We start from the raw sequence: 53,798 nt of genomic DNA, 5'->3' as shown, positions 1-53,798 counted from the left end.
TCTCCACCTGAGGGTGCATGTTGGTTGGTGATGTTAATGACCAGTGGGGCTGCAAAATACAGCTTGCATGTGAATCAAACTGCTCATCTCATGTTTGGCTTCTTCCTATGTTTTGTTTTTCGTACATAAGTAGCAGCAAGAATCGTTTGTGAGAGATTTTTTAGGTTGAATTCAATACTAATAAATGGTTAAAAATCCAACAACAATTGGAACCGAACTCGTCTAAATTTACGACTTTGGTTTGCCCCCACTAATTGCTATGAAAAGTAACTTGTAAGTAAGAGAAGCTCACAAATACACGAGCATTGCAACAACCAAAAAAAAAACTTCGTTTATTTTCCCTCTAACTATGAAAAAATTCCAAGCATGTCTTGTCTGCGCCTGCTGCTGGGATTTCCTATACACTTGTTAAACTTCGCTCACTAGATGTTACTGCCAAGGTCCTACGATACACATTGAGAACAGTTCAAAGCCTTGCTGCCATCCAAACCGGAACCCCGGAGGATCATGGTGTTGAGGCATCTAGTATTACATCTTAAAAACTCAAGATAGGCCCATTGATCAACTAAACTAAATTTATCCTCTTCACCCCACCCCCAAAAACCCAAAAAAAAAAAAAACATTTAAAAAAAAAAACCCTCTTTTTTGGCATTTATCCTACTGAATAAAAGCCTCTACCACAAAAAATTCCCTCAATTAAGAAGGCCAGCTATAAAGAGACAATGTATTACCTCGGTGGTCTGTTTAGTCATCATGGGGCTTTCTGCGCAGCAGAACTCTAAAAATTGAGATTGCTGCAATTAAAGCTATTTCCATGCGTTCCGAGCTACTGGTCTTTACACAGAGCTGCCCCATTTTCCGACTATTTATATTTCCATTCACACACATTTTGGTACTACGACTCAATCTGAAGTCAGACTCTAAATTCAAACCCAATACTGTCTCCCTGTCCAAAGAAAGAACTGTCATTGAGACACCGACCTTATCATTTCTGACCGGGTAGTCTCTACCTCTCAAAGTAGCTCCAAAGCTCCCACCATAAGCAACTTGACCACCACTACCCATCTGACCAGCACTCATTGACAACTTCATCCTCTTTCCAACTACGATGCTATCTTCAACCTTAGCACCCAAGAAATACTTGTTTCCAAAAGAAGTCACACAAACACCACAATCAGTAAGATTGTACTTAAAATTCCTCAGCTTTATGTTACCGTGAACCGTGCACATTAATTCTTTTCCACCGGATTGAACATCAAGAGCTACACTGTATGTCTTTCCCTCAGGATCCAAATAACCCACAGCACATTCAGATTGAATACTAAAATCTTGCTTGTCCTTGCTCATTTGTCCAGTGACGCGAGTAAAGACATTCTTTCTTATTTCTGCAGATGTCTCAAGGTTGATTCCATCAAAACCCACGTCACGATCCCATCCATGAGGATCGAGTACTGGTCTTGCAAGCCACTGATCACTTGTCAGCAGGCAGCGATACCGATGGACTGGACAATCAGAATCAAAACTAGGAGGAACAGACATATCTGGCAAGAGAACAGGCTCAGGCGCAACCTCCTGATCGTTGGAATGGTTCTCAGCAGCCAAACCCTGACTATTGGAAAGTTTTTCCCTTATTCTTCGAGATTCTTCTAGCAGCTGTTTTCTCAAATAGAGGGTCTCCCTGTAATCCAACTCATCCAGATATTGCTTCTTCTGAGAGCTTTTCAATTTCTCAAATTGTGCTTTCGTTAAAATACGAATTGGAGGTAACTGATCATAACCATCATCTTCTTCAAAGTCTGAAAGAAGAACCTCATCAATTTTGTTATCTGATTCATTCAGCTTCAGTTCAGTATGATGCTTAAGAAAAGAAGAAAGAAGATGAGGAAGAGAAGGAAGTCGATTACTACTAAATGGTCCTAGTTGTATGCTGTCTCTAAAGTCCAAGAGGTTATTCACATCACCCAAAACTTTGGTACATAAGCACAATAAAAAAAATTGATACTTCCACACTTGTCCATTTGGAAGAATTTTCTCTCCCTTGCTATCAGTCCTGCAATGAGGATGATTGTCCACCAAAAGTACAGGATTCTCAAGTTTCGTATCCGACACGGCCTGGTGAATATAGTGTTGTACCAAATCTGTGCAGTGACTGATGAAAGAACCATAGCTGATAGGATAACCATTGGGACCTTCAGGAAGCGATGAGGAAGCATGAGTCATGACGAGAATGGTGTTAAACCATATTGCTGGATTAAAGACTTCAGTTACAAGCTTCAGCAATGGGAAATCGCTATAACCCATGTTGATCAAGTCTAAGCGTTCAAAATACAATATGATGTCTGGAGGAGATTTTCTCACAAATTGCTTCACAGAGTGTAAAATTTTCCGGTTTTTTCTGAAGGAACTTGGTGATGAAGGCAAAAGGCCAGGAGTGTCAATGAAGGAAATTCTAATACCATTCACAGTTCCCACAATCTCCTGAATGTGATCAGTAGCAGGCTGAAAAGCATTAGTCGGTGCCTTCATTTGATTCAATACGGAATTTATGGTTGAGCTCTTCCCAACACCACTTTTGCCCAGCACAAGTATTTTGATGGAGAAATCCAGTTTAGGAAGTCCAGATACCTCTCTTTCTGCTGCAATTTCCTGAGCCCTATCAATTCTTATATTCACCCTTCTAAGATCTGATTCCCCTGCTCGTATCAACATTGCAAGCTGAAGCCGGTATAAGACCTTTGACACCAAAAGGTTATCTTGTGAAAAGCCAAATCGCCTAAGAAGACGCAAGAACTTAATTTGAAGACACTCAATCTTCCCCACCGGGTCTAACTTCTTCACATCAACTGTACAATCAGACTGTATAGAATCACGACCTTCAATTTGCCGTGAACTGAAATTATCCTGATCTTCCTGGCTATCACCAGAAGCGTAAGGGGCATCATTTGGATTCTCCTGATTATATCCCGAATGGTGATATGAACCGGTAGAAACAGGGACTCTAATTGAAGTGTGAGCTGAACCAAAGGAATTCAAAAATCAATAAGTATAGGACAAAATGAATCAAGCAGAACACAAACTCAGGGTGATATATTTTAAGAATCTAAAAAATCGAGTGGACACGGGAAAATTGATTCATAAATTAAGGTTTGCCATGGGCACAGTAGAAAGCATAAATAGGACTGCCTGCAGTTTGTTATAGACTATTGAATGCAATTCTTAGCCCATTTAGCCCTCAGCACAAGCAAGGAAGTTTTACAAAATGAATCTACATAAAGCGGCTAGAAATATTCCAACTATCAAAGACTACAGGAAATTCAAAGTAGCACCAAATGATGAGTGAACTCTTCGTATCCATAAACTATTTATAAGAAATTAGCAAACATAGTTATCTTTTATTCCTCAGACATATGCACAAGCTGGAATAATTTGGGCCTAAAACGGAACAATCCTTTTGTAACATAAAAAAGTTTGGAACTAATGGATTTGTAATTCCTACACAATAAAGAGAACTACTACTAGTACCAATAGCTAGAGAGACAAAAACTGTACCAAGCAGGAATAAGCAACAAGCATTATTCTTATCATTCTGAAAGGGGATAAAACTAAAAGTTAACTTTTAAGACCTTAGTGAGCCACCTTCATAATAAAAGTCTTGGTACAGTTGGAATACGTCACACATTCCTAACAATGACTCACAAAGTTTCTTGCTGATAATCATATGATTAAGGGCACAAAATGCAACTCTAAGTTGGAAACCCAGAAACCAACGTCAACAACTCGTACTCTAGTTATCAACAATAAACAAGGACATACAAAAACATAAGCCAGAAATGAGATACAGGACATAGCTCACATAATGAGACATAATTATCTAACAAGGAGACCTTCTAAAGATCTTAGACATACAACTGGTACTTGCATCTGAACATGTTGAACTAAGGGAAATGATAACATGGATACCTTCGCTGCGAAACTCTTCATCCAGATGTCCCTCAGATAAAAGGCTGTCATTTGCAGACAGTGGCCTAGATGTGGCTAATGAGTTGGATAGTAGCTGAGATAAAACCCAATCCTTGACGCTCATCATAATTCCTTCATTTACATCATCGAATTGTTATTATTAAACTGTCCATGCAGATGTACCTCTGCTGAAACTAAATTTGCAGGATTAGCAGAAAGTGCAAACAACATTTAACTTGTAGTAAAATACGTTCTCAGCTATGTCTTTAACTATCATACGTCTCTGACCCTTACAATTAATATAAAACTAGCATAGTTACAATTTAATTGTCAGATTTTAGTCTCAGCTAATACTTATGCATATAAGTAAAGATAGTCAATAAATTATTTCTCTCGTCTGCCCAACAAAATCGTCTGAACATTCAGGTGTAGCATTTAAATCAATGCTAGCATCGTTGTAGCCCAATAGTCCAAAGTTTTCTTCATAACTCATTCCTTCAATCTCGAACTAGAAATAAATTGTAGGCCGCAGAAGAATAGACAGCATTCAACCCTCTTTCTTTCTTTTGCTTTCTTGTTAGTAAATTCTGCTAAATTTCTTCAACTAACAGGAAGAAATTTATAGAGAAATGAATTAAAAAATAGATAAATAAAGGGACTTAGGATGGAAAGTATTGATGGTTACCTGATTGGAAGTTAATCGCCAGCTATCCTCCAAGATTCAGAGCTTCAGATTAGCATTCAGAATCAGGCATAAATAAAAAAACCCACCTGTTCTCCGCCCGGAATTTTCCCGATTTTTCGTATATTCTTTGTCAAAAACTCAGTTTATCTGGAAATTTAAATCAAGGCCGCCGGAGAAGACTGTCACTTTGAACAGAAAAGAAACCCCCTTTGAAATATATAACCTTGAATTCATCAGTTGTGAACTTCGGATTTCCAATCAAATGATTCGTGCTTGAGAAGAGACAAGAGTAGAATGAAAGGGGATAAATTTGGGGGTTTTTTGAAAGGATAAGAGCTAAAAAACAAAAACAGCAACAAAACGACCTTACGTTTTCAATCTCCGCCTTGTAATATCAGAATCAATAATATTTGAAAGAAAAAAATTCAATTATAGGACACCTCCTTCTGTTCTTTTCTTGTGCTCGGTGGGCCCCCCCCCCCCCCCCCCCCCCCCAAAAAAAAGAAAAATCTGATTCTGAGGTAGCCTACTGCACTATTACTTGCTAGACTAGTGCTAGAAGTCCATAAGAAATGTTAGGGACCATATATATATATATACACGCGCGTATTCGACGTATGCTCATAGTTCTCCTAAAAAATTCATGAGAAGAGGAAACCTACATAAAATATATTTCGCTGCCCTAATAGCTTTTGAAAATTTAAATGACCTTTTTATTTAAATTTTGACTTTATTAGGTTAATTTATGACAAATGTTGTGAGCCTTTTTGTATATTTGACGAGATTGTTAGGTGTTTGACATCCAAAATTGTTGAAAAGGTGCGTTTTAAATTTCTAATAATGGCTAAAAATTTTCAAATATTTATTGATGTCATCTCATCCAAAACAGTAAAGGTCCAAGTTGCTGGATTTTATAGTGACGACATACAACAATTCAGATGATACAATGTAGACACTAGCATAATTGATGTAAATATTAAATACAAATATAGAAATTAATATGACAAGATAGAAAGAATAAAACTTGGTATTTTTTTAACACTATGTTCAATATTTAATCTCTATCATTCAATTAAAATACCCTATCTTCACTTTCAACTACACTCTGCTAAGACCCTGATCCCAATGACGTAGCTTATACTACTGTTTTTTTTTTTTATCGCAACAATAACATTTTTATAATCTAATTTATCATATTCTACAGGGAAAGGGAACTTAAAGAGGTTGTATAAAGGGCTAGCAGATATGCAGATCTGACTAAACCAAAGGGGGTGTTCTGACACTTCTTTTGAATTTTTCACTTCAGGTGTAATTCAAACCCCGATTTACAGTTCAAAAATGGACTTAAACCTTGTTTGATAATCCAATTCAGTACTTAAATTTGATGAATTTAGATCTTAACATACCCAGACTGTTTGATAACGAAAAATTGAATATCTGAATTAATTAAGTGATAAATTATTCATTTATCACTGGATGTGATATGCACTTAAATGTGTTAAATTTAATACTTAACAATTCAATAATTTAATAAATTCAAATTTCAAATTTTAAATTACAAACTTCAGTTTCATCAAAGATACTCTTCCTCCCTTTTTGGTTTGGCTCAGTGGTTTGCAGCTTACTACTGGTTGCTGCGGAGCCGAAGAAATTACTTTGCTTGGAATCGCCGTACGAGCACCAAACCAGCAATATGTTGTTGGGATTCGAGTCTTGTGGCGAATTCTGATGCTAGAATTGTTGGTGCAGGTCCTATATAAGAAAAAAAAAAAGATTCACAAAATATGTTGCTCGCCCAAAAGCAAAAGCTCAATCGGAGATCACTAATCTGCAATCAAAGGCCCGGCGGCAATTTGCTACACTCCACGTCACGTTCTCTGTTGCTCAAACGCAATACTATTTAGATTCCCATAAGCAATATAGAGGCAATGATTGATAGTACAGAGTCTCATAATGCAAGGTCAACGGAGAATACCAATCCCGAAATAGATTCCAATCAAGGCAATAACATTTATAAGGAGGATCAACTACTCAGTTAGTTTGACATCAACCAGCGTTGAAAATTCTTTTATAAGCTGCTTAGCATTTGGGATTTAAAAAAAAAAAAAAAAATCGTTCCAGCACTTGCCCTTGGGTTCTAATATTAAAAAAAAAAAAAATAGGACAAAAATTGGGAAGGGAATTAGTCGAACTAAAACCTACTATTTCTTTTAGGAGGATTCTTATATTATTGTGTCAAAATTACCCACATCCACGTCGGAGCCAAAATTCAGCCTTATATGAGGGGCAAATTGCAATCAAAACTTGCCCGGGGGAATCAAGAGACTGCAGGCAGGCAGGCCAGCAAGAGCAGCTCGTCCCAAGTCAGGACATTTCTTTTCATGGATGCGTGAAGCTTGCTATGATGTCTCATCAGAAGGCACATTTAGTTGCACTGCTTCTTCCAACAGTAAACCATTACCCTCACCAGCTGCAGGCTTATATTTGTTCCTGCAAACTCCCTGCTTGGATCAGCTTCTCACAATGCAACCTGTCTTTCACTTGCTTTGTAATAGAGCATCTTCTGCACGTAGAAAATCATGTAACCTTGTGCAGCTCTCACAATGTTATCATTAACCTGAGTAATCCACGCATCATCGCACTTGTACCACTGATTACTCAATCTCAAGTAAGTTACATAGTGACCAGCATCAAGTTTCCCAGAGTGAGTGATGACAGCAAACAACTCAAATTCTGAAGACAATTCATTTGGAGAATCTGATTCATCACCATCAAACGGGAAGATTCTGTTTCCAAACCGACTTCTCAAGATAGATGAAGAGAGGTACGGTGACATGTCCAAGGAAAACGGAAACTGAAGAAAGCGATCAACCTTTTTCGACATTTTCTTGATATGAGAATGCTCAAATCTTTTAATGTGAAAGCAAGATACTAGAGGAAGCTTTCTTATGGACATCTGTTTAAGAGATTCTTGTCTTACTTGACACTGTTGGCAGTAGAACTTTTGGTCAGAGCCTAATCTCTCAGGTCTTGTAAAACGATCTAAACACCCCATCAAGGTAGAAACCCCCGTGCTCTGGCAAGCATTCTTGGAATCTGGCACACCATTGCAAGAATGATTGGATTTTGCAGATGTCAATTTTGCAGGACCCCCTACATTTGTTTCCAAGTCCAAGGAAATGTCAATGCATGGATCATATGTAGTGGATGTAAACCCACAAGCTGTACACATGACATCCGACCGCAAGATGCCAGAAAATACTCTATGAGCGATACAACAATCGCCACTACCTGCTGAAAAGGGAAAAGGATTTAGTTAGACTATATGATGTATCAGGGAAAACATTTACTGATCCTTGAGTTTTTCAGTGGCTTGCAAGATCAATATCTAATAAAGTAGACATAATAAACTGCTAGATTGATGCACATTGATACGAGCATTCACAGCACCAACTAAACTACTACACATCCACAAAAAAGGTAGTTCCAGTTCCAGGACCTTTATAGTAAAACAAAAAACACCATTAATTTCCGTTCACTTCACTCAAATATATGCAATTAAATATATGTTACCTTTTTAAGTTCAAGAACAATGATAAAAATTAATGTACAACAAACCCCATAACAAGGCTGCAGGAGAAACCATCCCCAAGTATTTTCTGTAGGAGGAGATAAAATGAGGAGCTAATTCTTCCCTATGGTGAACAAATATCAGGCTGATGAAAAGGAAATCACTGAAGCAGAACATCTAAGAAGCATCAAACGGTGGGTGTTGTTCTAGGGGCAGAACAGAACATCAACCTCGAAAGAACAACAACTCCACCAAAAAGATGCCAACAAGATCAAGCTGCAAAAATTACTATACCACAACAGTCTGACAACCATTTAGAGTTAATCTCAACTAGTCGAGAACCTGAAACTTTCTTCGAGCCTCACATGAGTTGCCTCAGATTAAAAACCCTAACAACGACAGCGCTGGAGTTAACATTGAAATAAACTTGACACAATAACAATCCTAGACTGAGACCATTTAGACTAGAAAAAGTACAACTTACTGGAGCAAAACAGACTGCAAGCTTGCTCTTTGGGTACTGGCCCTAAATACCCGAGCACTCATCAACTGCCTATAGCAAAGAAGAAAACCTAATTACACAGCCTGCAATTATATGTTGCTGTCACTCATGATCTAATACAGTAGTTTTTGGATCAATCATGATCATTTAAGATACTGGAATACAAAAGATGGGCACAAAATGACTGCCAGGATATTCTTAATCATGATTTTAGCCAATAAAATCTAGTTGCTTCAGTGATTTTTGAAGTCAGATTTTCTCGTGATTCCATTGAAGCTATAACGTTTAAAACTTCCTGAAACAAAGCCTTCTACCAACTACCAACTTTTTGCACTACACATCAAAATTGCTGAATGCATGCTAAGATGAGACAGATCATATTTGTCTGTATAACTATTGTAGTACAAAGGACAACTCTTCAAGTATAAAGCACCAAAACACGACCCTGTTGCACATAAATGTTCAAATTATCAGACCACAACCAATCATTTGATACCAACCAGCATAAATATTTTCAATCCACCAACATTCTAAAAATTAGGACGCTCAAAACTGTTGTTCCATATTGCAGCTTACAGGTGGCAGAAAGTACATGAAAGATTCTCCAAGCCAAAAGGATTGACGATATAATCCAACTAAAATGAACTCAAAAACTATCCTGTGATGAGTTATCACAAAATTACGAGGTTCGCCTACCCTGAGTATTAAATTTTGCATGATTGCATGCAGAATCAACAATATGTTTGCCCTGCTTAATTTCCAATTTTCATGTGTGTTGCATTGATAACAGAAATGAGAGAAAGTAGAGTTCAAGACATTTACTTTGAATCTGGGGCTTGCGTTTGTCCTTTTGTAACTTCTCATGAATCCCATCGAGCATGGAGATGAAAAACTCGTGTGCATCCTGCTGTTCATAACTTGCAAGATTTGATGCATGCTGCCACCAACTAAAACAGAAAATCTAATCCCATGAAAATCACAAATTGCATGAACTGCCCAACCTACTAAAATACATAGGTAAATATATCACAGAATTGAACCCAATACAGAACAGACAAACGAACTTATGCAACCAGAGACTTGAACAACAAGCAATCACAGGTAAACCATTTTATCTCGTCAGTCATAAGGCATGCATGGGTAGCTGAATCTATTGTTGACCTGGATGAAGCAGTCCTACTTCGATAATTAATACAAGTTCAACATTAACCCAATTGTACACAAGTAGGCACATTGACACCTTTCAACTAAAAATCAAATCTTTACCACCAAAAAAGCAAATCCGACCAAATTCACAAACCCTTTTTTTTTTCTTCCAAAAAAAATGCTAGCTGTACATTTTTCTTCATGACAGTATCATTATTACCAAAAGAAGAAAGATGAGGCTGTATTGCCAACAAAATTCTCTGTTCAAACTTCTAACGTACACAATTATACTACACCAGTTCATAAGCATTACAAAATTTTCCAATCTCTGATATCAAAAGATCCACAAGGCAGACCTGTATAAGAACTTGGCAGGGCTATAGGGCGTCCGATCCCCGGAAAAAACAGCTGAGAACATTGCATCCAAATCACAGGCCAAACACAACCTAGCCGCATTCTTATTACTATGATTGTTACTATCATGACTTCTAGTACTAATTACGTTATTTCTTTGCTGACAAAAATACCGATTATGCTTATCGCTCAGGAAATAATTCCGCAATGGCGGGGTATGCAGCAATGCCTGCAATACTGAGTTCATAAAACAAGTATTTCCCAAATTATTAAGGCCCCTGAGCCCCCAGGGGAGCTCCGCGTCTGCCTCGCCGAGTTGACTCGGCCGACTCGGTAGGGGGCTTGATTTTTCTACAATTAGAGCCCGCTCATTCGGATCAGGCGTCCAAGGCTTGTACTCCACTCGCCGCCGCTTCCGAAGATTCTCTGCCGGCACCGGCGGAGGAGGACAGTGGATCGAGCCGATCGCGGATGAGGCGGCAGTCTGGGCGAGGACCACGGCGGCGTCGAAGCCGCTGTCGTAGACCTGGTCCTTGCAGACGCAGCAGAAGAGCTCGACGCGGTCAACATCCACCGCGATGGCGTGGAAGGAGGAAGGAGAAGAGCAGCCGGTATTGTCGTCCGCCTGCGCGGCGTGGGAAGTTGCGTGGAGCTGGCAGGAGACGGCGGCGCAGGCGACGCATGCGAACAATCTCGGGGACGAGGCCTTACAGGCGCCGCATTGCACAACCTCTTGACCGAGCTCCCGGCGAACGGAGACCCGGCCAAGGGGGCGGACCTCAAGGCAGTCTTGAAGGTTCCGAAAGGGGTTGGGTCCAAGTTTAGATCGGAGCTCCAATAAATGCGGACAAGGATGATTGAAGTCACCAGCAAAATTATTACTAGCAGAAATTGGCTTGCCGTAAGAAGAATTAGCAGTTTTATTAGACGTGGTATGAACAGGGCTTGAATGAGGGAAAGCAGCGTTTTGCTGGAAAAGGGATTTCTGAAGAGGGAAGTGGCTTCGATGATTTTTATGAGAGGATTTGGGTGATGATGACATTTGGTGAAGAAGAATAAGAAGAAGAGGGGAAAGAGTTGAGGGGGAGGAGGAGGACCGGAGGAGGGAGCAATAGTAATAAGAAAATGGGAATGTGAAGGAGATGGGTATACTTCATGGGAAAAGAGAATGGTGGCGCGATGGCGTAGGAGCGGAAGTAGACTGGATTTGCTATGGTTATGGTTTGTTTCTCATGTTGGATTGGACGACGATGAGTTGAGACTTTTGAGAGAGATCCGTCTATTACCTTAGCAGTACTACTTTTCCTCCTTTGTTCTTTCTTTGGGGCGTTACCTTTTCCTTTTGTTGTGTTGTTTCGTTTTAGCACACTGGAACGAAGGAAATTTTGACAGCGAATTCCCTTTTGGTTGTCCTCTTCTCTTCTTTTTTTTTGGGTCTGTCTTTTAAAGGGAGGTTTGGGCCGCAGAGGGAAGGGAAGGAAGAGATTGATTATTGAAGGCCGCAAGTGTGAAAAGAATTTTGGGTTAGTACTGTTTGATTGCTTCTACCAGCAAGAATCTTGGAGAAGCAATCCGGCTGTTGAATCTTGGATTTTTAATTCTACCACAGGCAGCATGGCACTAATTATTATGGAACAAAATTAACTAATGTATCATCTTTTACATAGGATTTTGTTACTTATTAGACTTCTAAACGGATTTAACAGCCATGACAATTATCTGGGGCCAACTGTCTGCTCTGCTTCTTTATTTGGATCCAATTCGAAGGCAATTAGAGTTGTATTAGATTTGTTTACTCAAAATAAGAGTTACAGCCAGAAAAACAAGGAAAAGAAGAGAAGAAATGGCGTCAAGATACAATTACACGATCATATGATTCACATATCGAGCATCCAAATGTCAAAATTGAATTTGTTCAAAGACAGCTTTGCTAACAAAATACTAGTAAAAGACAAGATACTAAATAGTCACGGGGATATTACTGGAGTTTACTAATGATTTTCTCTTGTTTTATTACTTTCCCTTTCAATCAACGAATCTTCTCCTGCAGAACTAAATGAAGCAAATCACCACAGCACAAACAAACCGATTTCTGATCAGCAAATGTCCTTGACAGAAGGGAACATTTATTATTAGTCCAGTCGGTTGTACAGAAGTTTTGAACTATCAGACAGCAAGCTGTGATACTCTTGTTCATCATTGCAAATCACCTCCCCAACTGGACGAAATCAATAATAATATATATATATATATATAAACGCATGAGCATTTGTGATTGAGATAACAGGATTGGCATGACAGGAAATTATCACCACTTTATAAACAGGATTGGCAAACAAATCAGCAACAAGACACTATGCAGGCCTCTTCTCCTCCTATTTGTTGTTTCTCTTTTTTCCGAAAAGCAGCCAATACTCGTAGTGCCTATGTTCAGTCACCAGTGGGATATCTTCATTCAACAGTTAACTAAAAGAAATGTCAAAATGATAACATACACGTAAAGATTCTGCATTCTTCTTGCTAAGCAAAAAGTTGTCCATCAATCCTTGCTCTTCACGGGAACAGTATTTACAGCAGGTAAGTGGGGGATGCAGGCAATTGAGCAGCACTCGGCGACACCCAAACACTCGGGCTAATTCTTTATGCGTTAATAATATTCATTCATGAACTTTCTCTTTGCAAATGTCAACCACCATTATTAGGAGTCTTGTTGTGTCTGTATGCAACACTCAATGGTCTTCCACGAATTGGCCTCAAATAATTTCTGAATAAGTCTGTATTATGATTATCCATCGTCAAGTCAAAACGTTCATCTTGTCATCATATGCTTGATCAGCCCAAAATCAAACATTTACCACGAAACTTAGACATAGCTTGCTTATTCATGCTTCCTTTTTTTTTTTTTTTCCTAATTTTAGGATCACCCTCTAGTAAAAGTGAATTACGCTGGGACTGAAGACATTCAAAGTTTAACAGTTGGAGTTCAGATGTGTTACGTTGAACTTCTTTACCACTAACCAAGTTTGCCACTATAACATGGCGCATGCAATAGAGGACGAACCTACAAAAACAGCTGTGGGAAATCTTACCTGCTGATTTTTGAGATTGTGGTAGTGTAAACAACCATGGAAGGGGAAAGCCGGACTCTCCGGGCACAGAAACCTGTTCCAGACTCAGGTTAATAATTGCCTTTGTTCCTTCAGCCAATGTTCTGCAGCCTCTTGCTTTTCTAAAGCCGCATTTATGTAGGAGGTGTTCTGAAGAAGACATTAGCTCTAATAAGTGTTATTGCTTTGTCAACAATGTCAGTGGTGTCTGCATATGTTAAAGATAAGAAATACTTCAGAAGTTAAGAGTTAAAATACTGATTAAACAATAAAGAAAGCAAGTTATTAACCCTAAAAGAACCAGAAAAACAAAGAAATTCTAACCCTGAACTGAAACTAGAGCAGGTCCCTTTATGTGACTTTTTAGAGGAAGAAGAGGGCATCCACAAGCTTTGGCAATCCCTTCCTCATCAACAAAGCTGGAGCCATAAACCTGATATACAAACTATCAACTTAAGACTACGCACTAGAAAAGTAGTTGAATGTGAAACATATAGCCTCAGTATATGTGTTCTATCAAACAAAAAACTAAAAAGAATTTGGCAAACTAAGTAATGCGGACTTTGAGTATAAAATCCGAAAGATGTGCTATCTATTAACAGTGCTGCAAAAGCATGAAAACCAAGATAATAAGAAGAAGAGAAAAAGGTATTAAGCACTTTGTACAAATGAGAACAAACTCATTCCCTAAGCTTCCTGAGGTAATCATGAAAATTTATACACCAAGTCAGAAAACACAATCCAGGAGGCAAAGGGGATGCACCACGAATCAAGAATGAAGTAGAATATAATAGTGATATCAATAACCCCTTAGCTTCATTGCTGCAAGAAGTTCAATATCTCCCTCACATCATATTGCTTTACCACATACCAACTTGTCCAGCTTTAAAGTCATGTTTTATATCACCAACCAGAGACAATCTAAACTTTTCCTAATGTAATGTGAGCCTTAGATGATCAAGAAACATCGTAATCCCATTGTCTTATTCAAATTAAAAAAAAACTAAGAACAAAAGTTCAGCATTGTGAACAACTATTGCGGTTTAGCAATGACCCACGAAGGAAAGCTCTAACCTAGCCAAGATAAGATCTTTATGACACACCATTTCTCAATCCATTCGGGGACTGAGAAATTCGTCTCTTGTTATTCTTTCTTGACCCCTTCTTCTATTGCAGATAAACTACCTACTCTCTATTAATTAGCTATTAAAAAATAAAATAAAAAGAAGACGACACCTGACACAATCTCTTAGTATATAATATCAACAAGAATCAATAGCATTAGCAGAAGTACCCCTATCGCAGAATGACATCTAGAAATCGAAATAGTATCTCACCATTGATCTGGATTCTGGTCTGATAAAGAAGGGGTAACCGGTGGTTGATCAGAAGTCAGCCCGACGAGTAAGCATTCAACCCGACACAATTTTCAGTGTCGGGCTGGTCTGGCCTTGGAACTTGGAAGGCTACAAATTGAATCCTGTGCGGCTTTTTTGGGCTGAGAAGTGGAAACAGAGGATTCTGGGCTTATGGCGCACCGTGGGCTCTGTTGGACATGGGTTAGTTTACTATTTCTTCCATCCCCACTTTGATGGTGTATATATTTTTCACGTAATTTAAGAAAAATTAATTAATTTTATTAAAAAAATAAATATAATCTGCTTTTTTTAAATATTCTTACATTAATATTAATAGTATAACTAACCGTTATATCTTTACATTAATTGTAACAATAATATTGATAAAAAGTTGCACTATTTAAGGCATGAATCAAAGTAATTAATGAATAAAGTAAGTTATATTCATTGATAACAAAGTACATTACATAAGGGCACTTTAAAGAAGTTTAAAATTAACTATATTTTTCAATTGAAAAATGAATTATAATTTATGACGGATTAAAAAGGATAACAAAACTATCAAAATGAAATCGAGGGAAGGAGTACCTCATACGCTGCTACCAATACAGATTGTAGCAAGGCAAAAGAATTATGCCCCAAGCAACGCAACAGGAAATTAGGAGAGTGAATTAGATACTATTTCTAGGTTTGGAATCCATAACGTGTAAAATTCATTATAGACTTGTAGTACAGTAATCCCCTCTCCCGTTTATACAGCCGTCACACTTGTAATTATTTTGAAAACGTCCAAACAGTATGTCACTCTCCGAAAGAAGTCAATAATGCTTTATCATATCATGTTTTTATCCTACACTATTGATAACTTTAATCTACAACCTTTTATCTTCCCTTATTTCAAGAAATTATGAAGGTGACTTGTCTTAGCCATGCAAGGTCATACAATGGATTTTCCTTAAAATTTACGTAATGTAATTATGTAACACTGCAGAAGTAATCGTGTTGATAGAGAGGTATATTATAACTTGGAGTGAAGATGGTGTCTCAAAATGAATTATTTGGAGGCATCTGGGCATTTTGTTGTTTGTGTAACATATGACTGCTGCAAGAGCCTAAGAATAAAACTTCATAGTGCACTTGAGACAACTCATGAACTCATGTATGCTAGTATTTCAATGAGGTTCCAATTCATTTTTTTTTTTTACAGCAACGATAACATTTCTGTAACATAATCTAGAAATAAGGGAATCTAAAGAGGCTGTATATAAGGGTTGCTTGGATACCTCTTTTGAATTTTTTTCACTGAAATTGAAATTTGAACTCCTGACCTATAATTCAAAGAGGGACTTGGTTCCTTTTTGGTCGCGCGGCTCAGTGGTTATGAGGTTCCACTTCATTTGCAAGTGCTTTTGATTCGTTGCATGTAACATTCCTCATTATGATCAGGACTACAACAGTCTTGTGCAAAGCACTTATGGGAACACTTTTTAGCATCCTTGGTATTAAAAGTTTCGGGGTTTTCAAGTGACATGAATAAATTGAAAAAAGAAAAACAAACTTAACAGAACAGCCCAACCGGTTGGCAGGTCCTGATTTGGTCATGAGTTCTGACAAAAACAGAGGAGAAAAATGAAACACTTGGAGACTCAATAGATTATTAGAGGTTCTGGATTCGAATCTTTGACTTCTCCTCTCATTTCTTAAATCTCACATTTTTCTGCTAAAAAATAAATTTACAAACAAGGTTTATAACCAAAAAAAAAAAAAAAAAATTACTCCAACACAAATGATGTAAATTGATTTGATCATGTAGCATACATATGTATCATCAGGCATACAGCCATATGTGCATTATTAGCCTTTCGTGGAGCGGAGACGGCAGGCCTGTTGGCCAGTCCCCATCCATCGTCCTTGTGTTGGCAGATGCCTCCTCCAGTGGCGTAGCTATTTGGATGGTAAAGGTTTCTGTTTTCTGCAGGGTGCTGGTGGGTATATTCCTATTTCCTCCACAATTGCCGCAGGCAACACCCAACCCAGCCTCTAAACAAAAGGCGACTTCTGTTCTGTGACTGTGTGGTTATTCTGAAAGGAGATTTTTGAACCCCACAGAGTCTTCAATACCATAGTAGTAGTATTATTACATTTTAGTATTATTTTCCATACAAGGCATGCAGTCCAATCCCGTATTTTTCATATACTTTTTGGTCCACGTATCTCTCTACTCATTTTCAGCAATTAATGCAGATTATGGTGCATTTCCCTACAATTTGTTAGATTAAAAGATGATTTCAATTCCAGGTTGGTTTCTCTGTATACTTTCATACTCCCTCCCTTTTTTTATAACTGACGTTTAAGAAATTTGCTCTAGTGTACTTTTATCTATCGTTTTATTATCCCCATACAGTATTAATTATTTGTTCACAATTTTACCCTTTTATTTCTCTTTTCCAATACAGGGTTCTTAATTACTACTCCTAGTTTGGTGGGAGTTAGTTTGCATTGCTTTTGGCCTAGTAAAACAGCACCATTTAGTACTCTAGTGAGAGAAAATATGGGTGAATTGGATAATTAATGAGGGTACAAAAGGAAAGTAGTGTACAGATTTAAGCAATGAAAAACTTTTCTTAATTGGTGTGTAAAACCTTAAACGTCAGTTTTAAAAAAAGGGAGGGAGTATTACAGTACTATTTAACTTATTAGCAGAAAAATTGAAATACATAACAAACCTTAAAAGTCAAAGCATTTTACCAAGAGAAGGGTCTGCTCTCTTTTTCGCCATGCAGTTGGAAATTGCTCCGTGCGATGATTGAGGCCTCAGGCCAATGGCCGGAGGTTGAGTCTGCTGCTCACCTGGGAAAGTTATCTTTGACGGCTCCGTTTGGTCTGTGTACGCTGTTCTGTTGCCTTAAGCGTTATAAATATCCGAGAGTTCAGTCAGTGGAAAGAATAATAGAGCCTCAGCTTTGGTCCCACTGCTCCAGCAAAGAAAGAACTTGTTTTAATTTCTTAACGGGAAATGGGACCTCACAAGTTCTTGGTGTAAATTAAGAGTTTAGGGTAAATCAATTTACACTAAATGATAATAATTCATTTATACCAAAGTATATCTGATTTACATCAATAATAACAAATTAACATACATTAAACTGTACTTAATTTACATCAAATTGGACTTGATTTACATCAAAAATCAACTTGTGCGCGAAATTGTACGAACACACAAATTGTGAGGCTCCGGATCCATTTTTAATGAAAATGGTTTGGCAACTTGAAAGAAGCATTTGATAATAGAGCAAATTATCCGGTTGACCACTAAACTTTTACAATCGTTGAGTTTTGGTCACTCAACTATTAAAAGTCTGGTTTTGGCCACTAAAATGTATAAAGTTAAGACACGAGGCCATTCTGTTAGATTTAGCCGTTAAGTTCTCAGATCTGTCTGTTCGCACGATTTCCAAGACAAAAGAAAGGGTCAATATGGGAAGTTGAAAATAGCACTTGCACCTCTTGAAAAACAAAAAGCTTAGGAGGGTACTCTGAGCTTCCTCTCGAACAAACTGAAGCTCCCATCCTCACAATGGATCCAACAGCTGGCCTTCATTTGACATTGAAATTGAAGAAGTAGTTGACCCAAAGGACGAGCTACTCTCTAATACCAACGATTCCGGCACAGCCCCACTGATTTCCTTAGCCTCAGCACCATTATTACTCATGCTTTCAGCTGGATTCTCCAAGGCTGCATTACAATCCGATCTACCCAAAATATCCAAACCCATTAGTCCCTGACCCAAACCAGCAGCATCAGCAGACTGACCCCTCTAAACAATCTTCGTGTTATTCAGAGCATCAGAAAACCACGAGTCAACTTTCGGATCAAGAAGCGCTGAACTCGGAGACTCTGGCTTTATGGGGAAGAGAAATAATCTGATGCAGGATGGTGTAGGGGATGTAACGGCGGAGATGCAGTCGTGCTCTTCCAGCATATTCTGGAGGTCGTGATCAGTGGTGACGGAGATGAGTGAATCGAGGTCCTCGTTTGGGAGCTGGACTTCAGCTGAAACGGGCGGTTGCCGAAGAGGGTCCGGGAGAGGTGGGTGGTGAGGGCATAAATGGATGAGCAGTCCATGAACAAATTCGCCGATCTTGCTCTTTTTTTTTTGTTCCTTAATAATTAAATTTGGGCTAGCATAGATAGTAGATTGAAAGACTGGATATCTCACTATTATCGATCGTCCCTCTTCTTCCTTTTTTTTTTGTTTTTGGTTTTTGGGGTGCCGGTGGTTCATCTGCACTCCCTGTGTAGGTTATGGTTGAAAACTAGGTGGTGATAATGACTCAGCAGCCGACCCTGTGACACATCGCTATTGCCCAATTCTATTGAAATTAATTCAATTAGAAGACCAATCCATTGCCTTTCATTGCTTTGTTGTTGTCGTTGTAGCAACTACTACTAAATTATCCCTAACAAAGTGATGCGGTATGGTGCCTGGACTAAATTATTCCTAAATTGACCCTTTCTTTTGTCTTGAAAATCGTGCGAACAGACAGATCAGAGAACTTAACGGCTAAATCTAACAGAATGGCCTCGTGTCTTAACTTTATACATTTTAGTGGCCAAAACCAGACTTTTAATAGTTGAGTGACCAAAACTCAACGATCATAAAAGTTTAGTGGCCAATCGGATAATTTGCTCTTTGATAATATGAGCTCCCTCCCATGTGATGGCGAATAATTGGCTATCACACAACTCGTATCATTACAAGAAATTTTCCAATTGCTTACCTCACATGTATATTCTCAGATGACTTTTTTTTTTGGTGATTAGTAGATACTAGCATAAAGTAAAATAAAAGTAGCAAAATAATAATAATAATATATTGAGATGACTGATGAACCAACCTTTCCTGTGCACAAGGCCTTAGTATATATGTGGGATTGCAACAGACAAATTTGGCATTATATTCGTTAGACCTACCCATACTATAAGAATTATCAACAAAATAGTTGGAGCACTTTTTTTTTTTTTTTTCTGGTTTGGTCACCTCTGCAGTTTCTTCAGTTCATTGTTTTTTGTGAAAGGAGTCGCAATCCATGGGCAGGTAGGGCATAGTTTATGGGGCGGGCAAGTTGGTGACAAAGCACGCAGCCGGCCGTTCAACAAGCATCTCGGGCGGACATTTTGCCAACTTCTTCTCTTTTACTTCGCCGGGTTTATCCAATCTTGAAAGCAATTCATTCCCAAAATGACTTAAAGGCACGTTAGATATTGCTTTGCCTTTCTACATCGAGCGAGCGAACAAAATTCACCAATGAGGCCAAAAGAGTTTGCATCACCCTTTACTAAGAAATGCAGTCAACTTAATCGGCATTCCTTGATAGCCACCAAATGGATAAACCCACTACTACAATAGATTACTCTAATCCATTTCGTCCTAAAAATCACTTTCTTTTTTCCTCTTTGGAGGTGGGACTAACAAAAGATCAGAGCTGGTCTCGCAAAATTTTAGTACAATTCGAAAGCGGGCCAAGCCTTTTCTAAGGCCAAAGAATGAGGACAATGGGACTTACTGCACCTGTACACAAAGGCAACCTACAAGAGCAAATTCAATAATGGCGAAAACTTGCTAAATGACGATGTCAGGTTAAATTAGTTCCGAAAATGATGATGTCAACATATAGGGGACGCTCGCCATGGGTCCTCTTTGGCAAGCAAGCTCATGGATGTCCCTCACGATGTCAAAAACTGCATCCGGCTTTGCGAGTTGCAGAGCATTCTCTGACATTCTCGTCAGCTCATCCGTCTTGGTGGTGAACCATCCAGCCACAATCCTGGCTGTTTCCTTGGGGCTCCTGGTAAATACCCCCGCACCGTTGTCGACTACATATGGAACGTTCCCTTTCTCCTGCATTGCCACCCACAGAGTGAAAAAACCAAGCTTAATGCGTGAAGATACATCCCTAAACTAATAAGAGAAGAAGCCAAGACTTGAATTTGATCCCTTACTTGTCCAGGGATGTAGTCGTTGAGAATGATAGGAAGACCTCTGATCAATGCTTCTGTAATTGTACCAGGTCCAGCCTTTACATTTCAAGAAATTAAAGCATAAAACCATTGCTCCAAAGTAATTGAAAGATTGGATTGATTGTTGAAGACAATATGAAATGCAAAGATCGAGCACTTACTTTCGTTATAATGCAGTCGCAAGCGCCCATCCATTTCACCATCTGCGTCTCAAATCCTCTAACCTATATCGGCAATTGTAGCTATTACTTTGAGAACTTCAGTTTCACTCAGGTTAATAAACAATTTAACACTTTTCAAGTTTCGCCTACCTTAACTGGGATCTTCCATTCAAGCGATTTTAATGTGTTGGCTAGGTTTTCATTACGACCACATATGACGATCAATTGGCCAATCGGTCGGCTGAGTTCTTGATCAAACAGAGTTTCTCCAAGAGCCTTTGCGGTTTTCTTCACAGGGCCCATCCCTTCACCACCTCCCATTAGCAAAACTGCTGGCAGAACTGGATCCATCTCAAGCTCGACTCTCAAATCATCCTACAGAAAGAGAACAACCGCATAAAAAACTAGTACAAATTCTTATATGTGAAACCAAAAATATGTGCGCCTTCCCAAATTCTCATAGTGGGAAGTACCTAGTGAACTTGATTGCTTCTTTAAAAAAAATAATAACGAAAAAACGAGAACAGACTAACACATGAGAAATTTTGCTTTGGGCTACTGTATTCACCTTCGAGAGAACAGCACGACAAAAAGAAGGTCTGATAGGCAAGCCAAAGACGCGAAGTTGAGATTCTTCCAAGCCATCTAGCAGAGCCCGTTTTGCAACCTCATCTGACGGACAGTATAATCTATTTACTCCTGGATGAAACCTAAACACAAGGAAGTGTGGATTTTAGGATGCAAGAATCCATATCAGGAAGCAAAGATAAAATTTATGTCCAATATACAACAGCAACAGACCAGGTGCGATGGCAAGTATTGAGGTCAGTAATGACTGTTACAAAGATCACTTTCTTCTGTAGGCCTTGCCATTTAAGAACCCACAAAGGAATATGCTGCATAAGTGGATGCACACTAATGATAATGTCTGGCTTGTACTCCATTAGGCCGGCCTCTACTTCCCTGCATTATTAGACAGCAAACTAATAATCAGAACAACCAATGACAGTTGAGCGTTCCACAATAATTCTTCACTACTCTTCTGGACTAAATAAATCCAATAATGTACTCTGATGATTGACAAATTTCGCCCAGGCCAATTGATTGATTACACGTTAATAATTAACTGACTGTTTTAACTTGTAATTGATCAATTAAAGACAAGAAGTTTCTGACAAGAAACATCAAACAGAGCGGGTGGCGGGGGGCCGTGGAACATATTAATCAAGAAGTTCAAACGGGTTGACAAAGTCATGCGGGTGGCCAAACCGAAGCAGGGAGGCAACTATTTATGGGAATCTTCTCAACGGCACAAGCTGTGATGCAACATGGAAAAGACTAAAAGAAACATCAACATACTTTGCGTAAAATGCTGCAATCGCAGCAAGATAGAGGCTGTGTATCCATCTAGGAGAGGTACTGTGAAATGCAACGTTCCAGAGCTGCACGTGTTTAACCATGAACTTGTATTGGTTTTCCATGTTATTCAGTGGCCAGCCCGTATACTCTTTCCAGACATCCTTCACGATAATCTGTAATCAGAGCAAATTAAAACAAGATAAACTCGTGTAAGGATAAAGAGTTGATGAAACTTATGATTAGCAGTACAACTAGTCGTCAGAAAAGGTCAAAATTGTCAGATCATGGTGAAAGCTTCCAAAAGCAACCGAAAGGATCCGGGCAGGAGGACTAAAGGACATTAACATTAATGCTTCCAATTTCAAGGAAACTTCGTTGCTATATTACATGAGAGAGAGAGAGAGAGAGAGAGAGGAAGCAACAACGTATAGAAACTGCAGGTAGCAATTAGTTCGAATTATTGTGTGCCAGAAAATCTGCATGAATCTTAACCGTATACCCTGTAAACTTAAAGCACATAAAACGGCCATTTAGCAGGGCAAATTATACAAAGGCATACTCATTTGCATTAAAAACTATCCTAATTTGCAAAGCATTGCTCAAAAAGAAAAAGAAAAGCAAAGTCGCGCTGCAAAACACAACTCATGACATCAGAAACATGCTGGAGGAAGGATCAAAGTTACCGACAATTGGATCATCTAGATAAACTAAATAACGATACAATCTCCAAAAGCCAAGGCTGCACGAACACAGATGAGTTTTTATGCAGAGCTTTGGTAAAAAAAATCCCACAAAAATGGTACTCACCCTATATTGATCACCAAATTCCAACTTGAACGCATCCCTGATGGCTTCAGCAGAAGCTCTATGACCACCACCTGTATCACTCATGAGAATCAACACGTTCTTGGTCCTCTCAGCACCTATTTGTTCCATCTCCATGATGTCATCCTCACCTTGAATGTCATACTTGGCTCTCTTCTGGATGCTCCCTCCAAATCCATACACCCCTACCCTCTGAAACACCGTATTTATTGATTTCCTTGGCGATGCAGCCATCACCATCTCTCTAAGATCTCACAAACTAAGCAATCCCTCTTCTCACCCCGCCACCGGAACACAGAACCCCAATAAATCCCAAGAAATTCAGTCCCCTGCCCCCTTATACCCCCGAAATGGGATTTTCCGGCAAAAATGAAAAAGAAACAAACTTTTTAATGCCAATGTACAAATGATCAAATTATGCCAGCAACCCAGAAAGGAATTCAAAAACCCAAGAAAACCCGGGAATTCAATTTCCTTTCTAACGTTGCTGGGAGGATGATGAGGATTTTTCAGGGAATGAAAGAGAAAGCTTTAAGTTATAGTTTGGAGATGGGAAGAGTTGGTTTGTTTTTGTCAAGTGCTGTGGGGAGAGCTGGTTCGGCTGGCAAAGATGGTTGGTTTTTTCTGTTATAAAAGAACAAGGGGAAAGAAGGGTGCAAATTTAGATACTGGAATGATGCCTCGGAAATGTTTTGGTTGGCTGTTCAACTGCAACTTATAGCCGTCGGATATACATTTGCATTTGCGGGTCGGAATGTTCTGACGCGTAGATTCGAATCTTTTAATTAAGCGTGAGTTATGCCTCTACACTTACCCTACTTATAGTAATTAATAAATAGTATTAGTTTTTGTTGGTGTATTTTTTTTTCCCTATTTTAAGACTTGTGTCTTTTTTTGTCCAACGGATCTTCTGTCCCACACCCTGTGCCACTCTCTGTCCCACTTTTTATTATATTGCTATTTCTCCTTCATAAACATCATGTTTTAATTCTTTTTTGTTTCCTTAAGATCTAATAACTATTAATTGAGCAAAAAATAAATACAACAGTTTCAAAAAAGTAAAATATAATAGAAAATTAAAAAATACAGCAGAAAATTCATAAAAAATCTCATTTTTTATGCATTTTGATTTTTTTGAGTTTGTTAAATTTTGTGTATTACTCAATTAATAGTTATTGGATCTTAAGGAAACAAAAAAGAATTAAAACATGATGTTTATGAAGGAGAAATAGCAATATAATAAAAAGTGGGACAGAGAGTGGCACAGGGTGTGGGACAGAAGATCCGTTGCGCTTTTTTTGTCAGTGCGTCTAATATTCTCAGGTATATTTCCATCATATACCTGAGAATATTGTCAGTGTTATTGAATTTTTTAATTATCTCTTGTAGCTTGTACTCCTCTTCTTCTTTCCATTGATGAGTTTTGACAATTTTTCTATTTTGTATCACATAGCATCATGCCCAGCATTATGCAAGTTTGTGCCCTTAATAGGTAAAAAATCTATGCATTAATAATTTGTCATATTTATCTAGTTATTTCTGTTTTCATCATATTTATTTAGATATTTTTGCTTTGGTATCAAAATTTATGAACTGCGATCAAATAGCGTATGAACCTGCCCGTCTTCAATTTGGACAAGGGGCCCTCTCTTTTTTATCTTTTATCTTTTAGTGTTCTGGAAGGAGGACAAGGGACAATTCGAAAATTGGAACCTAGGTGATCATGTAAGTGTGTTTGGATAGTAAATTATTTGAGATAATTTTATAAAAAAAATACTGTAGCACTTTTTTGATTTAATATATATGAGATAAAAAGGTAATTAAAAAATATGTTAATGATGCAAGCAAGTCAGTGTGTGTAAATAAGGTATAGATAACGTGCATTCCAAACACACACATTGCTTGAGAGAGTCAGAACTTTAATCAAGTACGAGCATACAACCATCTATTTCTCCCAAAAAAAAAAAAAAAGAAAATGTCAAATGCAAAATACCAGTGTAATATTAACAGAAATGAAATAAATGAAATATTGTTGGCTATATAGTAAATCAAAGAAAAATGGTTAAAGTAACGGCAAGAAAGTATTTTAGATGGGAAATTTGGAATCAATATATATATATATATATATATATATATATATATATATATATGCGCCTATGGTAATTTTTCTTCATAACAAAATATATCCATCATTTAGGGAAAGAGTTTAATAAAATTGTTGTTCCTTACGCGTTCGAGTTCAAACCATTGGTGCATGAGAGTCCCAATAATGACGCGGGTGTCATGGGTAGCAAATTGTCAGTTTTTGGCTCATAAAATCGAAAATACCATATCTGCCTTGATACTGTTGCCGTTAGTAAACATCCAAATTGACCCGCAGAAAATGATACCGCAACAGAAAAGCCTGTGTCCGCGCTCATTGGAAATACTCAAAAGTTGAAGACCCAAATGGCTAAAAAGTCAAAAAACAACTCTCTCAAATTTAATCAAAGTCCAACCCTCAGAAAAGCAAACTTTAATCGGGTGACGTGGACCCCGTATTTGTGAGTATTGAATACTGAGCTGCAATCTGGCAATCAGCTGAGCTGGTTGAGACTTGAGAGCCCGAGCCAGCCCGTCATCGAATGGTAAAGGGAAACTGGAAACGGCCCTTTTCTTCTTTCTTCTGTCTAATATCCATTGGAACGTTACAAGTTCCAACTTTTTTAAGCGTAGAAAAATTTAGACAGTTAATCAAACCATCATGCTTTTTAATTTTAATTGCCATGTGGACAATAATAATATTAGATGATGATGATGACGATGTAATTCTCTCTCTGTCTATAAATTTTTTTTTTTTTTTGGGTTCTTTCGAAGAAGGATGCTGATGCAGTTCTCCATTGCGACAAGTAAGGAAGTTGCTAGGAAAATGACTCATTTACTTGATATGGTAATTGGGACCGTTTCGAATCTTCAGAGACGGAAGGAAGGCTACGTAACGTCTGAGAAACCAAGTGGAGCTTCATTTCGTAGATGACTATGAAATAATAACATAGTTGAAAGTTGAAACTGTAACAGAAAAGTATTCTTATCTTTCCATCCAAAAAGAAAAAGAAAAAAAAAAAGAAACAAAAGAGAACATGAAAAGGCTAGGATGAGAAAAATAATAAATAAATAAAAAAAACCGTGAAGTATCCATACGTCAGTTTTAACCAGGGGCCGTAAATTTGTCAAAATGGTGAAGAAGTGGAATTACAAGTTACAAGCCATAAACCCGCGTCTATTAATTACATAATATGTGATTTCAGCCCAGTGGTGGAGCCAGAAAAAAATCTTAGTGGGGGCAAAAACAACACTAAAATTTTTTACCTACTCGTTTTCAAGTTTTTTAAGCAAAAAAAAAAAAAATCACCAACAAGTACAAATGATATATATATTCCATGAAAACATAAAAAGAAAAACTCAAAATTATTAATATAATAATAATTTTATATCAAAAACAAACTAAACTATTTACAATTGCTTACGACAAGTTTTCATATTTTGAGAACGGTTTACAACTTTCTCATTTTGAACTTCACAAAGTATATTTTTCTCAATATAAGTAAGTAAACAATCATTCATCCAAGTGCCTCCCATTGTATTTTGTAATCCATTTTCACTATATTCATAGCTGAAAAAACCATTTTATCAATTATATCATTCAACTCGTCGTGAACAATTGTAAATAGTGAACAAAGCCCTTTCATTTCAACTACCAACTATCAAGTATCAATATTCATTTCAACTACCAAGTACCAATCATTCATAGCTGAAAAAGCCCTTTCTATTGAAAGAATAGCTAACTTGGTTGTGGAAGAAAAAGTGGCCCTTGGTTGTTGGGGGGGGGGGGGGAATGGGGGATTAGAGGAGGAAAGGGAAATTGGGGAGTGGGGACCAAAGGGAGTGAATGATATACCTTATTTTAATTGAAATTTTGCAATCCATTCTTTCATATCTTTTCTAAAAAAACTCTGAGGGCACACTTAAAATTATATCAAAATTATATAAGTGATATAGAAATTTAAGAGGGGCAGTGGGGGCGTGCCCCCACCTTAAATCAGCCCCTGTTTCAGCCGGAATTATTTTTGTGCTTCTTTGTTTCTGCTGTACAGTTTGGACTTTGGAGGTGTTGAATATTTAGTTGAAATTTGCAGCGAAGACTTTGAACTATTGAAGTCTGGGGGTTGTGACTGGTAGCTGAGTCTAGGGGAGACCTACAAGTCCATCATTCTTTTCTTCCATTCGCAGAAAGAAAATATGGCTGACAATTCACGCTTGAGATTTCTGTCGTGGGATCAGAAACCATGCTTTAGCAACTAGCAACTAGCAAGTCATCGAAGTTGTTATCTTTTCTAGGGTAAGCCTACATTTATATCGTCCTAAATTACGCGAGAGGAAGTCAATCCTTTCACTTTTCTTATGTTTGGAGTCTCTTTGCAACTTATTAGTGTTGTAAATATACGAGTATTTCAAAAAAAATTATTTTACATTGAAAAATTAAAAAGACTTTTCATTATTTTATAATGCTTAGTTTTTTATTGAATTTGTGTTGAATTGATAACTAATATGATATGGGCGCAAGCTTATGAGAGGGAAACTGAGTTGGATTGATTCAGTACAAATTGACGGATTTGCACCTGCTCTTATTTTTGACAAGAAGTAAAATTTATTTTCCTGTTTCCAAGATAAGATCTTATCTCTCTTAAACTTGCACAGGGCAGCAATGGTTTTAATTTGGTATTGTTATTCTCAGCATTTGAAAAAAAAAAAACCACCTCCTTTCTGAGCATATAAAAAACTTAAACATTAAGACATTGAAGGGTTGACGTCAAAAGGCAGTGAAAAGCCAGGTATCCAGTAACTGAGCTTGGTGCTTGGGAAAGGATCATAAAGAAGCTGAATTGAATTGATTCAACAAACTGACGGATTTGCACTTGCTCTTATTTTTTACGAGAAGTAAAATTTATTTTCCTATTTCCAAGATAAGATCTTATCTCTCTTAAACTTGCACAAGGCAGCAATGGTTTTAATTTGGTATTGTTATTCTCAGCATTTGAAAAAAAAAAAACCTCCTTTCTGAGCATATAAAAAGCTTAAACATTAAGACATTGAAGGGATTGACAGGAAAAGCCAGGTATCCAGTGACAGAGCTTGGTGGTTGGGAAAGGATGCAGTTGTAAAATCACAATGCAAAATGGTTAAGACTGGTCGAGTCAAGAGGGAGGAATTGAACAACGAGTTAATACAAATCAATTCATGGGACGTGTTTTTATAAGCCAAATGGATAAAATCTAAGTAGATTTTGACCAAGCAATTAGACAATCTTCGGGATAATCTTTTTAATTTTTACACTACTGGGGAAAGGAAATGATTAAAATATGTTAGATAAAAAAAAAAATAAGTTGACATTACTGTGCTTGATATGACAAATTATACGTTTTTTTAACTCTTTTTTTTTTTCGATTTGACTGGGGGTTGAATGATATAAGCGGTTGTTACTTATTAACAAGCTTAACGGGTGAAAATAAATCAGATTCTGAACAATATATACCCTTACAATATCGTGACACACGAAAAAAATGTACGTAATAAAGATTAATCAAAGGGAATGCAAAATGTTCATGTATTTATAACTTAATCATCAAGTCCAAGCTTTGGCTTTTTATTCTTAGATTGTTGGAATTGGCATCATATTTCAAATTAGTGTAGTATAAATATGTACAACATTCTTTTGTGTTTCTTGTTCTTTTAGAGTAGATCCTTTGCCTTTGCTTTTCAGTTTTCTCAGGCGGGCAAAACAAGAAAATGAAACATAAGTCATCGTTACGAATCGAGCTACGTATATTCAAAATTGGAATATCTTCTTCTTCTTCATCATCATCTTCTGTTTTTAATGAAGATTCTACACAAATCGTACCGTAGATTTATGAATGGAGCAGCATTCACAGAACGGGCACGGTGGAAGAGCATCATTAACCTGTTTGAAATGCAAGCACTTAACTGAAAAATGTAACAAAAAAGTTTGAAAATGAAAAGTAACTGATGCATCATTAACTCATACTTTCGATGAAAAAAAGGTTCCTGAAATATGGGATCAAGAAATTCAGCACATCATATTCATTCATACGGCCAATCGATGAATAGGAACCTATTTTAAAACACTTTTTAGAAAGTCTATTCTTCAGGTTGAAGTATCAACATCGGCCAATAGATCAGCAAATCATATATAAAATTAATTGAGAAACAATAATATAAAGAACAAACATCAGAGAGTAGAATTGGTACCTGCTCTCCAAGAATGTAGAAGAAAGCATATACCAAGGGAAGGAAACAGCAAAGAACAAGAGCGAGGATGGATGCCAACGTCAGAGCACAAAAGAAAAGGAAAATATCAAAAAACAAGAAAAGACCAGCAAGCCTGCATGTCGAAATAATTATCCAGTTACCAGTTACTAGATGGTAAAATCAATAATATATTCAAGAAACTAGTGATAAAAACCTCTTAACTAGTAGTGTCTAACTAACCAGGTAATTAGAGGAGCAGATTTTGCCGACCCTGCTCTGCTGCTTTGCAGTAGCCAATAGCATCCCAGAGTCCACCAACATACAAAGATTATCTCTTTTCCATACTCCAAATTGCTCATACTCGTTGTACTGAGCTACAAATATCAGAGTATTCAATGTTAACAAGAAGCAATACCAGTCAACTTGCCGCCCCGGAAAAAAAAAATGTCATCTGCATCTCCCAGTCATGTCAAATTTTGATAATGTCTTTTATCCTTGCCAGGATACAAACGCTAGACATATCTGAAGACAAATCATAGATGACACCTCCTAATTCTTGGAAATGGACAGTTACGCCTCACAACTCTGAAATATTGGTTTGGCCATGAGAGATAAAGCCATATATATTGAAAAAGTAACCAATGCATGCTTAATTTTATGTATTTTTTTTCCTGTTTTATATAACTTTTTTTTAATATCCAGATATTGCCCAAAAAAGGAACTAGAGAGAGAGAGAGAGAAGAAGAGACGCACTTGATGCTCCTGGAGAGGCGACGTGGATATTGGTGCATGTAGAGCCATGCAAGATGAATAATGCATTGAAAAGCATATCCGGCGATCCAAAATCTCATGGGGTTATGGGGCGACTCTTCTCTGCTTGTCGTCAACACGATGATTGCAGAAACGAAAAAAACCACGGCTTCAACCAAGTCAATGGTTCCGAGTGCAACTTCCACGGTTCTTGGAGGAGCTAAGCGGCGGAATTCATCTCTGTCCCTGGTGACCCGGGTCACGGTCATTCCTATAATCATTTCTCCACAATCGTAGTAATTCCTTAGCAAATTCTCTATCCGAACCCATGCAAATGCCATTTTTTTTTCCTTTTTCATAGGAAAACTTGCATGGGTTTTGAGAAATAATTCTGCAATCGATTTGTTGATATCATTCAGAGGAGCGAAATCATCAATGGAGCTTGGAGGAAAGGTAATTCCCCCAACTCCGGAACAAAATTTTGAAGGGGCTTTTATCGAATTGAGATGTTCGTTCACGTTGTTTGTTTATACGTACTGCTATCAAATGAAGAAAAGGCAAGAAAGCATAAACCGTAGATCTTACACTTTAATTTGGATAGTTTGTAGATTTTGTGCTCCTACGTGTTGCGATATCTCGATGACCTATTTTCCTATGTACCACATGTTTAGTCTTCTGGTTGCTAACGAATTCAGGTGGATCAGAGGCTCCTTGGCCGATCTTTTTTTGGATGCTTGTCTGTGATCTTGCGGTTGACTTACGAGCGGTGCTCTCAGAAGAACTCAAGATTGATCGCAAGACTATCCTATGCTACATTCACAGCTGCAGAATTTTGCTGTATAAAGTAGAAGCTCAGGTCTGTGTCTCATACAAACATTTATAGTCAAACAAACAGCAGGGAATTTAACTGCCGATGTAGAAGACATAACGTTTGGGATTCAGAAAGTTTAACTACAAGTTTTGTTTTGCTTCTTATATTATTGAATAAAATATCAAAGATGAGCTTCACCTTGTTCGTTCTACACAGCTTGCTTTTGTCCCTAAGTGAGTTTAAAATACAACACTGTCATGAAAGAGTAAAATATTGAGTGTTTCGGGAGGCTGTCCAAAACAAGACAACCTGAAACTGATAACAGCTGACAATATACATGTAATTGCAGTAACTCAACCAAGTAAAGTTGCAACTTTTGGTAAAGTTGCGACTTTTGTGAGATGAGAATCGATGAATAATCCGATTATGCAATAGCTAAACCAGTACATTAAAGGATTGAAGTAACAGAGCATATACAAATCAAGCAGAACACATACTCTGCCCCATAGCGGATTATTGACGATTATTTTTCAGCCTGCTACTCGTACATAGTAAGGAAACTTACAATAGTACTCCACCATAAAGGGAGCAGGGAAAGGTGCATGTATCTGCTGACACAACGCAGCTGCCTATATACTCATCTAACTTGTTTCTACCTTACTTTAAAAAGACCTAGTAATATCCTAGATAAAATGTTAAAAGGCTCTACTATCACACCAGTCCTAATCTTCAACCTTGGACATCAGGCTCGCACATGTGGGACAAGGAGGATCCATTTGTTCTTCTTGGCTAGTTTTCTGCTCCAAACAGTCTGCATGGTAAACATGACCACAAACTAACACTGCTACTACAGAGAGATCGCTAGATGATCCAATGCCTCCATTGATGTACGGTTTCTTCCTCAAGAGCCTCTCGCATATTCTACATACCATCTTTCCCACATCGTGAGATACTGCATCCGTAGAAAACGAACTCGATCTGATTCTTTCTGGTTTTAGAAATGCTTGATCCCAATTTTCTGAAAAGATAAGTTTCAGATATCCAAGTGAGAAAGTGAGAAAAGAACATAGTGATCGAAAGGCTTAGAGAGTTTATATTAAACATAAGAGTAATGCATAATACGCCTCCTACTAGGATATTAGGATAAAACTTCTCTGCAAACGTAGATTTTAGACCAACTAATATTAATTTTAGCTTTCAAATTCAAAATTAATAAAATTAGAGAACAAATCTTTTTTAGTATGAAACAAGGCCAAATTAAAAGAAATTAGGCTCATCTATGGGTTTGTTATGTGGAAAACAGATAAAACCTCAAGTATACCTGTATGCTGCCTGCAATCATCTGAACGATACTTATTAGCAAATTTGAGGAATATATTCTCATCTATTGAAGGAGTAACCTTTCCACTTGATGTGGATGCATCAGCGCGGTTCCCCGAATTTCTCCGATAATACTTGCGGCTACAATACCGAGGATTTCTTAGTAGCATAGCGCGGCTAAAGTGCTGATGATGAGCAGGCAACTGTGAAACCTGTGGTAACTTAACAGAGTCATCCATGATTTCTAAGATGGATGAAATGGGCCCTATTGCACTACTTTCGACTTGATCAGAAGATTTCTGCGCTAAAACCAGGACAGACAATGAAAACTTGCACCCAACCAAGGCCAGAGATAAAGATTCTACTTGAAATAGACATCAGAAGCCGAATTTTGAAGCCAAATTACATGAAACCAAAGCTTGAAATTTATGGCTAAACTATATAAGACACTGTAAGTTCGCAAAACAAAACCTTCTCCTCATCCTCTCCTCTGCCCTTACCTAACCCTGACCTCCCTACCAAAACGACAGGAAAAAAAAAAAAGCATGAAAAACAAGAGGAAATGGAAGAACCTGCTCTGACGATGCTTCCATTTGAGATGACTGTTGCATAACATCTGCAATATATTTGAAACAGAACATACTTTTCAGAAACAATTCAGATGATTATACATGAGAAGATCTCAGTGTTGGAACTTTCAGTTTCAACCAGCAGAACCCCCTTCAATGAAAGATGCAAAACAAATGTAAAAGGGCGTTACATGTACGTAAATTTACTAACAAGCTGAACTTTCTCTAATTAGAGAAAATTAGAGAATTATTTCTATAAGGCCACAACATTATCTCAAATGTTTTAAAATGAAAATCAGATTTCTCTGGCAATTTGGTAAACAGTATTAATTTGAGGGTTGTAGTCAGCCCATTTTATCAACGTTTACCATCATGTACATGTTAGATGATGAATAAGAGAGTTTTGGCACACACGCATCTTGTGTAACTTGGAATAAAAGAAACGAATAACAGAATTCTTTAACATTCCAAAGAAAATCCCAAAAACAGCTTCACTGAAGAAAATTTCAAGGACAGTTTGATTAAAAACTAAAAAGTAGGTGGAAACTAAGATTATTTTCATGAAGATCAACCCCAAGGATACCGAAAGCAGAACTGAGACACTAAGTCAACTTCTGACTCATCACAAAACAAGTTGGCAGGCAGTCTAACCACGGTCACTAACCGAATAGCAATGCCACTATCAATCACATTAAATCACATTGATACTGATAAAACCCTCATTTCTTATGTATATACAACAGAAAGTCTCTCGCTAGCAGATAATTTCATAAGCCAAAGTTTGACAATTGTGGAGAAGGATGTCACAGGAACACATTCTATATCTAAATTACAGGTAGAGCCAACAAAGTTAAACTGAAAAACTCTAATCTTGCACCAGCAATATCAGTTCTATACTCTGTTTATATCAATATACATAACCGTGGACTTTAATTTACGCCAATTAACAAATCCATACAGCAAATGGAGCATTAGATGGTGTTCCTACTGATAATTACAGCTCAAAAGTGAGCCACATTGTTATTTTTAATCTCTTGATACGTAGTTGGATTATATTTCTTTTTCACAAGAGTTCCAAAACGATAGGAAAATCAACACACACTCTAAAGTAATAGCTCAACTGATGGTTCTCTAATATTTCTATCCCAAAATATAGAAGTACATACCCAACAAGATTACCTTTTAAAAAAAAAAAAAAAGATCACATTTTTTAAGCTAGAAAAGGAGTCAACAACAATTACTTACTCCCCAATCACATTCAAAATATGCAGCTTTTTACCATAAAACACATCGAGTTGAATTATGACCTAAATAACAATAAAGGTTACAATGCCAAGTGTACCAGACTTGCAACCAGCAGGAATATAATTCATCTATCAAACATACAGCTTAAGATCGGTATTTGGTTTTCAAAAGACACAATTATATTAATAAGAATCATCCAGCAACAATTCTTGCAAAATCAATATTTTCCCTTTTAAAACTCATGCGCATTCATTAAAAATGACTAGTATTTTGATCATCAGAAGCCCCAGATGTAAAATATCTATCATCGCATAAAAGTCTAAGACACAAGAGAGAAAGGAAGATGGAAAAGAAATGTCAAAACATAAAAATAAACAAGAATCCCAAAAAAAAATAACCAAAAGGAAAAAGAAAAAGATCACCTGAGGGAGGAGCTTTATTAGGGTCGGTTCTTCTCTTTCTCTTTCCCATTATTGATTTTTTTCAGTGATATATACCAAAAAAAAAAAACAAAACAATGAAATAAAAGCCGTAGACGAAAATGGTCTGATATATTTATTTCACTAAACAAGCATGTCCATAAGGTTTTTTACAAAAGGATGAACACAAAAAAAAAAGAGAAAAATTTAACGGCCAAAAGGGCAGGCAGGAAACACAGGGTTTTGGGAGGGTTGTTGGATTTAATTAAGAAGCAAAAAGGGTTTGTGGAACAGCGAGGACGGAGCAGGAGACACCGGAGGTACGCTCAAGAAACTAAAATTATAAAGAGCATAATATATATATATATATATATAAACAGACGGGGAAAATGTCAGCAGTTACATTTGGTGGCTAAATGGAGAAGAGTGAGTGAGAGAGAAGGTCAGTTAAGATTGTAGGAAGAAAAGCCGGGAGGGAAAGTACACGTGTTCTCCGATTATGATAATTCACCCTCTGGGAAATGATTTCACTTTACCAAAATTAAAATAGCCAACATGTTGCTTTCTATTTCCTTAAAAATCATACGCTATTAGTCTATATTAACCACATATTACCCCTATAATTTTTTGAACTTCTATTATTGATATAGAAATAAATACAATGAGACTATCTCTCTTTTGTATACAAAATGAAGTGACATTTAGGGAAAAAAAATGAATTGCCAACAGCATTACTCATCTCTTTATTGCCTGTTTATTGCTGCAGTATTTTTGCTTAAAAAGTACTTTTGGAGAATGAGATCACTCAAGGTATTTAATGAATATCATTCCTTACATTTACGAGTAGAATTATTAGATACTAAAACACTTTTAGCACGTGTTCAAAATCAGTACTTTTTAAACAAATTTTGTGTTTCAAAAAATTTAAAAAAATTACTATAACTACTTTGTAATAAGTTTCGAACTAAATAAATAGATAAATATGTTTTAGAAATTTAAAATTATATTTTTCAATTAAAAAAACACTTGTGCAAGTATGCAAAACAATATGATTAAGCACTTATGCAAGTTGCACCAAACGCTCTACTAATTGAAATATTTTTTGATAAGTTATTGCAAATTTAAACGGGCATTTAATATACCTACTGGGGTTGGGGCAAGTGGTAAGCAGCTTGTTTCCGCTTAAACAGGTCTCGGGTTTGAAACCTGGCGTACGCAGCCACCCTTGTTGGGAGACTCACCCACCACAGCCAGATGTGCGACTCGGGTCGACCAAGGGCAAAGCCCTGGGCATTTAATATGCTGGTCATTATAAACTATTCCTTAATACTTATGTCGAGAGAGTGACATATTTTCTCTAGAGGAATAACACGCACAATACTAGCATAATAAGTTTTACATTCCCTAAGTCATGGGGTTAAAGGGCACCTAGAAAAAGTTCATGGGGTCAAAATGCAATCAGCGCATTTTTTTGGAATTTGCTTGTTGGTATAAGAAGAAAACTAAAAGACACGGGCACGTATTAGCCTAAAATGCAAAGAGCTTTTGGAAAAATGGCATCCTTCTTTGGGCCATCAGAATTAGATTAAGCCAACTTAAATGAAGGGCCCAAATCAATGCACACAGATTTGATAAATGGATCTTAAAACTGAAGCCCGTGCCGGGGCTGGAATTTTTCAGGCAACAAACACATTAGCGCGGCCGCCCCCCGCCCATAATAAAACTTATTCTGCTGTTTTTCCCAAGGTTACACATCAAATTCGAATCAGCCAAAAGGTCACATAATACGTCTCAAATTGGAAGAAGCCAAGAGTACAGATGAGGCGGTTCCAAATCCAAAGTACTTTTCTTTCGAAAATGATCCTTAAAGTTGACCTGTTTGATTCTTCATAACCAGTCCAATGTTTCTGAATGTCAATCAGATTTAGCAGTCTCCATTTACTGTTGACAATAAGAACTAGTGTTAATGGCAGCATGCACAATTCAGAAATGGTTTTTTTCTTTTATTTTGCGAATTATTTTTACTTTAGTAATTCATATTTAGGTAATAAAGTAGTAATACCCAAACCTCTGTCTCTCCGCTTTATATGTAGTGAGCTTTTACGTGTATGATTTAATATGTATTTAATTTAATTCGATCTCACACACAGTTTAGATGAACTAAATCCTCCGTTATTATTATTATTTTTTTACTAGAACAAAAAGTGTTTAGGTCAAAAACAGAAGGAATGGAGGGTAGTGGAGGGCCGGAAGGTGGATTACTGGCTCCAACTTCACAGAGGTGGTTACATCATATACTCCGTGTACCTATAAACTGTATTATGGGGTCAGAGGGGAAATTTTGGAACTTATTGGATATTTCTGCGTGCTTTCCTATCTTGTTTCTGGTTTCTTTCATGTCTTTGTCTTTTCATATCCTCTTTTTGTGATTAACAATTCTGAATCTGGTTGCGTAGAGCATCTGCAATTTCCAATAGCACCGTCCAATAATTATTTCTTATTCTTCGGACGAACTGTAACATCCATGAACGAACAAAATATACAGTACCAGCAACCATTTTCTTAGCCGAAATTAATCATTTTTCAATTCCAACAAGCATTTTCTGGACCCAGACTCCTTTTTTTTTCCCTTTTTGGGTTCCCTTTTTTGCCCGTTTAAGTAGGATCGTTAATTTGGTGTGCTTCGCCAGTTTTTTTTTTTTTTTTTTATTGGATCTACCTCTATTCTTTTTATCAGACCCGGTTCTCAAAAAGACATGTGACTGATATTTTGGTGCTTCAATATTCTTTTTATCTTCGCTGACTTTTCTTTTCAGACCTATTATGTGTGTTTCTATAAAATATATATATATATATATATATATATTCTGCCATGCATTACCGTCATTATTTTTATAGTAACATCATGTCTTTGTAGATAAGATTGTCAATGGGGTAGGGCTAGGCTCGAGAAAAAGTCCGATGAATCCAACCATTTAGTGAATTCGGTTTGAATTTGAATTTAAAAATTAGACTCGAATTAAATATGAACTGAGTTTATATCTCATTGGACTCAAATTCGATTTAGGCTGGGCCCTATATATATATATATAATATTTATATTTTAATATTATGTATAATTATATATATAAATATATTATTATTTAATACTAATATTTACAAAATACAAAATACATCTGAAGATTCTTCTACGAGCTTCCTTGAGGGATGATATTAGTAATGCATAACTAAATTTCTAATTTTCTTATTAGTTGAGTAAATTTTTGTATTGGCATAATATTAATTGATTTCCTTTTGGTCTCTAAATACAAATCATCAAGCATGTTTGGATTCAAATCACAAGACCATAAAGAAATTTCAACTTTTGAAAATATATTGATTTATGATCATATGTTTTATTACTATTTTTTATGTATTTTGAACGAATTAGATATAAATATTATTGAAAAATTTGTGGTTTATATATTTTTTAAGAACTATTACTTGTTCATATTTAGTTTTGCAACTTGATAGTTATAATAATTATATTAAGAAAATTAAGGAATAATAAGTGAGTTTGGATTAAATCCAAATAAGGATCATAACTCAAATATTATGTGAGTTTTATTAATCCAAAACTCATAATCTAAAGTCCAAAAATATTATAAATTAAATGAGTTAAACTTGATAAGCCCGACTCATTATTCTGATTGACAGGCTATTTGCAGATCTCGATGACTTGCTTGTTCCTGTAGTTATCTTAACTTCGAATGAAATTGTCAACCTGTCATGGTCGTTTTCAGTTGTCATCCACTTACCTGGCCAACTTGGATGATGTTGTTGGTGAAGTCAAAGAAATTTTCAAATTAATTATCACCTTAAAGAAATGAAAAACAAAGAATGAATATCTCTCTGACCAAAAAAAAAAAAAAAAAAAATTCCCCACGCCGAGAATTATGGTTGTTGAGAGGCGAAATAAGTGTCAAGGTATGGAGTTGCAGTCTTGCATATACAATCCCAATCTCAAAACTCAGTTTTTGGAATACTAAAATCCAATCAAGTTTAGTTAAGTTAGCAAGGATGTTAAGTTTTTTGCAGATATGTATTACACTCGTTTGATTCGATGACGGTTCAATCCCTTTCAATTTCTCTAAATTCTGTTGAACCTCCCCTAGTATAAGTTGAAATAAGAGTAGGAGCAGGAGTAGAAATAGATTAGATTAACTGTTGCCATCTGATTAAAAAAAAAAAAACACTAGCCACTCCTTCCCTCTCCTCCCTTTCTCCTTGTAAGATTTGAAAGTTTTCTTGGGACAAAAAAGAGAGAGAGAGAGAGAGAGAGTTGGGTTGTGATTAAGTGGATATATTACTACTACCCTTAAACTTATGAATTACTTTTCAATTACTTGTATTGCCAATGTTAGTTTTAATAGTATTTCTACTAGAATGTAATTTAAAGGGAAAAAACAAAAAGAATATCTGTCCATGTAGAATCCAAGGACCATAAAGTGAGTAAGCGTCTATTGCTTGCTGGCATTTGGCAATGTTTAATATATTGACGCCAAATGCCACTCAACTTTGGCACGAACACCAAATCTAAAAATGGTTCTCTGTCCAGTTACCCAACATCTGTGGCCTGGCACTGGATATGTACAGAATTTGCAGTCTGCGCGCACGAATAACATTATTGCATTGTCACTCATGACTCAACCCTGTTGTCTAATTTGGCATAACTGAAGCCAGAAGGTGAGATCTGAGAAGGGTGATGGACCTGATCTCAAATTAAGAGCATGGCTTTTAAGGGTCCACAGTGACTTCGGAACATCCATGACAGCATACTCTTAACCTTCCATTCATTGGCCCTCTCCCCCCAACTAGTCTGTTGTCTGTTCCTCTTCATGCTGATCTCGACAAGCAAACCGCATCTCAAGACAAACACAACAAAAAATAACTTAAAAAAAAAGGGTACTCCCCACTCCAACTATGTACTAGTGCTAAGTGAAGGCAACAGATATATACACTGAAGTTGAAAACTACGTGCAGGATTATCCGTTTTGGAGGTTTATGCACCGCCGAATAGACTCAACACGTCTTAAGGGCCTCTCAAATTCTTTGCTGATTATCTCTTTTCTATCTGTTTTGTGAAGCATCATCTATTAAAGATTGTAAAATGGCGGAAGAAAGTTTGGAAAGCCATAAAGCCATTGCGAATGCATTTTTTTTTTTTTGTGGTCCAAAGTAAATTCTGTTCATTATTCTTTTTTCCTTTATTTGATTCCAAAAGTTGTCTTGTCATGCTAGGGAAAAACATCGGATACCTTATCCTGTTTTCCTGAAAATAACATGCAGCTCCAGAGCATTAGAACTTCAGCAGTAGTACTTATCAAGTTGTTCTTTGGGGTTTTTCTGGCTCAGATGTTGTGGTGTCGTCATACGAACCATCTGCCATGATGTTTACGCCAAATAATGACCGGTTACTTTCGGTCAGGGGTTAACTGAAACAATTAACTCGCAGTGCTCCTCGAATATTAAACTGGTTTCTTGCTTCTGAAGTTCAACAGATTGAACAAAATAACAATTCTTTCATTTGGTGGGGACTTTCCTTGATGAGTAATTATAAAATTACACATAAATACGTGGGGTGAATGGGAGCAAAGTATATATATGCAGCAGTTCGACTGTTGGTTTTCCTCTGATTTTAGAACCATGAGCCCACATTATTGCTAATCCCTGGGTACTTTCGCTTCTAGTAGATGAGTTCTAGAAAAGTGTCAGAGGGATCATCATTCATGGCATTTACTTTTCAAACTTGGCCTTTTCTGCTGGCACGATGACTAACTCCATTGCTGATATCACACCACCTTCATCTTCATCATTAATTAATTAATTAATACAGGCCGAGCAAACTTGTCACAAGATTAGCGTTATAATTAAGTACTCCAATATTAATCCATGCAAAGGCCATCGAATTTGATACTGATCATCATGACTGACATGTACATTCTGCAGGGACGCGGGGTTGGAGCGGTTGTCAGAACAACCGCTCCGAAAGATGTAACATCATTTGTACATGGTGTAACAATAGAACAACAGCGAGTAAAATAGAACAATATTTTTGTGGGTTCCACACGGCGTGAAAATCGAGTTACAAAACGTGATCTGAGTTGCACAAATTTTTGAGGTCTCATCCAGGCCGTGAACTGCCTGAGACGGTTGTCTCTGACAACCGTCCAGCCCCTCGTCCATTCTGCAGCCGCAACGACCAAGGTGGAGGAGATACCAAACTTAAGATGGCGTGCTTCTTTTCAGTTGAGACTTATTAGTCTACAGTCACTTCCTAAATCACGCAACAGTTCCCTTTAATAAATCTGCTCTTCTCACGTAGATTGAAAAGAAAATGGTGTTTGTGCTGAATATGGAACGTATAAATTGGGCTTTCTACGACGACATGGTATTGGTGGCGCTTTTTCGCGAAGGGGCACAGTCATACATGCTCATGATTTTGGTTTACGCAACTGGGAGTTGATGATTTTGGACTGATCGTGGCAAATAACAAGCTCATAATATTTTGTGGACCGTGGCTATGCTCAACTCTAATTATATGTCCAATAATTCCATGATCTAGGTTATTAACTATCAAGTTTATTATCATTGGTATGTAGAAGTAGAATTATTATCATCTAGGTTAATAACTATGAGATTTTTCTTAGGGAGTGTATAGTAAGTGCTCGTTAGCATATTTAAATCACATTCAACCTACATGCGAATGAATATACTTAGAATTATTGACCTTTCTTGCGTTTTTTTTTTTTTTTTTTGCAATGTAAACTTTTGAACAAATTAACACATAAATATATGAATGTGTAATGCACTTATTTAATCTACCAATGGATTCTCTCTTTTTTATTTTTGTTCTATATTGATAGCACAAAGATTTCTTTACACGAGTTTGTCTACACATATGTTACATGTATGTGTTCAAACACGAAATCATTTTATTTTTCATACACGTGTCATGTAATTAGACTCATCCTCATAAATCAATTTTTACAACACCGATATAGAAAAGAAAAACTCAACAAAAACACAATAATGCGTTATGTTTCCTGTTCTTCTAATGCATTATCGTACATGTTTTTCAATGCAAATAAGTGACAAAAAAATGAAATAGGACATTAGGTACAATTCTTTGGAGGAAAAAATGATGAACAAACTCAGAGTCATAATAAATGATTTTTCTAACGAGTGCCATGCCATACATTCCACCCAATCTATCATGCATATTCACACTAATAATTATTATTTTATGTTGTATTTATACATTTTTTCTAATTAATTCTTCTACATTTATATTTTTTTTAATTAATCTTATATTTTTAAAAATATAATATTTAAAATACATTCTAACGAGTGTTAATATTTTTTTTTTTGGTCTGCAACGATAGATGTTCTATAACCTAAACTAACCTAATTTAGAGGAAAGGGACAAGGGGAGATGGTCAACTAAAACCAGCCACATATTGTGGCAAATTTGAGGGAGGTCAAGGGTTATGTGGCAAATTTGAAGGAGGCAGGGGTTGAACCTCTGACCTCCAGCACCACCAAAGAGGGTGATGACCATTGAACCAAATGGCCAGTGGCTTCAAACGAGTGTTAATAGGGCACCGGTTACATAAACAGGCTGAATAATAAAAGCTAAAGAAAGCCAACCGATCTGATCTGGAGAATCGCGCACAGATGGGAAAAGACGGGCAAGGAAAGGAAAGGAAAGGAAAGGTAAGGTGCGCCTGGTTGATGCTCTTCTAAGTTTATCGGAATATGCCACCTCAGCTAACTTTGATTGGTGATGAGGAGAGATGACAAGATAATATTGAAAGGTTCGTTTACGGCAAGTATTAATTACGGTGAGATTCGGATTTGATCGTACACGTTAATTACTACTACAGTACTTTTTACCCCGCCCTGCTCTGCTGTTGCACTAAAAATCTTTAATTCCATCATCGTCGGTAGTCGCCAGTTGGGGTTATTTTCTAATCTCTGACTAATCTGACGGCGAAGCTCATCCGCTTCCCTTGTCAAACTGATAATTCATACAATCACCAGATTTTAATTGCTTGCGTTTCTATCTCCTCTTTATTATCAACGTAATTGATTTAAATTTACGGGGCCCATCACCTTATATTTAATTTAATTGGACCTCGACGTACACGTGTAAAATTATAGTAACAAGCATGCAAATCTAACGAATGCTCAACCGTTAAAAGAGGTTTCAAAATTAATTTTTGGTGAAAGTCAAAAAGGAATACTAATAAAAGATAAATAGATGTGAATCATAGGATCGCTTAGGTATGAACATTTATAAAACCAAGAAAACTAAACAATTCTTGCTGTCAAAAACCGCTTGCTATTTTTTTTTTTAAAAAAAAAAAAAAAAACCCGCTAGCTGTGTACTGGTGATGTCAACAGTGAATGGAAAGCAAATGACGGTGGCAACCGCTGGCAGTTAATCTAGTAAAAACCTTTGGGCTATTATTGTACGTGGTTTCTGCTAATGGGCAACATGTCAAAGTTTGAATTGACTATTGTATTTGGTTTCTTTAACAAAATTGATGTGCTGCATTACGTATCCAACAAAGAAATAAAAGCAAATCGGAAGTAATACCCGGAGAAACCAGTCAATCGAGGGTTTCTCGGTTTCTAGAGTTTAGTAGCGTCATGAAATTTATGAAAGCAGCCGAGAAACCGGTCCATTAAGGAAAGTGTGATAAGCATGTAATTTTATATAGTAGCAGCCATGCCACAACACCCCCCCCCCCCCCACACCCCCCAAAAATCATCAAAATTTTCTTTTTTTTTTTTTAAGGTTAGTCCGTAGTGTACATATTAACCAACATAGATGCATGCTATATATATATATGCAAGAATTTGTATGCAAGATTAATGCTATTTTTGATTATAGTGAGAATTAGTGTATGTATCCTAGTTTAATGTGCACGAGAATAAAATTAGAATTTAACAAAATTCATAATCCATCCCCTCCTATAAAATACACGAGCAAATTTGGCTTTTTGAATTAATGTCGTATATACTTTTAGCATAAATATTTTTTTATATTAACATATGTACAGGTGCATGGCACATAAATAAAAAATGAATTTAAGATTTAAATGGTAATGACGTGACATTCATTTGTATAAAAAAAAATCTTTATACTCTTTGTGTATAAAAATTAATTCCTCATTTTTCCCTTGAAATTGTCCTTAAAACCAATCAAATCCATCGAAGGAAGTCATATTGTCTCGAAATAGCCAGATACATTCGTAAGAAGTTTGTTAATAATATTAGCTTTTGATTTATTAAAAAAAAATCCTCCCAAGAAATCCAAGCGTATGAACGACCAAGAAAGCCCCCCCCCCCCCCCCAAAAAAAAAAAAGGAAACAAATTCATACAACAGTAACAAAATGGGTATACGGAATATTCTTTGTCACAAGATTTAGATTAATCTACGACGATATATCACAGAAAATGGTAAATCCATTTCATCCATTAGAATATCCAACAAAAAACCAGAAACCACCTCCGCCATTCGGACCATATAAATACCGCTCCCCAATACTTAATCAACCGCACAAACCGTTCGGTGCTTTGCGTCCAGCGTCCATTGGGCTACCGCAAATTTCGCCGTTAAAATTCATTCCTTCATTCTCCGATATCTTCTCGCCTTCTTCCTTCCTTTATCTTTGTTTCAATTCCACGGCGTGAGACAGAGCTCATTTCCGTGGTTTAGGAATCAAAATTAAAAAAAAAGAAAAAAAAAACAGAGGATGGGGGCGGCGATATTGCCAGATCTTGCGACGGAGATTCTAATTCCGGTATGTGCCGTGATTGGTATCATCTTTGCGCTTGTCCAATGGCTTCTCGTATCCAAAGTTAAGCTCTCTCACGACAAGTTTGATGCTGGCGCCGACGGCAAAAATGGCTTCACTGAGGCTCTTATTGAGGAAGAGGAGGGCATCAATGGCGACAGCATCGTCCAGAAGTGCGCCGACATCCAAAACGCCATCTCGGAAGGTATAGCAACATAATCATTTCACTAACAATTCATGTATCTAGACTATCTCTTGTTACACACGTGTTTCATATAAAATATGCACAACCCGCATAACTATGAATACATACGCAATTTTATTGTGTAAAAGTAAGTGTTAAATTTTATTTATATACGTTGTAATGGATGTGCACGGTGAGGTGAGAGATTTGGATCTCTGACAGCTGATTTTATGGAAGTAATTTGGTGATCGCAGGTTTTTCTATGGTATCGGTATTTCTATTACAATTTTTTTGCCTTCTTTGAGCTTTCAATAAATTTAGAGGCTCTGGGGCAAAATTGGTTACGCATATGCCTGAAAACGATGATTTTTATTGGTGTAGTCTTCGATTCTAGTCTGAAAGTTAAAAAAATTTACGTGCAACTATTTATTTTTTCGGTTTGCTTTTTGCCTGTAAAATATAAATTGTATAGGCTTCTGACCTGAATTCTTTGGAAGCTTGGGAACGTTCCAGTAGCTATAATATAATTAGAGGAAAAAAATGGAAAGAAAAAGGTTCAAGGTTTTTTTTTTCTCCCATTAAAAGGTTTGTATTTGTAATGTTTCGTTTCTTCCGCTTTTATGTTTTGCCTTAGAAAAAATATTTTATTTACATTTGCTGAGATTTGAAGATGTTCTGGGTTGGAAATTTTGAGCACTTATCTACTTTCTTTTTTTTTTTTCTTTATCTCCAATTATTTTTTTTCCTTTGGTTGATTTCAGATCCACCTTCATTCTTTTTTCTTTTCTAATTCTGGGGGTGTTAATAGTTGGTGCACTTGGTTGTGGTATGTGGGGATGCCCAAAAAGATTCGTTTTCTTTCCTTAAATTTGATTGGTGGTTGACGCCATGATTCTTTTTTGGTTTGATGTCCATTTATTTGATAGACACGTGTGTGCAGACTTAGGCTTTAGTCTTTGGTCTTTTATTATTGTGTAAATTAAGTTGAGTGTGATGTTATTCTACCTAAGATTAATTAGTTGCGGAATGAAGTCAGTCAGTTCTTAATATCTCGGGCCCCTTTGGTAACTAAAGAACAAATTTTGCAACACTATTTCTTCCCATTAGTCTTTCCTGGTCAATGATTGTTGGTTTGATTATGTTTCTTATATCTAATTATTCGTGTTCATATTGGATTTTTATTGTTCTTGTTGTTAATATAAAACCATATTAAACGTCACCTTCATGCATGTCATTTATATCCATAGCTAACTCCAAGTAGGAGTCAGATTTGTGGGCTGTCGTCTTTTCCTTTTTATAATGGATCTAGAAATGTAAAGTTTGATCTGAGCAGCTCCTTGGAAAAAGTTTGCCCCTATTTCACTTTCTTTGGTGCACCATGAGCATGGGGATAGTTGCATATGGAAAGTCTGAAGGAGAAAAAGTAACTCTGAAGATGTATGATGAAATAATAGTAGGCATTAGAAGATATGGCATTGCATGATATTCTGCTATTGTGCTTATCCTGGCATGAGCATGTCCTTTTCCAACTTAAGTGAATAATTTCAATCGGATGCATATATATGTTTTCTGGTATTATCTACTGTATAGTTCTTTAACATGTATCAATCAATGATCAAACAGCAGAATGTACTGTTCATTGCATTCTGTTGCCATCAAACTTTTAGAGGTTATATCTGAGCAAGGTTATCCTCATTCCTAGCTTATTGCATGAAAAATCTAGTGTATGTGCCCCTGTTTTCAAGTTTCAGCTTTTTTCCAGCATTTGAGTATGTGCCTCTGTTTTGTCCTTGCTGTATGGATGTTGTGATCAGGGATAATCCCTAGTAATCTGAGTTCTCCTTCTTCCAAGAGATTGTGCATGGATCTCACCCTTCGTCACCTTAAATCATTTATTGAGCTGTAACCTTTCTGGAGTATTTTACTTGTTCTGATTTTATTTTCTCTTCATCTGACAGGTGCAACCTCTTTTCTTTTTACCGAGTATCAGTATGTTGGTGTTTTCATGGTTGCTTTTGCCATTTTGATCTTCGTCTTCCTGGGCTCTGTGGAGGGGTTCAGCACAAAGAGCCAGGCTTGTACATATGACAGTTCCAAACTATGCAAGCCCGCTCTTGGAACTGCTGTCTTCAGTACCGTATCCTTCTTGCTTGGTGCTATCACATCTGTGCTTTCTGGGTTTCTTGGAATGAAAATCGCAACCTATGCAAATGCCAGAACCACCTTGGAGGCCAGAAAAGGAGTTGGTAAGGCTTTTATTACTGCATTCAGATCTGGTGCAGTGATGGGTTTCCTTCTTGCCGCAAATGGTCTTCTAGTATTGTTCATTGCCATCAACCTTTTCAAGTTGTACTATGGTGATGACTGGGAAGGTCTGTTTGAGGCTATAACTGGTTATGGTTTGGGTGGATCTTCAATGGCCCTTTTTGGAAGAGTTGGTGGAGGTATCTATACCAAAGCTGCTGATGTTGGAGCTGATCTGGTGGGTAAGGTGGAGAGGAACATTCCAGAGGATGACCCTCGGAATCCAGCGGTAGGTTATTTCTGATAAATGGCCCCTGGAATTTCATGAACTTCTTTTCTTGTCCAGTGGTAACTTGCAGATCATTTCAGGTAATTGCTGACAACGTTGGTGACAATGTTGGGGATATTGCTGGAATGGGATCTGATCTCTTCGGATCTTATGCAGAATCATCCTGTGCTGCTCTTGTTGTTGCTTCAATTTCTTCTTTTGGAATCAATCATGATTTGACTGCAATGCTGTATCCTCTTCTGATCAGTTCCGTTGGTATTCTTGTTTGTTTGATCACCACTTTGTTTGCCACCGATTTCTTCGAAGTCAAGGCTGTGAAGGATATTGAGCCAGCATTGAAGAAGCAACTTATTATCTCCACAGCTTTGATGACTATCGGTATCGCAATTGTATCTTGGATTGCCCTCCCATCCTCCTTCACCATATTTAACTTTGGGGTCCAGAAGGAAGTTCAGAACTGGTAAGTTTGTCTCTCTGAGTTTTGAGAATTCTGGCTTTTAGTATTTTGGATTATTTTTACTGCTAGTAGCTTTCCTTTTCTAGCTCGCTCACTCATTTTCTTAGCATTGTAAAGGACATTTTCAGTTGTCAAAACTGTTTATGTGAGGAGAAGACTCCACAAAAGCTTTAAAGTTTTGGTCTTTCTCATTCATTTGTTTGCTGTTTCCCTTTGTATTAAATTAATGAGATTTTATGTATTTCACTCAGCATTTATGTTTGTTGAGCACTCAGATTTGCTCGTTCTCAGTTCTCTTTTTGTTTTTTCTTCAAGTACTGGATTTTAAGTTATTTGCTTTTTGCATTCACATTTGTCAAGCACCCAATCACAATTCTCAAAGAAGGAAAAATAAATTAGAAATCTTCCAGAAGCAGCCTTCAATCTCTAATGTGATATAAATTTGCAGGCAACTATTCTTGTGTGTTGCTGTTGGTTTGTGGGCTGGTCTTATTATTGGCTTCATCACTGAGTACTACACGAGCAATGCTTACAGGTATCTATCCAGCATAGTAATGTTTAGGCTTCCTGTTTAGCTTGATATTTATATAGCCCTAAGTTGGTTGTTTTTTTCATCTTCTTAGCCCTGTGCAAGATGTTGCCGATTCCTGCCGCACTGGAGCTGCCACAAATGTTATTTTTGGCTTAGCATTGGGTTACAAATCTGTTATTATTCCAATTTTCGCCATAGCAATCAGCATTTTTGTGAGCTTTAGCTTTGCTGCGATGTACGGTATTGCAGTAGCAGCCCTTGGAATGCTAAGCACCATAGCTACTGGATTAGCCATAGACGCTTATGGACCCATCAGTGATAATGCTGGAGGCATTGCTGAAATGGCTGGTATGAGCCACAGAATCCGCGAGAGAACTGATGCCCTTGATGCTGCAGGCAATACCACTGCAGCCATTGGAAAGGTAAACGACACTCTTTTCTGTTGAGAACTTTCGATCTATAAATGGGTTATTTAATAAGGTTATTAATGGATCCGTATAATTTTATTTAACCATTTATTTTCCATGGACTACCTGTTTTTCCCATTCTAGTCTTAGGCTTATGCATCAAAAAATTTTAAGATGACATGGTTGATCTGAATTCACTTCGTGTTTTGTAGGGTTTTGCAATTGGCTCTGCTGCTCTTGTTTCCCTTGCACTCTTTGGTGCTTTTGTTAGCAGGGCAGCGATTTCCACTGTGGATGTCCTGACACCCAAAGTTTTTATTGGTTTGATTGTGGGAGCAATGCTTCCTTACTGGTTTTCTGCCATGACAATGAAAAGTGTTGGGAGCGCAGCTCTGAAGATGGTTGAGGAAGTGCGCAGGCAATTTAATACCATACCTGGTCTCATGGAAGGTACTACCAAGCCTGACTATGCCACATGCGTTAAGATTTCTACAGATGCTTCTATCAAGGAGATGATTCCTCCTGGTGCTCTTGTCATGCTCACACCCCTCATTGTGGGGATCTTCTTTGGTGTGGAAACACTTTCTGGTGTTCTTGCTGGATCTCTGGTATCTGGTGTACAGGTAATGTCAGAAATAATGGGTTTTACCATTTATGTACCTCTTAAGAATATGCTGCAATATAGGACGTGCCTGCACTGAGGAATGTGCACTATAGAAGTTATTTCTCGCTAGTTATGAATTATCACAAGATAACTGCTTTAAATGGTGGTCCATCCATCTGGTTTTTGCCTCTTAATATTATAGCCAGAGTGGTTTCTGTTTTGTAATGCATCACCCATCTGCTTCTTCCATGGATGATTTGTTTCATGGTGTCTGGTATACAGATTGCTATTTCTGCATCTAATACTGGTGGTGCATGGGACAACGCCAAGAAGTATATTGAGGTAAATTTTCCTTATAGGATATCATTTTCTCTCTTTTTTTTTTTTCAAGTTTCATGCATGTATGGTATAGGTTCCTAATGCCTTTTGTTTGTAATGATTTTACATTGATAGGCTGGTGTGTCCGATCATGCAAGAAGTCTGGGGCCTAAAGGATCTGATCCACACAAAGCAGCTGTGATTGGTGACACCGTTGGTGATCCTCTCAAGGACACATCTGGACCATCCCTCAACATTCTCATCAAACTAATGGCAGTCGAATCACTTGTTTTTGCTCCCTTCTTTGCCACTCACGGTGGCCTGCTGTTCAAGATCTTCTAGAATAGGAGCGCGAGCTTTACTACAGAGGATCTGCCTCTAATTATTGTCTGTCTGACGATCTTACCTGAAAGTCCCGCTTCGTTGTCTTGCCCTCATCATCTTCTTCTTACTTGTCTTAGTTTTCAAAATTGAAGAAATTTTTAAAGGCTTAGGTTTGCGGGCAGAAGTTTTTACTAGAGGTTTAATGGTGATGATGATGATGATGATAATTGTCAATCTTTGTGAAGAGCTGGGGCGGCATCAATATTCTTTTTCGAGTAAATGAACAGCTTATAAATCTTTTCTGCAGATAGACTGCATTTATTTCTCTGTAGTGCAGTCGTGCTTAAGAGACAGTCAGGATGCTTGATAACATTTGCACCACCTGTCGGCAGCTTGTGAGATGTCATGATTGCACTCTCTACGGTAAAAAGACTCGGTGGGGTCTTGCGATTTGCTCTTCGTTGGTTGTGCCTTTTAGTATCCGACCGCTAATTACCCAACGTGTTTCACTCCTTGTTTTCATTTGATCGTGTTTGGCAAAATTTGTCCTACTCCCCATCAAGCTTTTGATCCTCTTTTTTTTTTTCCCCCCCCCCCCCTTATTTATTCATTTCCCTGCTTAGAGAGGTACATACAAGCGCTGGTAAACCCACTCAACGCCGCCATGCCCGCGTGCAGTTATCAAAAGCATCGATTTCTTCTTCTCCTCCCATTCTGCATTATTTAAGAGTCTGAACCGGCGCCAACTAACCGGGAATGCAAAGTTATGTTCCTTGAATCTCCGCCTCCCACCAACTAACGTACAAGAGTCATTGAAGGCACATTCCACCCGCCAACCAGAAACCAATGCCAGACACTCCTCCAAAGGCAATTCATCTAATATCAAAATTGAAGCAGTATTCATCAAAATCTACCCCTTTATTTCCATCGCTGAATAGCACGTGAAGATTGTTGAATTCACAAATTAATTCCAAAAGAAAAGTATTATGGGATCATTCCGTGTTGTATTTTTGGGGAAGTGAGACTGTGTGTGGAGTCTTAATCGTCTACTCTTCCTATGGCTATGGGACTCCTTTTTGAAACCCCAAAAACGGCAAAAAAAAAAAAGGTGTGTGAACTGTTAGGCATGAGGGACTGGTGGATCAATAATCCCTAGCACGTGCATCAGACACCATCACTGCGAGTCCGGACAAGAGTCACAAAACTCTCTTCCCCCGGGACAAGGGGCACCTGCAACCGTCCCAACGATTTTGGCCATTTTCAATCGCGTGTAATTTTAGTTACATACGATTTAATTTTATTTACACAACGTGTAATTTTAATACAAAATTTTATAAGCCTCACATATAATGTGAAAATCGATACACAATTTGTGATTTGAATCACACAATTTATTAAGATCAAATCATGACCATTAACAGATCAATGACCGCTCCTGCCCTGTTTCCCTTCCGCCGCCCCCCATATTTCTTTTTCTTCTTAGGCAGAACAAAACAAAACGATGCCTGCAGAAACTAAAATCTACTAGTACTACTATATTATACGTACGTGTCCTTAACTTCCTATTCACTCAGCGTCGTCAACTTTATACAGCTGAGAACCCATGTCCTAATTTTGTTAATAGCTCATTGCCCCTTCCACCTCCATTTTTGCACACGCCACCATGCTCTCCATTTCCCCTATACAGCCCACCTCCTCTCAATCCACAGCCCATTCCCCCCTCCTCCGCCAGCTTCCCCTCTCCCGTTCCCACCATTTGCATCACCGTCGCAGCAGATTTTGTTTCCATTTACTCCAGCTCACCCGCCGCCGCCACCCCTCGGCCCTTCTCATCCGTGCCCTCGACGCAGCTCAACCTTACGATTACGAAACCCGACTCTCCCGCCGCTTCTCTCAGTCCACAGCGCTCAAGATTGCCATCATCGGGTTCGGTAATTTCGGCCAGTTCCTTGCCAAAGCTTTCATCCGGCAAGGCCACACCGTACTGGCCAATTCCCGTTCCGACCACTCCTCCGTCGCCCAGTCTCTCGGGGCATCATTTTACGCCGACCCGCATGACCTCTGCGAACAACACCCTGACGTGATCTTGCTCTCCACTGCCGTCATCCACACCGAACAAGTTCTCAAAGCCCTCCCAATTCAAAGACTCAGACGCAATACCCTGTTCGTCGACGTTTTATCGGTCAAAGAGTTCCCCAAAAATATCTTCCTCCAGTACCTCCCTAGTCATTTCGATATCCTCTGTACTCATCCCATGTTTGGGCCAGAGAGCGGAAAGGATGGTTGGACGGGCCTCACATTTGTGTTTGATAAAGTTAGGATAGGGCCCCAGAAGTCTAGGGAGGCAAGGGTTGAGAATTTCTTGCAGATTTTTGAGAAGGAAGGGTGTAGGATGGTGGAAATGAGCTGCGCCGAGCACGATAAATATGCGGCTGGATCGCAGTTCATTACACATACAGTGGGAAGAGTTTTGGAGAAGTTGAGTTTGGAGACTACCCCTATTAATACTAAAGGGTATGAGAGATTGTTGGATTTGGTGGAGAATACGGCTAAGGATAGCTTTGATTTGTACTATGGGTTGTTTATGTACAATAAGAATTCCATGGAGCAGCTGGAGAGGTTAGATTGGGCATTTGAGAGTCTGAAGAAGGAGTTGTTTGGGCATTTGCATGAGGTTTTGAGGAAACAGTTGTTTGGGAAGGTGGAAGAAGGCGTGCAGGGGCCTGTGTTGTCGAAGCTGCCTAACAATGTGGCTGCGTTTCCACCTCCTAAAACGAATAGTGTTGAAATTAATAACAACTAGGAGGAATTCTTTGCGGGTAGAATTTGCCATTTTTGGAAGTTGAACTTTTCATTATATCGATTATTCTTGATTATTTAGGGTGTCTGTTGCAGTTGAAGTTATGATCTTTCTATATGATAAACTGCTAGTTTTGCCACTTGTATTCTGTTCGTGACTTCTCGCTTTAGCGAACGATATTTCATCATAAAGTATCTAAATATGTGTATGTCGTAAGAATTTCAAGTAATTATGTTGCAATTTTATGTTCCCTTAACTGTCTGATGATCAAGGGGTTGATGTTGCTACTTCGCGATGTATTTGCCACTTGTATTCTGTTCGTGTATTCTTGCTTTAGCAAACTACATTTATCTGAATATATTAATGTGTGTTTGATTGGGTTTCTGGGAATCTTGAAGATGGCAATTGCAAAGACTCGAATTCTACATTCACCCTTGCAAAGTAATCTTGCAGACTTATTATGCCACTGTTTTTGAAGGAGGAAATTGCACTTGCTATGTGCAAATGTATGTATGCACAAGTTTCACGTGCATCTGCCTCCTCAATGCCCGTGAGATTTGGATGACATTTGCTATATCTAGTACATTTAACATGAGTTAGTCTCAGTATGTTAGTCATCTTTTCAGTTGTTAATCAATGTTTGTTTGTCTTGACTATTGCATTGCAGATCCTGCCTTGTGTGTTTTCAATGCAATGGATGCAGTGGTCATCATTACTTTCCAGTGGTGTGTGATGCCCTTGTATGTTACCTTCAACAAATCTTCCCACATAGTAGGCATACAGATTTTGCCCCATTTGTTGCACCTTCCACGTTCTGGGGACTACATTCATGTTGGAGTTGTAGCGATGTTAGCTCCATTTGATTTTGTATCTTATTCGCCAATGGGAGTGGTTGTAGACTGTATGGAAATGAGAGTTGCTCATCATAGAGAGTATTTGAATAGAGTGCTTATTACTAGGTCCTGTATCATCGGATTTTTAGAATTATGCTTTCTTCAACTGAATATGTAATTTTTCCAGGGCTTGTGGTTGGTGACTTGGTGTTCAAGTATATGAGCTGTATTGGTGCTCTTTTCAGTTGGGGATTTGTCTTTAAAAAATTGTCTGCCGTGCTAGTTTGGTGTTCTTTTCGACCCTCACTCGCATGTCATGTAGTTATCTATTAAAGCTGGTTTTGCTGTCCCAAGCAATGGACATAAAGATTGTTGTATTTTTGCTCGTCTACGTAGTATGTAATCGTGGTGTGGTAGCCTTGTGATATAAATCCCACATTTGAAAGTTTGTGGAAGATGAAAAGGCATGTATTGCATCATTTGTGATTTT

At 37.6% G+C, this 53,798-nt stretch overlaps 6 protein-coding genes and 1 pseudogene across 11 annotated transcripts; 2 read left to right on the top strand and 5 right to left on the bottom strand.

Annotated features, from left to right (window-relative positions):
- Nucleotides 1-305: 305 nt before the first annotated feature.
- Nucleotides 306-5,109, bottom strand: LOC113697218 (translocase of chloroplast 90, chloroplastic-like). Of its 3 annotated transcripts, none has more exons than XM_072054785.1 (3): nt 4,646-5,109; nt 3,961-4,154; nt 306-3,014 (listed from the first exon to the last, which is right to left on the bottom strand). In XM_072054785.1, the coding sequence occupies exons 2-3, from the start codon at nt 4,085-4,087 to the stop codon at nt 745-747; spliced, it is 2,397 nt and encodes a 798-aa protein (XP_071910886.1). In that variant the 5' UTR covers nt 4,088-4,154; nt 4,646-5,109; the 3' UTR covers nt 306-744. The 3 variants fall into 3 exon arrangements, with proteins under 3 accessions (XP_071910886.1, XP_071910887.1, XP_027072536.1); XM_072054786.1 differs by having other exon boundaries at nt 3,961-4,145; XM_027216735.2 differs by having other exon boundaries at nt 3,961-4,092.
- A 1,522-nt stretch (nt 5,110-6,631) lies between these two features.
- Nucleotides 6,632-11,688, bottom strand: LOC113696190 (ubiquitin C-terminal hydrolase 22-like). 2 transcript variants are annotated; one of them, XM_027215572.2, is made up of 3 exons: nt 10,221-11,688; nt 9,541-9,665; nt 6,632-7,936 (listed from the first exon to the last, which is right to left on the bottom strand). In XM_027215572.2, exons 1-3 carry the CDS (start codon nt 11,258-11,260, stop codon nt 7,164-7,166), a joined length of 1,938 nt encoding a protein of 645 aa, XP_027071373.1. In that variant the 5' UTR covers nt 11,261-11,688; the 3' UTR covers nt 6,632-7,163. The 2 variants fall into 2 exon arrangements, with proteins under 2 accessions (XP_027071373.1, XP_027071372.1); XM_027215571.2 differs by having other exon boundaries at nt 6,632-7,939; nt 10,221-11,681.
- Nucleotides 11,689-12,448: 760 nt separating this feature from the next.
- On the bottom strand, nt 12,449-14,815 carry LOC113696191 (actin-related protein 2/3 complex subunit 3-like; annotated as a pseudogene).
- Nucleotides 14,816-19,536: 4,721 nt separating this feature from the next.
- LOC113694992 (monogalactosyldiacylglycerol synthase 2, chloroplastic) lies at nt 19,537-23,736 on the bottom strand. Its single transcript, XM_027213937.2, has 8 exons — nt 23,033-23,736; nt 22,226-22,398; nt 21,668-21,829; nt 21,435-21,576; nt 21,017-21,241; nt 20,867-20,929; nt 20,688-20,762; nt 19,537-20,586 (listed from the first exon to the last, which is right to left on the bottom strand). The coding sequence occupies exons 1-8, from the start codon at nt 23,288-23,290 to the stop codon at nt 20,326-20,328; spliced, it is 1,359 nt and encodes a 452-aa protein (XP_027069738.1). The 5' UTR covers nt 23,291-23,736; the 3' UTR covers nt 19,537-20,325.
- A 7,589-nt stretch (nt 23,737-31,325) lies between these two features.
- LOC113694993 (uncharacterized) lies at nt 31,326-34,982 on the bottom strand. Of its 2 annotated transcripts, none has more exons than XM_027213938.2 (4): nt 34,474-34,982; nt 32,810-32,853; nt 32,239-32,536; nt 31,326-31,935 (listed from the first exon to the last, which is right to left on the bottom strand). In XM_027213938.2, the coding sequence occupies exons 1-4, from the start codon at nt 34,520-34,522 to the stop codon at nt 31,640-31,642; spliced, it is 687 nt and encodes a 228-aa protein (XP_027069739.1). In that variant the 5' UTR covers nt 34,523-34,982; the 3' UTR covers nt 31,326-31,639. The 2 variants fall into 2 exon arrangements, with proteins under 2 accessions (XP_027069739.1, XP_027069740.1); XM_027213939.2 differs by having other exon boundaries at nt 32,239-32,449; nt 34,474-34,978.
- A 9,014-nt stretch (nt 34,983-43,996) lies between these two features.
- On the top strand, nt 43,997-49,981 carry LOC113695823 (pyrophosphate-energized vacuolar membrane proton pump). Its single transcript, XM_027214986.2, has 8 exons — nt 43,997-44,521; nt 46,459-47,033; nt 47,114-47,493; nt 47,939-48,025; nt 48,114-48,444; nt 48,642-49,052; nt 49,316-49,375; nt 49,487-49,981. Exons 1-8 carry the CDS (start codon nt 44,275-44,277, stop codon nt 49,691-49,693), a joined length of 2,298 nt encoding a protein of 765 aa, XP_027070787.1. The 5' UTR covers nt 43,997-44,274; the 3' UTR covers nt 49,694-49,981.
- Nucleotides 49,982-51,161: 1,180 nt separating this feature from the next.
- On the top strand, nt 51,162-53,552 carry LOC113695825 (arogenate dehydrogenase 2, chloroplastic). Of its 2 annotated transcripts, none has more exons than XR_011816820.1 (2): nt 51,162-53,025; nt 53,143-53,552. XR_011816820.1 is itself a non-coding variant. In XM_027214988.2 (2 exons), the coding sequence occupies exon 1, from the start codon at nt 51,339-51,341 to the stop codon at nt 52,476-52,478; it is 1,140 nt and encodes a 379-aa protein (XP_027070789.1). In that variant the 5' UTR covers nt 51,162-51,338; the 3' UTR covers nt 52,479-52,494; nt 53,143-53,552. The 2 variants fall into 2 exon arrangements, 1 of the variants encoding a protein (XP_027070789.1); XM_027214988.2 differs by having other exon boundaries at nt 51,162-52,494.
- Nucleotides 53,553-53,798: the final 246 nt, after the last annotated feature.

The sequence above is a fragment of the Coffea arabica genome, chromosome 6e, assembly GCF_036785885.1.
Source record: "Coffea arabica cultivar ET-39 chromosome 6e, Coffea Arabica ET-39 HiFi, whole genome shotgun sequence".
NCBI lineage: Eukaryota > Viridiplantae > Streptophyta > Magnoliopsida > Gentianales > Rubiaceae > Coffea > Coffea arabica.
Note: the sequence above shows the minus strand (reverse complement) of the source record. Positions and strands in the feature narration are given on the sequence as shown.

Bases quoted from the DNA above. Each gene is read 5' to 3' on its own strand.
- LOC113695825 (XM_027214988.2), top strand. From the start codon at position 51,339: ATGCTCTCCATTTCCCCTATACAGCCCACCTCCTCTCAATCCACAGCC.
- LOC113697218 (XM_072054785.1), bottom strand. From the start codon at position 4,087: ATGATGAGCGTCAAGGATTGGGTTTTATCTCAGCTACTATCCAACTCA. The intron at 3,015-3,960 runs GTATCCATGTTA...CCTTTGGTTCAG, and splicing joins TGAAGAGTTTCGCAGCGAAG to CTCACACTTCAATTAGAGTC.
- LOC113694992 (XM_027213937.2), bottom strand. From the start codon at position 23,290: ATGGTGATGGCTGCATCGCCAAGGAAATCAATAAATACGGTGTTTCAG. The intron at 22,399-23,032 runs GTGAGTACCATT...CTCTGATTACAG, and splicing joins AATTTGGTGATCAATATAGG to ATTATCGTGAAGGATGTCTG. The intron at 21,242-21,434 runs GTGAATACAGTA...CTCTTTCTGTAG, and splicing joins GTCGTGCTGTTCTCTCGAAG to GATGATTTGAGAGTCGAGCT.
- LOC113696190 (XM_027215571.2), bottom strand. From the start codon at position 11,260: ATGTCATCATCACCCAAATCCTCTCATAAAAATCATCGAAGCCACTTC. The intron at 9,666-10,220 runs GTCTGCCTTGTG...TTTCTGTTTTAG, and splicing joins CCTGCCAAGTTCTTATACAG to TTGGTGGCAGCATGCATCAA. The intron at 7,940-9,540 runs GTAAATGTCTTG...TTCCCTTTTCAG, and splicing joins ACGCAAGCCCCAGATTCAAA to CAGGTAGTGGCGATTGTTGT.
- LOC113695823 (XM_027214986.2), top strand. From the start codon at position 44,275: ATGGGGGCGGCGATATTGCCAGATCTTGCGACGGAGATTCTAATTCCG. The intron at 47,494-47,938 runs GTAAGTTTGTCT...ATAAATTTGCAG, and splicing joins CAGAAGGAAGTTCAGAACTG to GCAACTATTCTTGTGTGTTG. The intron at 49,053-49,315 runs GTAATGTCAGAA...TCTGGTATACAG, and splicing joins CTCTGGTATCTGGTGTACAG to ATTGCTATTTCTGCATCTAA.
- LOC113694993 (XM_027213938.2), bottom strand. From the start codon at position 34,522: ATGGGAAAGAGAAAGAGAAGAACCGACCCTAATAAAGCTCCTCCCTCA. The intron at 32,537-32,809 runs GTTCTTCCATTT...GTTTTAGCGCAG, and splicing joins TGGAAGCATCGTCAGAGCAG to AAATCTTCTGATCAAGTCGA. The intron at 31,936-32,238 runs GTATACTTGAGG...TTATCTTTTCAG, and splicing joins TGATTGCAGGCAGCATACAG to AAAATTGGGATCAAGCATTT.